This window comes from Phoenix dactylifera, chromosome 6 (assembly GCF_051530095.1).
Source record: "Phoenix dactylifera cultivar Ajwa chromosome 6, Ajwa_hap1_PhDact_Kaust_v1.1, whole genome shotgun sequence".
Taxonomy (NCBI): Eukaryota; Viridiplantae; Streptophyta; class Magnoliopsida; order Arecales; family Arecaceae; genus Phoenix; species Phoenix dactylifera.
In genome coordinates this window covers 19,133,139-19,205,227 of record NC_143195.1, presented here as the reverse complement: position 1 = coordinate 19,205,227, position 72,089 = coordinate 19,133,139, and the positions used below count along the sequence as shown (strand labels likewise).

At 39.3% G+C, this 72,089-nt stretch overlaps 5 non-coding genes across 5 annotated transcripts; 4 read left to right on the top strand and 1 right to left on the bottom strand.

Annotated features, from left to right (window-relative positions):
• Positions 1-34,592: 34,592 nt before the first annotated feature.
• Positions 34,593-34,698, bottom strand: LOC149753334 (small nucleolar RNA R71). Its single transcript, XR_016395805.1, has one exon. It is a non-coding gene; the product is annotated as a small nucleolar RNA R71 (small nucleolar RNA).
• Positions 34,699-43,257: 8,559 nt separating this feature from the next.
• Positions 43,258-43,363, top strand: LOC149753333 (small nucleolar RNA R71). Its single transcript, XR_016395804.1, has one exon. It is a non-coding gene; the product is annotated as a small nucleolar RNA R71 (small nucleolar RNA).
• A 6,700-nt stretch (positions 43,364-50,063) lies between these two features.
• LOC149753332 (small nucleolar RNA R71) lies at positions 50,064-50,169 on the top strand. The gene has a single exon (XR_016395803.1). It is a non-coding gene; the product is annotated as a small nucleolar RNA R71 (small nucleolar RNA).
• A 6,694-nt stretch (positions 50,170-56,863) lies between these two features.
• Positions 56,864-56,969, top strand: LOC149753331 (small nucleolar RNA R71). Its single transcript, XR_016395802.1, has one exon. It is a non-coding gene; the product is annotated as a small nucleolar RNA R71 (small nucleolar RNA).
• A 6,693-nt stretch (positions 56,970-63,662) lies between these two features.
• On the top strand, positions 63,663-63,768 carry LOC149753330 (small nucleolar RNA R71). The gene has a single exon (XR_016395829.1). It is a non-coding gene; the product is annotated as a small nucleolar RNA R71 (small nucleolar RNA).
• Positions 63,769-72,089: the final 8,321 nt, after the last annotated feature.

Genomic DNA, 72,089 nt, shown 5'->3' with positions numbered 1-72,089 from the left:
AGACATAAAATTTAGCGCTCTTGGGAGGCAACCCAATATATAAATATTATAAAAAAATAAAAAAATAATAAAAAAATAATTATTTTTTTAAAAAAAAATACTAACATGCAGGTTTGGGGGTTTTTGCCCCAATTATCAATTTACCTACCCATATCAGGTAACTTCTCCTCTATCCTATTATTCCTTTAAATTTTCTTTAACATTGAGGACAATGTTAGATTTAGGTATGGGGGTGAGAATATTTTTGATTTTTTATGCAATCAAAAAAAAAGATTTCAAATTTTTAACTCAAATTCTAATCTTTTTGGCTGTACAAACTAGAAATTGCTTTGACAATAGCTTTGAGTTAAGGAATATGATAGCAGTTCTAGCTTGAGTTTTCGTCCCACCTATCTTTTGCTAACATGATAGAAGATGATTAATCACCTACACGTAAGCACATGAATAGTGGGGTATGTAAACTTGTAATTAATATGAATACTTTTAATCTTCGAAATAATATAAAGTTATATGTGTGATGAACACCCTAATTAAAAAAAATATTGATAAAAAAATTTAAATAAAATGAGTTTATCATAAGTCTTCTCACTGAGTAATCGGACCTCTTGCTTGGCAAGCAACGAGTGTTCGCTTAAAAAGGTGAAGATGGCTGAGATTAAACTCTAAGTGACTAATTTGGCTTTGGAGCCTAGTTGACTTGAGTTATTAAGCCTGTTAGGGTGTCTGTACACCTAGTGCCCTAAGCCATCTGGATCGGGAGTCATTGGCCTAACACTCGCTACATGGGTTAGCTAGAAAGCTTAATAAGGCTAGATATTGCACTAGTCATTCTTCTTAGCATTTAGTCTGAAAAAATAAAATAAATAAATAAATAAATAAATAAAAGTTAAATCTCGGGTGTTCATTACCAGTTAACTCTATAAAGTCTTGAAAATTGAAGTGATCATGTTGGAAGTAAGTGAAAGCCACTCATTTATATGATACTATCTTGCACCTCACTACATTCTTAACTTGTTAGCAGATAGATAGGGTGTAATGAAACTTGAGTTAGAGTCTGTTTAAATATGATAGCAACAAGTCTCTATTGTCCTTGCAATTCTAGTTTCATACAGTAATACTTATTCAAATTTCGAGTTAAAAATTGGAAATCCTTGACTGATGAAGTTTGTGGGTAACTTTACTGCAAACCCTCACGAGATAACACTCGTCCACTAGGGTAACTTAGGGGTTTAACGGCTTGTTACACGTGCTAAGTGCAATCGTAATGCTCTACGAAAGTGAGTATTTATCTTAGTATATTTATATAATAAATAATATTTTTGCACTCTCATTTTATCATTTTCGCACTAAATTGGTAGAGCTAGCAATAAGCTAGTTGGGGGGTGTTATGAGAGCACAAAAGTGCAATCGTCGTACCATCTTAATTAGTATTATAGTTAATCATTAATGATAAAATTAATTAATTAAGGTTGTATTTGTGTTTAAGTGCAAGTAATCTAGGAAACCCAATAACATTGGGTTTGAGCCTAATGCCCGGCAGCCCGAGCTCAACAAATTCCCCAGCTGCCATGCATGCATGAAATCCCGACCGACCACATCCTTCCAAATCAGTCTCCGCGTATCTCATCCCGTGAGATCACGCGAGCCCAAGCATCAAGTCACAATGAGCATGTCATGCAATCTCCAGCTTCATCAAGGGAGAAGAAATGGTCCCACGATCAATCGAGCCATGCCAGCATCCCATCTGGAACTCCAGCCTCCCATTTCCTCTATTTCCCATCCATCAAGGAGCCACCTCACAGATTGTGTCCAAACCCCGGATCACGCCATCATCCCGTCCGGCCTCCTCCGCATCCAAGCTTCCGAGCCAACTCTTCCGAATCCCCTTTCATCCCGGAATCCCAGCAGCCAACCCCTCCTTCCCGTGATCCCACCTCACAGATCGCCCCCAAGCACCGCATCCGTGAATGGTGTTTTCCCAGCGCATCCCCAACTTCCTTCATAGCCATCCACCCGCCCGTGAAGCATCTGCGTCTCTCCTGAAGTCCCAACTGCAATCTCCCAGCGCCCATCAAGCCATGATCGGCTCCTTCCTTCGATCCCGCGGCCAGCCCTTCATCCGAGTCACCTCAGCGCTCCACGCAGCCGTTCGTCCTCCTCCCAGCTCCTCTTCTCCTGTCCGTATCCACCTCCACGAATCAAGCGTCCGCTCCGTGTCCCAGCAATCGGATCCCCCAAGCACCGCATCCGTGATCCTCCCATCGATCACGCATCCTAGACGACCTCTCTTCCGCAAGCGCACGAGCGTCCGTTACCCCTCCATCAGGGGATCCATCGCTGGCCAAACAAGGGTGGGCGACCTATTTAAGGGAGGAGAAAGGAAGAAGGAGGGGAGCTCTTGGTGCAGGGTGGAGGCCAAGTAACAGGGGTGGCTGGCGGGTCCACAGAAAAGAGAAGAACAGGGGAGAGGGCTCGGTTTGGGAGAGAAGAAAGAAAATCAAAAAGAAAATCAAACAGAGCATGGCTCTGTTTTGTGAAAAGGAAGAATAAAAAAAATAGGAGAGAGGAAAAAGGGGAGTTTTCTTGTTTTGTTTTATGCTTTATTTTGTAGAAGGAGGAAGCATTAAGCTTCCAATCTTCATTTTACTTTTGTAATTGTTCTTTTATGCAATCCATTAATTTTTCTTTTATGCAATTCATGTTTCAGGTTAAGTTTAATTCCTGCAGTTTATTTTATGCATTCAAGAATTCTTGCTTTAGTAGCAATATATGAAATTTTCTTTCATGCAGTCTATGTTCCAGGCTTCAATCTTCCTAAGCACTATTTTCATCCATGCCAAAGTTTTCTTTTGAATAGTTAAATATTTTATTAAATTTATAAATGCTCTTCTATTCCAAGTATTTGTCTTTTCGTTATTTTCAAATAGAAAACCTTCTCTGGTAGACTAGAGAATCATTTAACATCCTCAAAGTAATGTTTTTCTTCTACCATTCAAAAATCGATTTTGAATCCGAGTGAACGTTTTAACTTTTATGCAACTTCAATCGCTTCCCTGTGAATCGACCTCTTACGACCACTATTCTTCGAGTAGAACAGGTAAGAGTAAAAATTAATTTAAAACTTTGTTTGTCGGTTCTAACAACGATCTGTTTAGCATATTTTTAGGTAAACAGGAATCGGACAACAGTAATTTTGCAAAAGAGATTTGGGATAGGCTAGAGGTAACTCACGAAGACACCAACCAAGTCAAAGAATATAAAATTAACCTATTTGTACATAAATATGGAGTCTTTAAAATGGAATCTAATGAGTATATTACTGAAATATTTATACATTTTGCTGATATCATTAATGGCCTTGAAGTCTTGACAAATCGTACTTTAACACTGATCTTGTGAGAAAGGTACTTAGGTCATTGCTAAGATCGATGGAGGCAAAAGTCAAAATGATCCAAGAGGTAAAGGATCTCAACACTTTGCATTGGAGGAGCTCCTTGGCTCGCTGATGATGCATGAATTAGCCATGAAGTAGTACCATGAAGAAGAGTTAAAGAAGAAGAAGACTATTGTTCTCAAGTCTATGAAGCAAGAAGAAGATGAAACAGACCAATCTGAAAATGGTGATGATGATGAAGAGATGATGCTAATCATCAGAAAATTCGGGAGATTAATGAGGAGAGGGAGTCAAAGAATGAGGAAGAGGCTAATGGCTAAGAGGGAACCTAGTAAAGATAAGGAGGGGCAGCCGCTAGAATGCAAGAAGCTCTGCCACTTCAAAGCATACTGCTAACTACTTAAGAAAGCTTCCAAACAAGCAGAATAGAAGTTACAAGATGTCAGAATAGAAGTTTAAAACAAATACAAACTTCTCAAACAAGCAGATATAACAATATAAACAAATAGAGTAAAGAGAAGAAGTTCTCAAATAAGTTTTGCAGATGAAAGAACTCAGCTTCTTCTTTACTTGACCCTCTTCTGATTTCACACGAGGTAGAGGATCACTGAGGCAGCACACAGTTGGAGAGAAAGCTTTGGGATTCACTCAGATGCTCTTATTCTCTCTCTTTTGGTTTGAATGGCCCTTTTGTGCTTTTTGAAAAATTTCTCTTAAAATCTCTTTGAAATCTCTTCCCTGTGTGTTCTCTCCCACTTCTCTTCTTCTCCCCTTGCTCTTCCCTTGATTTTATAACTTTGGATGGTGTGGAAATAAAGATCTAGCCGTTAGAGACAAAAATAAAGCCGTTGGAGTCAAGAAAAAAACTAGCCATTATGCCTCCCAGTATGCTCGAGTTGACATGGCTGAAGCAGGAGTTGACTCGTGAATAGGAGTCTGCTCGACACTGTAGTGGAGTCGGCTCGCACTGTAGCTGAAGATGGCTCGAAAACTGTAGTGTTGAAAACTACGTTTTGTCCTGACTGAGAGAGATGGCTCGAATGAAGGAGGAGTCGACTCGGCACTGTAGCTGGAGTCGGCTCGCACTGTAGCTGGAGTCAGATCGAGAATTGTAGCGCTGAAAATCATCTTTCTGTCTTTTTCTACGGAAGTCGGCCCGTGAACAGTAGGATTCGACTCGAGCACTATTCCTTGAAACTCCAGAGTGCTAGAGTCGACTCTGAACTTCCAGAAGTCGACTCGAGGACTATTCTTTGAATTTTTCTTGGAATTCGCTCCTCCAACTTGAATCTTTTAAACTTGAACCTTGGGATATTGGCTTTCTTCCAACTTTTCTTGAGAGCTTTTGAGGCCTTCTTGTATTTTTCCAACTTGATATGTTCCTTGCAAGACAAATTATCTTTCTTCTTGTAACACAAACATTAGTAATTATACTTCAAATTTTTGTGATCATCAAAATCAATCTTTGGGTCAGTAATTAATTTGGCAAATGTTACTTATTTCAGCTATGGTAGATTAGGACATAAATTCTATGTAACTAATTCTAAGTCATATAGTTACATTATTATAAAGAAAGTTTGTAGTTCCTAAATAAACTATAGTGACAAACCAAAAAGGATCTAAGAAAACTTGGTACCTAAAAATAAAACTTAAATTTTTGGTTGTAGGTGTATCCTGCAACCCGTGGAATGAAAAGAAGATCATACCTCGATAGTGGCTGTTCAAGACATATGACAGGTGATGTATCTCAATGCATTATGCTTGAGGCAAAAAAATGAAGGGATGGTCACCTTTAGCGATAACGATAAAAGAAAAATCATTGAAATAGGTAACATTAGCATCACTCCCTCCACTTTTATTAGTAGATTATCTTAAACATAATTTAGTCAGTATTAGTTAATTATAAGATAAATATTTTTATATTATATTTGAATCTTTTATGTGCATTGTTTCTAGTCCTAATAATGACAACATAAAGTTCATTGAATATAGGCATGTCAATGTATACATGGTCGGTCTAGATAATCTATCCATGCGAGATATGTAATGCCTAGTTGCAATGAATGCCAAAATCAAAGAGAGTAGTTAGTTATTGCATCATAGATTAGCTTATGCAAGCATGAATTTAATTTCAAAACTCATCAAGAAGGATTTTGTTGGAGAATTACCTACATTAAATTTCAAACGAGATAGATTTTGCCATGCATGCCAACTAAAAAATACACTAGGGTATCATTTAAATCAAAGAATGTTGTTTCAACTTTTAGGCCTTTAGAATTATTTTATATGGATTCATTTGGACCCACTAGCACTACTAGCCTAGGGGTAAATGCTAGAGTTTTGTAATTATTGATGATTTTTCTCATTTTGCTTGGGCTTTGCTTCTAGGACATAAGGATGAAGCTTCTTTTGTCTTTACTAAATTTTATTTAAAAGGTTTCAAACGAAATAGGTTTACCGATTTTGAGTATTCATAGTGATTATGGAACTGAGTTTGAAAATCAAAATTTTAAAAGTTTTTGTAAAGAAAAGGGAATTAAACATTATTTTCTTCTCTTAGGACACCTCAACAAAATGGGTAGTAGAGAGAAAGAATAGAACTCTAGAAAAAATGGCTGGTACAATGCTATGTGAAAGTTATCTTTTAGAGTATTTTTGGAAAAAAGCAATTAATATAGCATATTATATTTTAAATTGCACTTTAATTAGACCGATTTTAAAGAAAACACCTTATGGTTTTGGAAAGGTAGAAAATTGAATATTGAGTATTTTCATATTTTTGGTTACCGGTCATTTATTTTGAACAATGGTAAGGATATATTAGAAAAATTTGATGTTAAATCAGATGAAATAATTTTGCTTGGATATTCATCCTCTAGGAAAGCATATAAAGTTTTTAACAAAAAGATCTTAGTAGTAGAAGAGTCTAGCTATGTTGTATTTGATGAGACTAGTGATCTTCCATTAAGGAAGATAGATGCACTTTATGATGGTGTAGACCTACTTGAAAAGAAATTGAAGGAGCTCACATTGAAGGACTTGAAAGTGAATCCTAGGTTCTTCGGTATTAAGCATGCTGAATTTTGTTTTCCTTTTTAAACCATTGCTGAACCTGATCAGGTTGCCTACGTAACCCTTCATAAGGGGGATCAAGCTATACGTAGTTCTTTTTAAGTTTTAAAATGCAGCGAAAAAACCGAATCAAACAATTTAATTCATGCATGCTTACAAGATCAAATCTAGAAATCAGCACCTTAAGAACACATAGGATTATGCCGGAATCGTTTAAACAATTATGCTAAAACTTTTATGCATGACTAACTATCAAATCTGAAAGGTAAATACTCTATTCTGATTAATTTTCGAATATCCATCGAATGGATTCTGGAGATAACTCCGTGAGGAGCCCCAAAGAAGGGTAAAACCTCGAGGAATCAGACCTAGATCCAGACTCCAAAATAAAATATTGATGTGGGATTAATACCTTTTATGATAGAAGAAACTTGTGGATCTGATACTCGACTTCGTAGCCATGCAAACGAATGGCCTCTATGAGAAGTACACGCGAAGCCCTAGGTAGATCGTCTTCCGCGGGAGTGCTAGCTCGCGCAGCAACGTTGCAATGGCTGAAGCTGTCTCCTTCTAAATACTCAACCTTTAATTGTTCTTAAAGGATATGGAGGATGGATGTGAGGAAGAAGGATAAGAATGGATGGAGGCCCTCAGAGAATTTTTTCAGAATTTTTTGAGACTTCTAAATATTGTATATATTGAACCCAAGGCATGGGGGTCTTTTATAGCTAAAAGACCACCCCACGCCTCACACCTAATTTAGCCAACTAATTTAGCTGATAAAATCTCTAAAATATTCTGGTGGTTTGGTATCTAAGAGAAGATAAACATATCCAAATTTTGTATATTTTGGATCCCTAAAAGATAGGAATTCATGCATCCAAAGTTCAGCCACAGACCACCCTATTTCATGTACCATGCAATCCCTACAAGTTAGGAAATTCATCTAAATCTTTCTAGAAAGATTTAAGGTGCCATTTTTATAAAAAATATAGCTCCACGCCTCCTCTCTTCTCATGCCAATTTTTGGCCAAAAATAAGGAGGATAGGTATGGAAAATATTGGGGAAAAATCAAGGTATCATTCTTCTCCAAGAAAATAAGGATGGGATCCTAAAATTTAGGAATTCTTCTCCTTATCCAATTCTGATTATTGGACTCATAATCCTCATCAAATAAGATCTTCTAATTGATTTAGATCAAGCCCAATCCAATTGGGTCAAGTTCCATCAATTTGGTCAAGCTCAATCTACTTGGGTTGAACCCAATCCAATTAGGTCAAACCCTGATGCAGCCCAAATTGAATCCTATTCAATTTGGCTCAACCTAAGCCCAATTACTCAATCAAATTGAGTTCATTAGCAATCTAATTGCTAATTAATTCTTCAATAATTCAATAATTATTTTAATGCAACTTTTGCTTAGGATAATTTGTCAATCAAATTGACCAAATTACTCCTGAATGATTCTTAATCATCAATCAGCCATTTGATCAACCTAGAAACTTCTATGCATGTGACCTCATAGGTTCGAACCTAAGCCGGTAGTATAGGAACATCTTCCTATACTAATCGATGTGACCATCTAGCAATGATACCCGACGTCCGGATAGGCCGAATATATGCGAAGCAAATATTCTGGAGCTCTGGACTATGGTTACTATATAATTCAATCTCTTTGACTCCTAATGTCAAGATGACTTAGAGCTCACTGTCAACCCTATAATTAGTACATCCATTATGTGATTAACTTTAGTATCCCGTGACTCCTCACTGGGATTACCCTGGCCAAAGTTTTGCTAAATTAATCACAAGATATTATATTCTGTATCCAGGAGGGGTCAATTCCATCTTGACTCACAACTGACTATGCAAGTACTTGACTGCACCCAGTGACCTTCCGTCACAGGTTGCGGTCTCAGGTCAGAGGGCCAAACTTATACTCACATCTACTCGGAACATCTCTTGACAGTAGAGCATTCCAAAATTGGTCACATTCGGTGAAATGTACTCCTATACTTCACCTGTGTGGCATATCAGTGTCTCCACACTCCTTGGTTAAGAGGACAACCAACGTATATGTCATACAACGACCTAATCTCGATAATGTTATCGTCCTAGTAACAACATATCATTTGGTCGCGAACAAGTTTAAGGAGTCAAAGATAAATCCTCCTTTATCATAACATAAGTCGTAAGGACTTCATCATATAAGAGTTCATTTGAAAATGAAATGATGAATAATGCCAAATAACACTTTATTAATTTATCAATTTATTTACAAAATTCAATCATCAATATGCTGACGATTGATATTTAGGATATAATTCCCAACAACTTTCACTTAGCCTAAAGCCAATCGGCATAATATCTAATACCATCTTCGACTTGTGTTCGTTGAACTCTTTGATGCCGAGGACTTTGGTAAATGGGTCAGCGAGATTTTCTTTTGTATCAATCTTCTGAAGATCAATATCACCTCATTTTATAATCTCTTGAACCAGGTGATAGCGTCGCAGAATATGCTTGGTCCGCTGATGTGCTTTAGGTTCCTTTGCCTGAGCTATGGCTCCAGTGTTATCACAAAATATAGGAACTGAACCATCAATGGAAGGTGCCACTCCCAGCTCGGTGATGAACTTGCGCAACCATACGGCTTCCTTGGCTGCATCAGATGCTGCGATGTATTCTGCTTCACATGTAGAATCTGCCACTGTATGCTGCTTGAAACTTTTCCAGCAGATGGCCCCACCCTTAAGAGTAAAGAAATATCCCGACACGCTCTTGCTATCATCTTAATCTGACTGAAAACTTGAATCGATATATCCTTCAAGTTTTAAGTCAGAATCACCATAGATAAGCCACTGGTCTTTAGTATTTCTCAAATACTTAAGAATGGTTTTCACAACCTTCCAGTGGTTGCTACCTGGATCAGACTAGTATCTGCTTACTACTCCTAGTGAGTATGCCACGTCTGGTCTAGTACATGTCATGGCATATATTATACATCCCACTGCCGAAGCATATGGAATTCTATCCATACTCTCTTTTTCTTGAGGGGTTGTCGGATAATCCCTTTTAGAGAGGTTAATTCCATGGCCCATTGGAAGATAGGCTTTCTTGGAATTAATCATACTGAACCTCTTCAGTATAGTATCAATATATGTGGATTGGGATAATCCAAGCAATCTTTTAGATCTATTTCTATAAATCTTCATCCCTAGGATGTAAGATGCTTCTCCCAAATCCTTCATGGCAAATTGAGATGATAGCCAAACCTTTATTCCTTGTAATGCAGGAATGTCATTCCCGATTAAAAGAATGTCATCCACATACAAAACTAGAAATATGATACTGAACCATTGACCCATTTATAAATGCAGGGTTCTTCTTCATTTTTAATGAAGTCATACGTTTTGATTACCTTATCAAAGCGTATGTTCCAACTCCGAGAAGCTTGCTTTAATGCATAAATGAACCTTTGAAGCTTGCATACTTTAGACTCATCTACAGATGTAAAACCTTCAGGTTGTATCATATACACTTCTTCTTCTAAATCTTCATTTAGAAATGTGGTCTTTACATCCATTTGCCAGATTTCATAGTCTAAATGTGTTGTTATCGCAAGCACAATCCGAATAGACTTGAGCATTGCCACAGAAGAAAATATCTCGTCATAGTCAATACCATAACGTTGACGATATCCTTTGGCAACCAGACGGTCTTTATAGGTCTCTACCTTTCTGTCTGCGCCCCGTTTTCTTTTGAATATCCACTTACACCCTATGGGTTTAATCCCTTTGGGTGGGTCAACTAATGTCCATACATCATTGACCTTCATGGATTCCATTTCGGATTGCATGGCTCCAAGCCATTTATCAGAGTCATACCTCTGCATTGCATCCATATATGTGATCGGATCCTCATCATTTTCATCAAGTTTGATAGGATCCCCGTTCCGGACCAAGAAACCGTAGTATCTGTCCGGCTGACGTGGTACTCTACTTGATCGCCTTAATGGTGCATCTAAGATGGGTTTTGGATCTGATCTAATCAACTCCGACTCAATTGGTTCAATGGATGGTGTTGGGTCTTCTACATGTTGAACTTCCCTAAGCTCAACATTAGAACTTTTAGTTCCTTGTTGCCCAAGGTGACAACCCAAGAGGGGGGGTGAATTGGGTTTTCTAAAAATTATGTTCCCTAATTTTTACTTTGAATTGAATGCAGCGGAATGATAAGATGTTATTTACTTAAGCTCTAGGCAATTACAAGTAAAGTAGTGGAAAATTAAGCTAGAGCAATTATACTATGGCTTTAGGGTGCAATTGATCTAAAATTAACTTATAGTTGTATGATCAATTTTAATCTATGTGTATGATAAGAATAGAGAGGAAGCTAAGCAAATTCTAAACAATCACTTATAACTCTATAGAAAACAAAGCTAGAGATATTACATAATCAAGTACGAATGTAAGGCATGAAATACACGAGATAAGGCATCACAAACACAAAGATGTATAGTGGTTCGGTGCACCCTAGCACCTACATCCACTCCCCAAGATCTCTTAGGAATTTTACTATAATCCCTCAGATTACAGCCGGTTGTTTTACAAGCTCACAACCCAACTTGTTGTTTTGCGAGATCACAACAAACTCGGTCGGTTTTCACAAGCTCACCGACTAGAACCAACCGATTATTTTTCTGGGTTCACAATCAAACCCAGTTGGTTTTCTCAAAGGCTCACCAACCACAACCTTACAACGATTGTTTTTCGGGTTCACAATCAACCCAGTTGGTTTTGCCAAAGGCTCACCAACCACAACCTTACAACGTTGGTTTTCCCTTTGGCTCACCAACAAACCTTAACCCCTTGATTCAATCCCTTGATTGAATCAAGTTACAAGATATTAGAACAAGAGTTTAAATCAAATACAAGCTTCTCAAACAAGCAAATATAGCAAATATAAACAAGTAAAGTAAAGAGAAGAAGCTCTCAAACAAATTTGTAGATGAAGGAACTCGGCTTCTTCTTTACTTGACCCTCTTCTGATTTTGCACGAAGTAGAGGATCACCGAGGCAGCACACAGTTGGAGAGGAAGCTTTGGGATTCACTTGGATGTTCTTCTTCTCTCTCTTTTACTTTGAATGACCCTTTTGTGCTTTTGGGAGATTTTTCTTGTACTCTCTTTGAAATCTCTTCTCTAAATGTTCTCTCCCACTTCCATTCCTTCTTCCCTAGCTCTCCTCTTGATTTTATAGCTTTAGAGGGAGTGAAAACAAAAATCTAGCCGTTAGAGACAAAAATAGAGCCGTTGGAATCAAGAAAAAACTAGCCGTTATGCCTCCCAGCGTGCTGGAGTCGACTCGGCTGAAGTAGGAGTCGACTCGGCTGAAACAGGAGTCACTTGTGAATAGTAGTCTGTCGGCACTGTAGCTGGGAGTCGACTCCGCACTGTAGCGCTGAAGTAGGAGTCGACTCGAGCACTGTAGTACTGAAGTAGGAGTCGACTCGAGCACTGTAGCGCTGAAGTAGGAGTCGACTCGAGCACTGTAGCGCTGAAAATCAACTCTCTGTCTTTTTGTTTGTTCTCAGTCGGAGGACAAACAAAAAGAATAGTAGTCTGTCGGCACTGTTTCTTGAAACTCCAGAGTGCCAGAGTCGACTCTAAACTTCCAGGAGTCGACTCGAGGACTATTCTTTTGAATCTTTCTTTGAATTTGCTCCTCTAACTTAAATTATTTGAACTTGAAACTTGAGCCAATAAAGTGTAGCTTTCTTCCAACTTTTCTTGAGAGCTTTTGAGGCCTTCTTGTATTTTTCCAACTTGCTATGTTCTTTGCAAAACAAATTATCTTTCTTCTTGCAACACAAACATTAGTATTTATACTTCAAGGTTTTGTGATCATCAAAATCAATCTTTAAATCAATCTTTGGGTCATCATTCCTTCACTAAGAAATTCTTTCTCTAGGAAAACAGCTCTATTGCTTACGAACAACTTTTGTTCTTCAGCAAAGTAGAAGTAATATCCTTTAGTTTCTTTAGGATAACCAACAAAGAAACATTTGTCATACTTGGGTTCAAGTTTGTCAGTCTTCAAACGTTTGACGTATGCTGGACACCCCCAAACCCTAAGGTGAGGGAGCATCGGCTTATGTCCAGTCCACATCTCATATGGTGTTTTATTTACAGACTTACTTGGAACCTTATTTAGAATATAGCAGGCTGACTTAAGAGCATATCCCCAAAAGGATATGGGCAGATCAGCAAACCCCATCATGGATCGAACCATGTCTAACAGAGTTTGATTTCTTCTTTCTGACACACCATTATATTGTGGTGTACCAGGAGGAGTCCATTGGGAGAGAATCCCATTTTCTCTTAGATATGTCAAAAATTCACTGAAGAGGTATTCACCTCCTCGATCTGATCGAAGAGTTTTAATACTCTTTTCAGTTTATTTTTCTACTTCATTACGATATAATTTGAACATTTCAAATGATTCAGATTTATGTCTCATTAAATAGACATAACCATACCTAAAAAGGTCGTCTGTAAATGTACTGAAATATGAATACCCACCTCTAGCATTTGTGCTCCTTGGTCCACATACATCAGAATATACAAGAGTCAATAAGTCACTGGCTCGTTTACCTTTTTCGGTAAAAGGTGATTTGGTCATTTTACCGAGAAGGCATGATTCACAGGTTGTCAATGATTCACAATCATTAACATCGAGGATTCCCTTTTTACTTAACCCGTTCATCCTGTTCTTGTTAATATGACCTAGCCTATGATGCTAAAGGTAGACATCCGTGATATTATCTATTTTAGGGCGCTTATTGGACTTGTACATTACATGAACAGGTTGTGACAAAATGTAAATGCCATTACTCAGAGTTCCATTCATTACAGCAGCACCATTCCAAATGATATTGCAATAATCCTTTTTTATTGATATTTCATAACCATTTTTGGCCAAAAGGTCTACAGAAATGACATTCAATAAAAAACTTGGACAATAGTGACAATCACTAAGGACATTTACATGAGAGCTGAATTCAAGTTTAAGAATTCCTAAAGCTAGAACTGGAACTGATCTTCCATCTCCAACATTCAGAAACCTTTCTCCTTCTTCAAACCTCTCACTGACTTGTAGCCTTTGCAACGAATTGCAAATATTAAAAAAGGACTACCGATATCCAATACCCGGTCGAATTATCACAAATAGAAAAATTGCAAGGTGTTATCATATAAGTACCTTGATTGGCAACTAATTGTCTACTTTTCTTAGGCCGGTTCGGATCGAGGGATGCAATGTAAAGAGGACAGTTCCTCTTCCAATGTCCTTGCTTCTTGCAGAAGAAGCACTCCGCCTTGCTCTGATCAACCTTTTTATTCTTTTTCTGACTAGGCTGAGCATGGTGCATCTGTTTCTTTTGAATTTTATTTTTCTTTTTTCCTTTCTTAAAGGGGCGACCCTTGGATGAACCTCCCACTAAGTTCACTGTCTTCTTAAGAAGTTGGTTATCATTCTTAAACGTCCGAAGTAACCCCAACAATTGGTGATAATTCACTGTTTTCGTCATACGAAAATGAGTGAGAAAAGGACGGTATGATCCAGGCAATGAGTTTTGTATGGCATCCTTCCCCAATTGACATGAAGGGGAAAGCCAAGAGAGCTTAGACGCTCGATCAACTCAATCATGTACAGTACATGATCAGTTACCGAGGTTCCATCTTTCATTCGGGCACCGAAGATGGCACAACTAGTTTTGTGCCTCTCAACGTCGTCAGAAATGCCGAATGATTTATTCAACACTTGAATGATATCTTCCGGCTCCGTATTCTCAAAACGCCTACTAAACTCATCACTCATTGCTGCCAACATGATGCATCGAACAGTGATCCGGTCACTGAGCTACTTCTGATAAGTGTCTCTGGCCGATCTTGATGCATTAGCAGTGGGCTGCTCAGGTGCTTGATCCGTTATCACATAAAGGATCCTCTAATGCTCTAGCACTATTTTCTGTTTTCTATGCCAATTATTGAAATTTGGACTAGTCAATTTGTCATTGTCCAACAATGAGCGAAGTGACAAATTAGTGGCCATTTCTGCATAAAAAGAAAATTTGGCTATTAGTATATGAATTGACTAAACTCAATAGACTTGGACTTTAGTCTAAAGGTACTCCCACTATTTTATACAAATTGGTAGCCTCTACCTCTAATTCAAAAAATTACTCCTAATTCTTTAGTGGGTACTAGAACCCAATAGATCGCATATAGGCCCGAGTGTAGCTCGGCCAACCCATACGCACCTATTGGTAGGTTCTTAACCAATTGCTTCACCAAGCAACTTCTAGTGATGATTTTGTCCTAGATTTTTCGGCAGGCGTGTGGCGCCTCCACCGAATACCCTAGTCAGGTCCAACCATTAAATGATAGGATTAAGTCTAATCAACTAATAGACGACCAAGCCTGAGTGTAGCTCGGCTCCCCTGACCGCCTATTGAAGGTACACTTAACTCATCATATATTGAATGACAATTCCAATGCTTGATAAGTACCAGGCGTGTGGCGCCTCCAATAATTATCAAAACATTGGACCCATTATCACCCAACTTAATGGGAGGCTATGACCTAGTTATCCCCATAACCATTTCATTTTAAGGACCTAATAATTTTAGAGGATTTCATAATTGGGATAGATAAGAGGGTCTGGTTAGTCTAATTTCTCCCACTAACTTCACCAAATTAGATTAGACTCAAACCGGTTAAGGAGGCACCTAAATTAGTCAAACTGATTTTCCTTATAGACATGGGCTAACTCGAATTATTAAGTGATCCAATCAAAATGTGATTGACCATGTCGGCCAGGTAAGTGAGATCGGTGGAAGGGATATGCGACCTACGGAAAGACGTATGGGTTCGAAAAAGGGATCCTCGAGTATTCTTGTTAAACTAGGTCAAAACATTCAGCTGTCGACGGACAAACTTTGCTAGAACGTCGACCGGGATGGGATGGCCAAGCCTCGGTTTCCAAGGTTAGGGTATTCCCTATGTTGAGCCTACTCAGATCAGAACTACACTTTTTTTTCTCTTTCGCCTATCGGCCGGCCGACTTTAAGCAACCTTCGCATTTCCTGCTGAGATCCCAAGTCTCCAAGTGGGCCCTCTTGGCCACCCACGACCTTAGCTTTTTAGAGAATCCCGCTCCTGTGTCGTAGGACTTTTAGCTCGGCAGTCCACCGGGTAGGTTTGTTTATCCTTCGACGTTTCGAGTGTCTTCTTGGATAGCTATAGTGGCCCATAGGCACGAGATGTACCTTGTGGGGGGCGGCGGTCCCCTGGACATAGTCCTTTCAGGCAGTGGCCGTTTAGTCCATGGTCCGTTGGATGGTCGGTGCAAGGCCAAAAATTGGAACACATTGATTCCGCTCGTTCCTGTCCTTCGCTTTAGGGCTTGTCCCTCGGTACTACTCTATACTGTCGGGCAGCGAAGCTTACACTTGTTTACTTATTATGACGGTTCACCAGGGCCTCTTTCCTCCTTCCTTTTCTGCTTTAAAAATAACTTGACAAAGACGAATCAGTGCGAGTAGCTTCCAATTAAAAACCATCGGTCAAAACTGCCAAACTTACCTTAGACACCGACTGATTAATCAATTTCGATTTGATTACTCAAATGACTCGGGCTACACCTCTGAGCCTAAATCAAGTTCCATCTTGGTCTAATCAAAGACATGGACTTGATCCATCTACAACTATTCTAAATTGATCTAGAATTTCCTTTACCTAATCTAGTTACTACTTAATTAGATTTGATCAATTAATTCTATTTGTCCATGTATGATTCTAACCTTAGGTCTAACCCAATCCTAGGAACTTGATTCAAGCTAACCCATATGCCCAAAGAATTATGCAATGTCAATTAATTGAGTTACAATTCTATTTCATAACACTTAATTCTCAATTAAGTTTAGACTTATGAAAGTTTTGATCATTGCATTTTTTTTAATTACATATTAATTACAATCTTTTAGTTCTTAAAACATATTTTTAGATCTGAGTTTTTGTAATTAATCACATGTAATCAGATTTAATTCATGTTTAAGTCATTATGTTTTATGTTCATGCATCACATATACATAACAACATGAATTAATTCAAACAACATACATCTTATGTATTTGTTTTTTTACTTTTATTTTTAGATCTGATTTGTTTATTAAAATCAGAGATCATATGAATCATAAACTTTATTTAGATCTAATCTAAATAATATTATGATTTCAGATTTATTCATGTTACTAATCCTAACACAAACATGCATCATATGTATTCAAAATTTCAGATCTAGTTAATCATGCATAATCAGCAATTAAATCAATCATGAAAATACTTTAGATCTAATCTAAACATGTTCATGATTTCAGATTTTTTTTTTACAAAAATTAAAATATAAAAGTTTAAACACGAACCTGGCTCTGATACCACTGAAAGTGAATCCTAGGTTCTTCGGTATTAAGCATGCTGAATTTTTTTTTCTTTTTAAACCATGGCTGAACCTAATCGGGTTGCCTATGTACCCCTTCATAAGAAGGATCAAGCCATACGTAGTTCTTTTTAAGTTTGAAAATGCAGCGGAAAAATCAAATCAAACAATTTAATTCATGCATGCTTATAAGATCAAATCTAGAAAGCAGCACCTTAAGAACACATAGGATTATGTCGGAATCGTTTAAACAATTATGCTAAAACTTTTATGCATGATTAACTATTAGATCTGAAAGGTAAACACTCTATTTCGATTAATCTTCGAATATCTATCGAATGGATTCTGGAGATAACTCCGTGAGGAGCCCCAAAGGAGGGTAAAACCTCGGAAAATCTGACCTAGACCCAGACTCCAAAATAAAATATTGATGTGGGATTAATACTTTTTATGATAGAAGAAACTTATGGATCTGATCCTTGACTTCACAACCACGCACACGAATGGCCTCTATGAGAAGTACACACGAAGCCCTAGGTAGATCATCTTCTGCGGGAGTGCTAGCTCGCGCAGGAACGTTGCAATGGCTGAAGCTGTCACCTTCTAAACACTCAACCTTTGTTTGTTCTTCAAGGATATGGAGGATGGACATGAGGAAGAAGGATAAGAAGGGATGGAGGCCCTCAGAAAATTTTTTCAGAATTTTTTGAAACTTCTAAATATTGTATATATTGAACCCAAGGCATGGGGGTCTTTTATAGCTAAAAGACCACCCCACTTCTCACACCTAATTTAGCCAACTAATTTAGCTTATAAAATCTCCAAAAAATTCTGATGGTTTGCTAGATAATAGGAGATAAACATATCCAAATTTCGTATATTTTGGATCCCTAAAAGATAGGAATTTATACATCCAAATTTCAGCTGTAGACCACCCTATTTCATGCACCATGCAATCCATACAAATTAGGAAATTCATATAAATCTTTCTAGATAGATTTAAGGTTCCATTTTTGTAGGAAATATAGCTCCATTCCTTCTCTCTTCTCATGCCAATTTTTGGCTAAAAATAAGGAGGATAGGCATGGAAAATATTGGGTATAAATCAAGGTGTCATTCTTCTCCAAGAAAATAAGGATGGGTTCCTAAAATTTAGGGATTCTTCTTCTTATCCAATTCTGATTATTTGGACTCATAATACTCATCAAATAAGGTTTTCTAATTGATTTGGATCAAACCCAATCCAATTGGGTCAAGTTTCATCAATTTGGTCAAGCTCAATCTACTTGGGTTGAACCTAATCCAATTAGATCAAACCCTGATGCAGCCCAAATTGAATCCTATTCAATTTGGCTCAACCTAAGCCCAATTACTCAATCAAATTGAGTTCATTAGCAATCTAATTGCTAATTAATCCTTCAATAATTCAATAATTATTTTAATGCAACTTTTGCTGAGGATAATTTGTCAATCGAATTGACCAAATTAACCCTGAATGTTTCTTAATCATCAATCAGCCATTTGATCAACCTAGAAACTTCTATGCGTGTGACCTTATAGGTTCGAACCTAAGCCGGTAGTATAGGAACATCTTCCTATACTAATCGTACTAGTCTAAAATATCTTTTAATGCCAAAAATACTAATTACTTTTGCAATGGCAATTGGAGTGATATTAACTCCTATTTATTTATTATCTATGTCACGTCAGATGTTCTATGGATACAAGCTATTCAATGTTCCACACTCTAATTTTTTGGATTTTGGACCACGAGAACTATTTGTTTCAATTTGTATCTTTCTACCCGTAATAGGAATTGGTATTTATCCTGATTTCGTTCTCTCGTTATCAGTTAGTACCCGACGTCTGGATAGGCCGAATATATGCAAAGCAAATATTCTGGAATCCTGGACTATGATTACTGTATAATTCAATCCTTTTGACTCCTAATGCCAGGATGACTTAGAGCTCACTGTCAACCCTATAATTAGTACATCCATTATGTGGTTAACTTTAGATATTCTGTGACTCCTCACTGGGATTACCCTGGCCAAGGTTTTGCTAAATTAATCACAAGACATTATCTCCTATTTTCAGGAGGGGTCAATTCCATCTTGACTCACAACTGACTACGCAAGTACTTGACTGCACCCAGTGACCTTCCGTCACTGAATTAGAAATTGAGGTAGTCCGATACTAAAGTATAGTGAGTTGCTTGCTAGTCACAGGTTACGGTCTCAGGCCAAACTTATACCCATATCTACTCGGAACATCTCTTGACAGTAGAACATTCTGGAATTGGTCATGTTCGGTGAAATGTACTCCTACACTTCACCTGTGTGGCATACCAGTGTCTCCACACTCCTTGGTTAAGAGGACAACCAACGTATATGTAATACAATAACCTAATCTCGATAATGTTGTCGTCCTAGTAACAACATATCATTTGGTCGTGAACAAGTTTAAGGACACAAAGATAAATCCTCCTTTATCATAACATAAGTCCTAAGGACTTCATCATATAAGAGTTCATTTGAAGATGAAATGATGAATAATGCCAAATAACACTTTATTAATTTATCAATTCATTTACAAAATTCAATCATCAATATGCTGACGATTGACATTTAGGATACAATTCCCAACGGGACTCTACCGTGCCAGATGAGAAGGAATATGAAGATCGAAACAAGAATTAAGATGAAGATGATGAAGATCGCTAAAATCAACAAGAACATCCTCAAGGTAAACATGATTTATATAGAGAATGGAGGTTTGACCACAATCACTCAAAGAAACTCATCGTTGGTGATCTCTCACAAGGAGTAAGAACTAGATCCTTCCTTAGAGATGCATGTAATCATTTAGCCTTTATTTCTCAAATAGACCCAAAAACCATTGATAAAGCTAAAAAGAATTATGATTGGATAAATGCAATACGAGAGGAACTTAATCAATTTGAAAGAAATAATGTTTGGACTAGTAGACCTAAAGACTATCCAATAATTGGAACAAAATGAGTTTTTAGAAATACATTGGATGAAAATGGTAATGCAATAAGAATCAAAGTTAGATTTGTTGCTCAAGGATATAATAAAAAAGAGAGAATTAATTTTGATAAATGTTTGCTCTTGTTGCTAAATTAGAAGTTACTAGATTATTTCTTGCTTCTGCATGTTACATGAATTTCAAATTATTTTAGATGGATGTTAAAAGTATTTTTATAAGTGGATATATGGTTGAAAAAGTTTGTGTAAAACACCCTTCCAGTTTTACAAAACATGAATTTCCAAACCATATTTTTAAATTAAACAAAGCATTATATAATTTAAAACAAGCACCTCGAGCATGACATGAAAGGCTAAGTAAATTCATGTTAGAAAATACTTTTACAAGATGAAATGTAGATACAACACTTTTCATAAAAAGAAAAGATAATGATATTTTAATTGTTCAAATATATATATCGATGATATTATTTTTGGTGCCACTAATGATGTTTTATGTCATGACTTTGCTGAGTTTATGTAGGGAGAGTTCAAGATGGGCATGATGGGATAACTCACCTTTTTTCTTGGACTCCAAATCAAAAAAACCAAGGAAGAAATCTCCTTCAGCCAAAGCAAATATACAATAGAGATTTTGAAGAATTTGACGTGGAGAAGGCCAAGCACATTGGCGATTTTGAAGAATTTGACGTGGAGAAGGCCAAGCACATTGGCACCCCGACGAGGCTCTTATGTAAGCTAGACAAAGATGAGCATAGTAAAACCATAGACTTGAAGCTTTAATAAAGGCATGATAGGTTTTTTAGCGTATCTTACTGCTAGTAGACTGGATATCATATTTATTATTTGTATGTGTGTTAGATTTTAGGCTAATCTTAAAGGGTCTCACTTAATTAGTGTTAAAAGAATTATAGGATATCTAAATGGCACTCAAAATTTAGGATTATGATATTCAAAACAATTCTCCATTAATTTAATTGGCTACTCAGATACAGATTTTGCTGGATATAAAATTGATAGAAAAAGTACTAATAGAATTTGCCATTTCTTATTAGGAGTTAACTTAATTTCTTTCTTTAGCAAGAAACAAACTTCGATGGTATTGTCTACGACCAAAGCTGAAATATATTGCAGCCGAAAGTTGTACTCAAATCTTATAGATTAAACAACAACTTGATAATTATAGCATTAATAAAATTTCTATAAGATGTAATAACACAAGTGAAATTAAGTTATTGACCTAATGGATTGATTTTGATGAGAATAAAATATTTGAGTATGATATTATTAATTTTGTATTTTTTGAGTGATTAATTTATTGTGACTCTCTCGATTACCTACTTTAGTTATTTTTTTCATATACATTTTTTGTTGTTAATTATTCACATTACCTATGTCTTTTGGTTCATATGTCTTCATGAAACTTAGATGCAAGTCCTTTAACATTATAGAAAGGAAAATTACCAAAATACTCTTATCTTTGAATGGTTATTCTCTTTAATATAGCCCCAAATTGAGGGTTCTAATGTAGGCTCAAGTGTGGCGCATCCAAAGGAAAACAACAAGTTTTTGGGCTGTGAACAGTATTGGAGTCGACTCCTGGAGACTTGGAGTCGACACAGGCACGCTGTGAAGACTTGGCACAGTGCAGGGGTCGACCCTAGGACTTCAGGGGTCGACTCCTTAAGAGCGATAGGAAAAAGTTCGAGAGCTGTTTTCCGGGACAGCTTCAGGGGTCGACCCTAGGACGGCAAAGGTCAACCCCAGGAAAGCAGTCCGCTCATCTTCCTTCAAGGTAATTTCTCAAATCAGATTTGTGTTTATTTGTAATTGTGGTCTGGCCAACCATGAACAATAACGTGAAGGTGGAGTTTGAGAAGTTTAATGGAAAGGGAAGTTTCTCTATGTAGAATGTTCGGGTGGAGGATCTGTTGGTGCAGAACTATTTGGATTCGGCCTTGGAGGACAGGCCGGAGGGTATGACAGATAAGGAATGGTTTTCTTTGGAGAAAAGGGCTTGCGCTGCCATTAGAGGATGCTTCGCGGATTCAGCCTTGTACAGCGTACTAGAGGAGAAGACACCCAAAGGATTATGGACAAAGTTGCATGCCATGTATATGGGGAAGAATATGTGCAACAAGTTGATGTTGAAGAAACAATTGTATAGCCTTCGGATGCATGAAGGTGGAGATATTGTTCTTCATATTCAGAGGTTTGACCAGGTTTGCAATGACTTGCAGACCCTTGGGGTGAAGATGGAATAGGAGGATAGATCTCTACTCTTGCTTTGCTTGCTGCCAGGTTCTTATGATCCTTTGGTTTCTACTTTGCTGTATGGGAAGGAGACGCTGAATTATGAAGACATAATTTCTGTGCTAAGGTCCAATGAGCAAAGAGAAAGATTGACAAAGGATGGAGTTTCTCAGGAAGGTCTTACTATCGGAGAGAGGCCTGGAAGAGGGAAGGAACAGAGCAAGCAAAGGGGACAATTAAACCCCAAGAAAGGCAAGAAAGAGTTCAGATGCTACAAGTGCAATGAAGTAGGACACTTGAAGCGGTATTGTCCGTTTTGGAAGAAGCTTCAGGGAGAGAAAAATGGCAGGATTCAGTCAGTGCCGTGGCTGATCTCAAGGTGGAGGATGACCTTTTGGTAGTTTCGGATTATCACAGGAACAACACGGATATCTGGATAATGGATTCAGCCTGCTCTCATCACTACACACCAAATCGGTCTTGGTTTGCTACGTACACCAAAATCGATGAGGGGAGTGTGACATTAGGAGATGATCATCCTTGCAAGATGGCCGGCATTGGGACCATCAAGGTGAGGATGTTTGATGGGATGGTGCGGACTCTTACCAATGTAAAGCACGTCCCGGATCTGAAAAAAATCTAGTGTCACTTGGCTACTTGGAGAAGAACGGTTACAGCTTTAGTTGCCGTTTCAAGAGTGGTATTTTGAATATATCCACAGGAGCCATAGTTGTGATGAAGGGGAGGAGGTTGGAGAATAATTTGTACATGATGGAGGATCCGTGGTATGTGGGGGATCCGAAACAGTAGTAGTGGCATAGGGCCAGCAGGAAGCATATCATTTGTGGCATTACCGCTTGGGCCACATGGGAGATCATGGTATGAAGATGCTGAGCAAAGATGGACTAATATTAGATCTGGATGGAGGAGTTTCAGAGGTATGTGAGCCTTGCAAGTTAAAGAAGCAACACAGGATGAAGTTTTCTACCAGTATTACACTCAGCGCTGGTCCCATGGAGCTAGTGCACACGGATGTTTGACGACCGGCCCCGGTCACAGCCAGGAATGGGGCAAGATATTTTCTAACCCTTATTGATGACTTTTTGTTGCCCAAGGAGACAACCCAAGAGGGGGGGGGGGGTGAATTGGGTTTTAATTAAATCTTGACCAATTAAAAGTATAATGAGTAATTAACTAAATCTAATGCAAGCAGAATAGTTAGATTACTAGATGCAGTGAGTGAAGTGAGAGAAAGAGACAATTAGCCAATGCAAACACAGAAAATTTTATAGTGGTTTGGAGCTAATTCTTGCTCCTACATCCACTCCCTAAGCCGCACTTGGGAGTTCACTATAATTCCTAGGATTATAGCTGGTTGTTTTACAAGCTCACAACCCAACTTGTTGTTTTCACGAGTTTATAACGAACTCGGTCAGTTTCCACAGGCTCACCGACTAGAACCATCCGATTATTTTTCCGGGTTCACAATCAAACCCAGTTGATTTTTTCCGGTTCACCAACCACAACCTTACACTGTTGGTTTTTCCTTTGGCTCACCAACAAACCTTACAACCCTTGATTCAATCCCCTGATTGAATCAAGTAAGAAAAACAAGGTTTGGGATTTCACAAAGAAAGCTTCTAAAAAAGCAGATGTGAAAACAATAAATGCAAAGTAAAGTTAGAAGCCCTCAAACAGATTTTAGATAGGGAAGTAGGGGCTTCTCGATTTTTGAGTCTCCTCTTGAAAGGACTGAAGATTGGAGGATAGTAGTAGAGCCTTGAATGCAAAGAAAGTACTTCTCAGATTGAGTTGAATGCACCTCTTCCTTCTTTTTCTCGTATTTACTCTTAAGAAGCTCTTGGTAGGTGGAAATGCATTTTACTCTCTCTTTTTCTACTACTATTCATTCTGGCTATTTAAGTGGTTCCCTTTGAAAAATAGACGTTAGAGACTGATTCATAGCCGTTCTGTCCTATCTGCACATCCTGACAATGTCTCCGTTGGGATCGAAGTCGACTCGTGCGATCTGGAGTCGACTCGGCTGTTGCTGGAGTCGACTCGCTCTTTACAGGAGACGACTCGCCCACTGTTCAGGATTTGAATTAAAGTGCTTGTCCCGTCCTGGAGTTGACTCGGACCAAACTGGAGTCGACTCGCCAATTCTTGGAGATGACTCGGGCACTTAAGAGTCGGCTTGTTCTCAGGGTTCCAGAAATCCATCTTTCTGTTTTTCATCCTCGAGTCGATTCGGGTTTTCTTGGAGTCGACTCGGCTGTCTTGAGAGGCGACTCAAGATCTTCTGGAGACGTCTCGTTCTTGGAGGCCGAAAAATTGATTCTCTATCTTTTGAACTGAACTGCCTCGAAGTCGACTCGTGCCTTGTTGGAGTCAACTCGGCTGACTTGGGGGTCGACTCTGGAACTCTTGGAGTCGACTCGTTCACAGGGTCTCTCAGATTGGATCTCTGCCTTTCAAATTGCTTTCCTCTGGGAGTCGACTCGGACATAACTAGGAGTCGACTTGCCAAACTTCGGAGTCGACTCGTAACCTTCTAGAGTCGACTCGATAACAGGGTCTAAGATCCAACGTTCTGTCTTTCTGTCTGTTACCCTTTGGATTGGACTCGGAACCGTCGGGAGTCGACTCGGCAAGCATCGGAGTCGACTCAAAACCTATTGGAGTCTACTCGGTGACAGGGTCTGAAATTCTTCTTTCTGTCTTTCTGTCTGTTCTCAGTCGGAGTCGACTCGTAGTGTACCAGAGTCGACTCGAGCTTGTGCCAGAATCTTTGAAACACATGGAGTCGATTCGTAATCTTCCGGAGTCGACTCGAGCTTCAGACTTTGGTTCAAATTGAGTTTAACACTTAGCCAAATTACTTTGAACCAAGGCTCGAGGCACTTAAACAGAAATTCACATATATTTGCCTGAAACACTAGATTGAATTCATTAGTACAACATAAAATATACTCAAATGCTTTGAGCTCATCAAAATCAAATAGGGGTATAATTAATCACTCCACAATCTCCCCCTTTTTGATGATGACAAAATATTGAGTATTTATAAAGTAAATTGCTCATCCAAGAAGTGATTCATAGCGAAGTTTTGAAATGAATTCAAATGTCTAGTCATTTAATTTATCCAAAATTGAAAGGTATGAGTCAGTAAACTCTGAAATTAAAGCTCCTTCTTTCATTTGGAATTATATAAGCCTTCAAATCATGCAATCAATTGTTTGGCTTATATGTGTTTAATGAATTTGCTTTCTTAAAATTTTAGATTCTTCCCCTCAACATATGCATTCAATTTTGTTTGAACTTTGTTCAAGTTTTCTGAATTTTCTTTTAATGTTTTAAACTTGAGCTTAAGTTCTTAATTATAGAAGAAAAAATTTGATGATTTGTTCTTGAATATGATTCAACTAATCTCCGAATATTCCTTGAATAGATTCTGTAGATTACTCCTTGAGGAGCCCCAACAGAGAGATAATAAGCCTCGAGGTATCGAATCCACAAAGACAAATCATATTTTGCTTAAAAAATTCTTGTTTAGAGATTCCTTTTACATTCAATGTATCATATTTTCTCCTCCTTTTTGTCATCATAGCAAAAAGGTGACGTATCAAAGAATCAATGTAGAAGCGCATAACACACAAAGTCATAACACAAAAGACAGAATGCTCAATTTTTTAGAAAATGACTTCAGTTCATTGATAACAAAATTTGAGTACATGATGGAAAGTCCAAAAGGACTTTGAATGATTACATATAAGTACAAATCTAAGGACGTCTAGCAGAAGAGGATGACGCGCCCATGCCTCGTCGATGAGCCTGCATAACCAAGCTTATTCTTTCGACACATTTCCTAGTTGTGCAATAATCTCTGAGGTCGCCTTAGCGTGTGTCTGGGTCAGTTGGGTCACACTTGCATTGATTGTATCCAGCTTGTCTATCAATACATTTGCGAGCCTTTCTGCACCTTGACTTTGTGTTAGTAGCACAGCTCTAATAGAGTCGCGCATTTCCCTCGTGTCTTCCTTAATAGCTGTGAGGCTCAAGTACTGATCCTGAACTAGACTCCTCAGACTTGACAGCTCCTCTTTTACTTCAGCTACCATCATGGAGACTGCTACTGTGGAAGGAGTGAGGTCAGTGGAGGGAGCACTGGAGGTACCTCTGAGCTCCCTCACTATGTCATCCCTCAACTCTCGGAGCTGTTCAGGACAAATCCTAACCTCTAGGGGCTGCTGAGGTGGTGGAACTGAAGAGGGTTCAGCTGAAGTAGATGGCTCAGCAGGAAATGAAGGACTAGATGTGGATGGAAAGGTGGAAGGATCTGTGGAGTGGTCTTGGTCATGGTCAGAGATAGGTGAGTGATGAGTAGTGGGATCAGATGGTGTAGATGTGGATGTCCTCCTAACCCAAACACCCTCCACCTTGTGGAAACCCATTCGGTGGAGAGTTCCCTCACCCATATGGTCTGTGTATCGGAGGGAGCGAGAGGGTTCTCCCTCAGGGATAGGGACTTCTAACTCCCTAAAAATGAGTGTGAAAAGCATACCATAAGGGAGACTTAACCTAGGTTTGTCTAGGGGTTCACAGATATAGCTATAGATAAGTTTGGAGAAGTTGATGGGAGTGTCATGTAGAATGTGGAACATCAAGCCTAGGTCTCTCTCAGAAATGAAGTCAAACCTACCGGTCTTAGGAAAGAGAGTCCTAGAAATGATACTTAGGAGGAGTCGCATTTCAGCTGAAAGCTGATTTGCAAATACCTCCTCTATGGGGGATTGAGGTGGGCTCCCTAAGATGGCCGTAAGGGCCTCAGTCCTATCAGTGGGATATGTGGGAGCAATCCCCTCTTGGGAGAGATGGAGGACTCGAGCAATGAAATCTTCCAAAATGGAAATAGAGACATTTGCTACAGTCCCTTGGATACCACCGCCACCCCGTGTGACGGTCCCATAAAATTTTCTAACTAACCCTGGGTATGTAGGGAGGTCAAGTGAACAAAAATACTCTAAGCCCTGGGCCCTAAGACGATGCCCTAAGGTGAACCCTTCCCGGGAGAGGAAGTGAAAGTTGACCTTCCTTCCGGTGGAGACAACCCTCCCGGTGCACAAATGCGAGGGAGTCGGCCTAGGCGGAGAGGGAACCGGAGGTGGTGGCCTCACAGGTTCATTCCGCGCCTTGTACCGTCTCTCGGCGCCGCACGCTGCAAGGGGTCTCTTCCCGCGAGAAACGACAGCTTTTCTAGGCATTTTCGACCTAACACGAGTGGAAACACGGAAAAAAAGGAAGAAACAATGGAGAAAGGACGAAGAAAGAGGTCGGAGACGACTCTAGGATTTTTGGAACAGTGGCAGCCGAAAAGAAAGTTTGGAAAAAATGTTTCGATTAGGGTTAAAAGACGGATTTCCGACCTCGAATGGACTCCAGTAAAGCGCGAGTCGACTCGACCTCGAGTCGACTCCTAAAAAAGCGCAAGTCGACTCGCCCATGAGTTGACTCTTAGATTCATTCGAGTCGACTCGAACTTTGGCACATAACCAAAAACTCAGTTAATTCTGTGCCAAAGGAGAGAGATATGGAAATGTTTAGAACTTAAGGAATGATTTGATGACCATAGACGAGAAATCCTATATCCAACATAAGCTAATCATCAAAATCAATGAATTAGAGGAGAGTATCACAAGAATGGATCAATCACTCCTAACCCTCTTCTAAGAATACAAAATCGATCTTCACTCAAGGGTTTTGTGAAGATATCAGCAAGTTGATCATCAGTACAAATAAATTCAAGCATCACATCACCATTTAACACATGATCTCTTATGAAGTGATGTCTTATCTCAATATGTTTAGTTCTTGAGTGCTGAATTGGATTTTTAGTTAGATTTATGACACTTATATTATCACAATTTATGGGAATCTTATCTTGTTTAATGCCATAATCTTCAAGTTGTTGCTTGATCCACAAAATTTGAGCACAACAACTTCCGACAGCAACATATTCGGCTTCCGCCATAGATAGTGCAACCGAGTTTTGTTTTTTGCTAAACCATAAAATTAAGTTCTCTCCTAAAAGTTGACATGACCCGCTGGTGCTTTTTCTATCAAGTTTACAACCAGCGAAGTCAGAATCAGTGTATCCTATTAAGTTTATGCTTGATTCTTTAGAGTACCATAGACCTATATTTTTTGTTCCTATTAGATATTTAAAAATTCTCTTAACGGCAATTAGGTGTGATTCCTTAGAATTAGATTGATATCTAGCACACATGCATACACTAAACATGATATTAGGTCCACTTGCTGTAAGATATAATAATGATCCTTTCATACCTCTATACAGCTTGTGATCTACTGATTTACCTGATCATTTTTGTCTAGTTTGCATGATGAGCTCATAGGAGTGCCAATTGACTTGTTTCCATCCATATCAAACTTCTTTAACATTTCCTTGATGTATTTAGCTTGATTGATGAAAATTCCTTCCTTAGATTGTTTGATTTGAAGTCCGAGGAAGTAGTTCAATTCTTCCATCATGCTCATCTCAAATTCATTCTGCATTAATTCAGCAAACTCTTCGCAAAGACGATTGTTAGTAGCACCGAAAATAATATCATCTACATAAATCTTCACTACTAACATATCTTTGTTTTCCTTTTTCAAAAATAGGGTTGTATCAATATTTCCTCTAGAAAATTTATGGTCTAATAGAAATTTGCTAAGTCTTTCATACCATGCTCTAGGAGCTTGTTTTAAACCATAAAGTGCTTTATTTAGTTTATAAACATGATTGGGGTATTGATGACTCTCAAAATCAGGAGGTTGCTATACATAAACCTCCTCATTAATATACCCATTCAAGAAGGCACTTTTTACATCCATTTGAAATAATTTGAAATCTTTAAAACATGCAAATGTTAGTAACAGTCTAATTGCTTCAAGTCTAACCACAGGAGCAAAGGTCTCATCAAAATCTATACCTTCTGCTTGATTATAACCCTTTGCTACTAGTCTAGCCTTGTTCCTAACCATAACTCAATTTTCATCAAGTTTATTTTTGTATATCCATTTAGTTTCAATTATTGAATATTTATTGGGTCTTTCTACTAAGTTCCATACTTTGTTTCTTGTAAATTGGTTTAGTTCCTCTTGCATAGCATTAATCCAATTTACATCATTTTCAGCTTCTTCAATATTTTTAGGTTCTAAATGTGAAACAAATGCTAGATGATTATTTAAGTTTCTAAGAGAGGCTCTAGTTCTAACAGATTGAGATGGATCATCTAAGATTAACTCTTTAGGGAGACCGTGAGCATACCTCCAAGCTTTTGTAAGCCCAGTTCGGCAATTACCTCTTGGCTTGTTGAAGTTTCTTCAACTAGCTTGGGTTCATCCTCTTGTAGAGTCATGTGATCCATCTTTTCCTCAAGTATTCCTGCATCATCATCAAAAGCTGCTCTCTTGCTAGAGGAAGAATCATTAGTCTCATAAAAAATAACATGAATAGATTCTTCAATAACGAGGGTTCTTTTGTTGAACACTCTATATACCCTACTTGATGTAGAATATCCCAAAAAGATACCTTCATTAGATTTAGAATTAAATTTTTTTAAATTATCTTTGCCATTGTTATGAATAAAACACCTACAACCAAAGACATGAAAGTAATTTACTTTGGGCTTCTATCTCTCCAAAGTTCATAGGGTGTTTTCTTTATAATTGGTCTCAATAAAACTCTATTTAGTATATAACATGATGTGTTAATAGCCTCACCCCAAAAGTACTTTGGGAGATCACTTTCACATAACATGGTCCTAGCCATTTTCTCTAGGATTCTATTCTTTCTTTCCACCACTCCATTTTGTTGTGGAGTCCTAGGTGCAGAAAAATTATGAGTTATCCCCTTTTTACTACAGAATTTTTCAAATAGATGATTTTCAAATTTCGTTCCATGATCACTCCTAATAAATATAACTGAAGCATTTCTTGCATTAGTCACTTGCCTATGGAATTTCTTAAATACTGAAAATGCTTCATCTTTACGAGCTAAAAATATGACCCATGTGTATCTAGAGAAATCATCTACAATGACAAGACCATACTTATTTCCACCAAGGCTTGTGGTCCTAGTTGGTCCAAAAAGATCCATATGAAGTAGCTCAAGAGGTCTAGTAGTAGAGACACGATTTATAGATTTAAAAGAACTTGTAGATTGTTTGCCAAATTGACACGCTTTACAAATTTTATTTTTCTCAAATTTTAGCTTTGGCAAACCAATCATAGAATCTCTTTTAACTAATTTAGATATAGTATCAATACTTGCATGACCTAATTTACGGTGCCATAACCAACTTGCATCATTGACCTTAGTATCACTAGCTACTAAACAGCGGCTATTTTTAGCAAGATCTTCAAGGTCTACTACATAAACATTGCCGCATCTTAGTCCTTTGAACACTAAGCTATTGTCAATTGAGTTGGTTATGATGCATAAAGATGGCTTAAACAGAACATCAAAACCTCTATCACATAATTGACTAACGCTAAGTAAGTTATGCTTAAGACCATCTACAAACCGAACATTAATAATAAAGGTTGAAGGGGTGATTTGTATTTTACCGATACCAATGATGTGACCTTGGTTATTGTCTCCAAAAGTCACCGCACCTTCTTTTTTAGACTCTAGGGTGAAGAATTGCTCCTTGTCACCCGTCATGTGTCTTGAGCAGCCACTATCCAAGTACCCACAGTTTTTATTGAGCTTGGCTGCAAGACACTCCTACACAAAGAAAATCATACAATTTTAGGTACCCAAGTTTTCTTGGGTCCTTCAAGGTTAGTTATGTTGGTTCCTTTTGGAACCCAAATTTTTTTAATCTTTCTTTTAGCTTCAGTTTTTCTATGGTTACATACATTAGCTTTATGTCCTACTCCACCACAACAAAAACAGGTTACATTTTTAGTTTTACTTTCACCGGCTTTTACAAAAAAGTTTTTAAGAAATTTTTGCTTGTACTTAGGCTTATATCCTAAACCGACTCTATTAAATACAGCTCTTTGACTATTAAGAATCATTTCTAGTTTTTCAGAACTATAGGTAAACTTCTCAACTATAGGTTTATATTTTTCAAGTTCTTTTGTTAAGTTTAGTTTTTCTATTTTTAGTAAGTTTAAATCTTTTGTAAGGTTATCTTTTAGAGTTTGAATACTATATTTAAGTTCTGAAATTTCCTTAGTTAGTCTTTCTTTATCTTTAATTAAGGTACCAGTTTTTTGAGTTAGCAATTGGTTACTTGTTTTAAGTTTTAAGTTTTTTTTGACGATGGAGTCCTTATCCTTAATCAATTTATCATTTTTATAAATGTAGGATTGATTAGTTAGCTTCAATTCTTTGTTTTTAAGGTTTATTGACTTATATTCATCCATTAGTTCATTAAAGGCATCATACAATTGATAAGTGCTTAATAATTTATAATTTAGTTATCTTTTCATAGCACTTATCAATGTTCCTAAACTGATAAATATATATTTTACCATGAAATTGAATAAACATTGAAACAAATTTAAAATATGGTAAGAAGTAAATAATTCTTTTCTTAAAACAGACTCTGGACTTGTCTCTCTCCTGGTTGCGATCTTTCATGAAAACATATAAGGAGAAGATTGTATTTACCCGGTTCGGTAACCTGATGGAATTGTAATCAAGCTAAGGGTATAATTAAATGGGTTTTGGTCCTGATTAGATTGAAAGTTATAATTAATTATTTTTGTATTGGGAAAAGGTTTGAATAACCCTTTTTATTAAGTCACATTCTTGTTTATTTTATCTGATCGAGTTAAGTTTGAAGCAGTTTAGCGAGAATTAAATTTAAATGACATTGGACTCGAGGACAAGTCAACATCATGAACCACCTCAAATCCAAAGCCAATTCCTCTATCCTTCCCAGATTAGCAGCCATCCAATAGACTTTCCATTCTTTCCTTCACAACGCTGAAATAGGGAGACTCTTTGATGCCGATGATTCGAATCGTCCCCCACCAAAGCAACCCGATTCTCCATCCTCGCTTCAAAACAACGGGACTTCGTATCAACCGCGCGCCAGATCCACCTATTCGGCATCGTCTTCATCTCCGGCCCTTCTTCCGCCCGTGACGCAGCCCATTCCACCTTCCAGCCAGCCGAGCGTCTTCCACATCCAAGAGTCCGGATTCCCAGCTCCAAGCCGTGATCTGCTCCTTCCAGCTCGCGTCCCTCCTTCCTGCAACCCAGCATCCCGTTCTTCATCATCACCGTTCGCGTCTCCTTCGGATTCAAGATCCCCAAATCCCGGATGACCCCACCTCCGCTGCTCTTCTCCCTTCCGCATTCACTAGCATCTGCAATCAAGCCCGAGATCCAGCCATATACGCCCTTCATCATCTTCGTCCGCGATCTGCCCCCCAGCATCACGCCCCTTAATCATCAGCCCATGATCCATTCCCCCTTCCCGAATGAGCACCCCGGACAATCCTCTTCACGGATCCATCGCTGGCTGATCCATAAAAGGAGGAAGAGCAGAGGAGGAAGGGGGCTCTCTGGGGGAAGCTCGGTTCGAAAGAAATAGGGGAGACCCTGTTTCGGTGAAGAGAAGAAGAGAGCCGAGAAGGAGAGAAAAGAAATAAAAAAAAATAAAGAAAGGAGCGGGGGGAGAGAGAGTATTTTGGATATTTTGGGAATAGAGGGAGCCGAATGGGAGCGGAAGACTTTCATTTGAAGATGGGAGGTCGTCCGGAAGCCATGCTCGGCTAAACGTCCAATCTAGGGCTGGATGAAGCCCTAGCAATGTATCAGGGCAATTGTAGTTCTTACTTTTTTATTATTTTAGAGCTTGTTTAAATTCTTATTTTCAATGAAATATTTCTTTATGATATTTAAACTTTGAGCATGCTAGTTACTAATCATGTTTGCTAAAGTAGTCTAAGATGATCCATGCCTAGGAAGATGAAGTGTGCTGCATCCTAGATTAACATACTTAGGTAGACACTTCATGCTACACCGAAGATGGATCTTCCTAACACTCTTTAAGATTTTATTTTAAAAGGCTTGTAGCCAAATTGCATGCCTCTCCAAAAGACAAAAATTAAGAACACAGTCCTTGATACAATGCTATGTGGTGGATTTCAAACCCTAGATCTATTTACTCTGATAAATTTCAATTCGCACTCATAGTTTAATTTAGTTAAATCAAGTTAGCAAATCCTTCTTCTTGATTTATTTTTAAAAGAAAAATAACTTATTCTTCAATCCCTGTGGACCGACACCCGTAATCACTATCCTACAGGATACGTGCTATTGCGTGGTTTATTTTTAAAATTGAAAGAACCGATCAATTTTTGGCGTCGTTGCCGGAGATTGCTAGCATAGTTATATAATTAATTAATTAAAAAAACTTTCAATATATATATATATACATCTATTTTTCCTATTATTTTCTATTATTGTTACTTTTCTTATCTCCTTTTTCTCTTCTACTAATTTTTTTTAATTTTTCTTTTGGTCTTATTTGATCAGGAATCGAAGGAAAAATCTGGGATGATCAAAAGGAGAATAGCTGGAAAAAGAATGCTGTAAAGTTTTGCCTAAAAAATACAGTTCATCTATTCAAGGCAAGTAATTTTTAAGTGGGACCTTTGCGAACGCATCGTGACCCCTCCACTTACCTGGGAGCTTACCTGGTCAACTCGGTTCATTAGACCGGATTGGAGGCTTAGGTGCCCTCTTCAGACCAGTTAGAAGCTGTCTAGCGATTTTAGGGCAAAAACAAGGATTGATGTGTTTTTCTTTCATTGCATGCTTGACTGATCAAGTACTAGTGTATGCAAGGGAGTCGTTCTAGAGTACGTGGCCTATTACCTTTTGATACTGAAATAGAACGGACCCTTAGAAATATTCGAGCTGAGATCAGAACATTACAATCATCCTCACCTCCTGAGATGGCTGAAGAACAACCCAAACTCCTAAGGGAGTACTTTACTCCCACCATTTACACTTCTCCATCTTGCATTCGATTGCCTGAAGTAGCAGCTGTATAATATGAAATAAAGTCTAGTGTGATCCAAATGCTCCCATCTTTTTATGGGCTCACCAATGAAGACCCATATAAACACCCAGATGAATTTCTTGAGATTTGCACCACTATCAAGATTCAGAATTTCACTGATGATGCTCTAAAACTTAGATTATTCCCCTTCTCCCTTAAAACTTAGAGCCAAGCAATGGCTGAATTCTTTAGAAGCTAATTCGATTCATTCCTGGGATCAAATGCAACAAGAATTTCTTAAAAAGTACTTTTCCATAGGAAGAACGAACCAGTTTAGACGTGCCATTACAAGCTTCTCCCAAACCGAGGGAGAAGAATTTCATGAAACTTGGAAGAGATTTTAGGACCTAATCCGTCAATGCCCACATCATCAAATACCTAAATGGCAGCTAGTGCAATATTTCTATGATAGATTGACTGAACGAAATCGTCAGATGATCGATGCCGCATGCGGGGGGACATTCATGCTTCAAAATGAGCATGAAGCATGGTAATTATTTGAAAATCTTAATGAAAACTCCCTCCACCATGCTTCCTGTTTTCGTTAAGCTGGTGGGAACCCGCCCATGCCATAGAAAATATAAAAAATTTCAGATGGTAATTATTTCTTTCTCGTTAAGCATGGTAATTATTTAAAAAATTTCAGATGGCAACGGAAGAGGCATGCGCGGGATCAATCGTTCATCCTATGAACGTTGTTTAAAAACTGTTCGTAGATAGATTAGAATTAAAACTTTTAAAACTATTATGAAGATTAGATCTTCACCTTGTGCGGGTAGATGATCACCACAAACTGAAGTTCGTGGTTTAGGAGGATGGTTCGCTTGAAACCGTTCACGCGTCCGGCCTCTACGGGTATCCACACAAAGTAGAGATCCGATTAAAGCTTCCTTGTCTCCCCGGGGTGCTAGCTCCCTTGCAGAGACAACTTTGGATGGCTGATGTCCTCCCTTTGAATCAACCCATGATTGTGCTTGGGAGGAGAAAGAAGAAGGATGAAGTTTGAAGAAGAATCAAAGCCCCTGCAGCATACTTCCTTTTCCCTGCGTTGGAACCAAGGAGGAGGGAAGAAGATGGCCGCCAAGCTTTCTTTTCTTCTCACCTTGCTTGCGGCTGAAAACCAAGGGGAGAAAGGGTGGCCACAAGTTGGAGAGTGAGAGGGCTTCAAATGAATGCCCTAGGGTGCCGCCCACTTCTCCTTTTAAAGGCATGAAGGGCTCCTACAAATTAGGAGCCCTTGATCTTTTTCCAAGAGGGGCGCCGGCCCCTCTTGTGTTGCCGTACCAAGGATGCGCCCCTCCCTCATGGTTAACCCTAATCCTCATTAAGTAAGGATTGGGAGGCCCTAATGTGGCTAAGCTCTAATCTAATTAGGCTTAGTCCAAGGGTGAACTAATTTTGGGTTTGATCCATGCAATGTCCTAATCCAATTAGAACTCAATGAATCATGACTCAATTGAACCCTTCAATCCTAATCTAATTAGGAGTCATTAGATTAATAATTAATTGGGACTTAAGAAATTCTAATCCAATTAGGATTTATTTAATTTTAGTCCTATTCCAATTAGGACTCTTCTTTGAATCCAAAGTCCTAATCCAATTAGGAATTCTAGGAATCCTATTCTAAGTAGGAATCCAAATTGAATTCAAAATCCTAATCTAATTAGGATTGTAGGAATCCTACTCCAAGTAGGACTCCCAGTCCTAGTCCAAGTAGGATTCCCAGTCTTAATCCAATTAAGACTCTAGGAATCCTACTCCAAGTAGGATTCGTGTTCCAAGTCCAATTAATCAATTCCCATTGTTCCTTCTTCAATTTGATTATCAATCGAATTGATTACTCGTGATTCATAATCACATTTCAACCATCGGATCGGTCAATACCTCTAGTGTGTGTGACCCCATAGATTCTATTCTGACTAGTAGTAAGATATATTGCGATCTCTATCACAATATCATTGAAAATATCTTTCAATGGGTTGGAACAGTTCCAACTCAACTCATCAGGATTTATCGATCATCAAGATATTTCCTGTAAGTCTCACCATCCACCAGTGACACCTAGCAGCATGTAGTGGCTACCCAGCAGAATGGAATGATGAACCTCTAGGTGCAGTTATCATATGATACAGTCCTTCTATCGTAGATCCCTACAGGACGGAGGTCATGGACAACTCGTCACACCCCATCGTCTGTCATATGTCAAGATTTATTCAACTTAAGCTCGAGAGTGGAAAACTCTTTCTCCACTGTGCTTACTGCCCCGGCCGAGGTCTTACGAACTCAGTCTCATAAATCACATAGGATCTCTCCTTATCTACCAAGGTCGATAGATTCCATATAGGTGCATACCTTACTCCTACAGTGAACCTACTGCAGCCAATCTACACTGCATGGACCCATATGTTTAGAGACCATGTATATGTGCAGTCAAACTACAATAACCTCACTGTGAGTAGCCGAAGCACTGCAGGTCAAAGGACCAGTCATACTACTGCAACATCAAGCAAGTCACTGACGAGTGGATAGACATCCAAGTGACTTCTTGTCTTGGTCACGCTTAGTACCCTTGTTCTCTAACAATCACTTGCACAATTGCTCCAGTGTCCCTACACTGTGGACTCAAGACTCGTCCATCAAAGAAAGCAATATGTGCACTAATCTCAGCGGATCAATCACTGTCCTCGTGATGATCCATCTATCAGGAGCAATTCAGGAATTAATCACCAATGACACATGCCTCAAATTCTCAACTCTTGATAATATGCGTCATCATCTTATTAATTCCTTGGACGATTCATGGACACATAAGAGCATGAATGAAAAAAATGCCCAACTTAATTAGGTCAAGTACAAATTTATGTTCCAGAATAAAATAATGCGTCAGCCAAATTGGCTTCTAGGGCATACTTCTAATACAAGCACCCTCGAGTTCTCAAAGAAAAGGGACCATTTTTGAAATAAGTCATTCTATGGACCTGTCTAGCAAGGTAGATGCATTGTCCCATAAGATTGACCAATTGATGATAGGAGGACATTTCATTAACTCTTCCCAAGCACAAGTGTGTACTATCTGTTCTAACCCATCCCACCCTATTCATAAGTGCCCCTCAGTGCCCCAATTCATCGAACTCGTGCAAGAACACATCAATGCTGCTCAAACACAGCCCAGACTGGGTAATGACCCATTTTCCAATACATATAACCCAGGATGGCGGAATCATCCAAACTTTTCTTGGAAGCAGCAAGCTTCAAATACTGCCCAACCCTACTTCCAAAATTTTCAAAACCCTTAGAGTTTTCAAACCCCACAAAATATTCATCCCTACCGTCCCTCGACTCAATTTCAACACACTCCTCCTCCACCCCAAAGAAACACAGCTTTTGAGGAGAAAGTGTTGAATGCCCTTCAAGGTTTGGAAACCATTACACAATTGGTGCACTCTCGCATGCAATCAATCGCCAAGCTAGAATCCCAAATGGGGCAACTAGCTAATGCACTTGTGGAGTGATTGATTAAAATTCTATTTGATTTTGATGAGCTCAAAGCATTTGAGTATATCTTTTGCTTACTAATGAATCCAATTGAGTGTTTGATCGGTTATTTCAACTTTGAAAATAAAACCACGCAATAGCACGTATCCTGTAGGATAGTGATTACGGGTGTCGGTCCACAGGGATTGAAGAATAAGTTATTTTTCTTTTAAAAATAAATCAACAAGAAGGATTTGCTAACTTGATTTAACTAAATCAAACTATGAGTACGGATTGAAATTTTATCAAAGTAAATAGATCTAGGGTTTGGAATCCACCACATAGCATTGCATCAAGGATTGTGTTCTTAATCTTATCTTTTGGAGAGGCATGCAATTTTGGCTACAAGCCTTATAAAATAAAAGCATAAAGAGTTTTAGGAAGATCCATCTTCAGTATAGCATGAAGTGTCTACCTAAGTATGCTAATCTAGGGTGTAGCACATCTCATCTTCCTAGGCATGGATCATCTTAGACTACTTTAGCAACATGAATAGTAAATGGCATGCTCAAGGTTTAAACATCATAAAATAATTTTTCATTGAGAATGAGAATTTAAACAAACTCCAAAAAGATTAAAAGAGTAAGAACTACAATGCCCTGTTACATTGCTAGGGCTTCATCCAGCCCTAGACTAGGTGTTCAGCCGCGCATGGTGGCCGGATGTCCTTCCATCTTCAAATGAAAGCCTTCACCTCTCATTCTTCCCAGAATAACACAAACTCTTCTCTTTCCTCCCCTCTCTCTTCTTTTTTTTTATTTCTTTCTCTCGGCTGGTGGCTTCTTCTTCTTCACCGAAACAGGGGTTCTCCCCTGTTTTCTTTCTTCTCAACCGAGCTCTCTCCTTTCCAAGCCGACGGCCACCCTCTTTATACCCATTCTCCCCCTTGATGGATCCACTGAGAGCGCGCTGGAGATGCGGATGTGAGATCACGGGATGCCCGGACGCGGAGGAGGCTGGGATCACGGAAAGAAGGCTGGGCTCTTGATGCGGCTCGGAACGCACGCGGTTGATGGCGGAGCTAGATCTCGGCTGCGAGCTGCATCACCGGCGGAGGAAGAGGCGGAGATGCTGGGATTTTGACTGCTAGGAGTGGATCGTTGATCTCGGATCTCGCTCGGAACGGCAGCTGTGAGGAGGCGGGGATGCAGGTGGATGCCTGATGCGTGGCTGGCTGGAGACGTGAGGCGTGCCGGCACGATCTCTGCTGATCTGGTCGCGATTGGGAGCTGAGATCTGGGACGCCTCGGCTGTGGAAGGAAATCCGGATGGCCGGAGATGTGCTGCAGACTTGAATTGCGCCATGGATGCGTTGAAGACGCTTCAGACGAACGCCTGATTCGCTGGATTGCATCGCGGGATGAAGAGGCGGGGTCATCCGAGATTTGGGATCTTGAATCCGGAGGAGACGCGGACGGTGATGGCGAGAATCGGGAGGCTGGGTCGATTTGGAAATCTCCCTTGTTTCAGTGCTGCATTGGGGCCGGCTGGGAGGGAGATGAGCTTTGTTTTGAAGCAAAGGAAAAACGTGTGGATTTGAGCCTGGGAGATTTGCTGGATACGGGGGATGATGAATCGCATGAGGATTCATCTGGGAAGCTTGGATTGGCTTGGATAGTGGAGAAAATCTGGGAAGGATAGGGAAGGATACGGCTGAGCTGGGAGATGGTCCGAAACAGGGGAAGAGAAGAGGAGAAGAATGATGCGGAAGATGAATACGGGCGTGAGTGAATTTTATTATTATTATTTTTTAGAGAGATGGTTGGGGTCCACTCGGGTAGGTTGGGAGGGCTCTGTTTTGCTAAGTTGGGAAGCCTGGTGCACACGGGAAAGATGACGTGGACAAAGGAATGGATAGCTTTATGCACATGTGGAAGAAAGTAATCCACACATGAAACAGATTGGGACTAATTCGTGAATGGGGTGACTCGACCTGCACACACATTAAACTAAATCGATATAGAAAATTAAACCAAACTTGAATTACCGCTAATAATTTATTAAAATGAAATGACGAGGGGAAACATATTTTCTTCTGTTAATATTTAAAATATGTGTATAACAATAATAATAAGTGCTATGTAAAATAGATAAATTTGTACATTAATTAGCACTTATCACACCCCCAAACCTACATTTTGCTAGTCCTCGAGCAAAATAGAAGAGAAATTAACTCACTTTCGCAGGAATCGCGATTGTATTTACCATATGCAACAAGGCTTTAAACCCCTAGGTTACCCTAGTGGACGAGTTATAGTCTCGTGAGGGTTTCCAGTGAAGATACCCACAAACTTCAATATCATTTATTGTTATGATTAATTTGTTGTTGTTGTTGTTGTTTTTTTTTTTTTTTAATTTGATTGATGAAACTTCAAATTCCAAGTGCATACTAGCTAGAAAAAAAACTTTTTTTTTAATTAAAATCTAATTTAAGATACATAAATGATAAGAATTTCAAAGCACACACGGTTTTATTTACTAAGTCAGCCCAAATTCTAGATTAGTATACAATCTAAGTTAAAGTCATTAAGTTTCCGTTTAGGGAGTTGTAAGACTTATTTATACTGGAGTGCTCGGTGAAATCTGGACCGTACACAAGCTAAGGGTTCGGATCTCCAAAATATTGTTAATACTAGTAGTTTCCAAGGATTGGTCGAAAAGACCTACTCACTGATTCAAAATCATCTTATCTGCAGGATTTCGAGAGTTGTGGATGTTTACTTTAGTACCTCACGGGCTTTATCTGTAATATTCTAGTTTACTCGAGTTTTTACAACGACGGCTTTCACACTATTGTCTTTTCGGTCAATACAACATTTTTTTTTCTTTTTTTTTTAAAAAAAGATATATAAATTGTGCACTTTTACTCTTGTGGTGATTTCTCCGTGTAACGAGCAATCAGTCGACAACTCTCACACCAGTTGGCATAAGGTGTCGGGCATCAAGACTCCCCTACGGACTTATGCTCGGAGTCCTCATCACAAGCCCACTTGATCTTTGACAATAGGTAGCCCTTTTCGATGTTCCTGACTAAATCCATTTTTATTGATGTTTTTTTTTTTTTTTGGATTAGATAAGTATGATTCATCAGGGTCCAAGGTTGCTACCATACTCTCAACATAATGTCGAGCCTAGACCTTAGAAGAGTCGGCCAGTGTGTAGTGAAATTCCAAAGTATTAATTAGCTTACAACTCCCCAAGAGAGACTTAATAAAAAGAACTTAAATTTGTATTACTTCCGACTAGTCATTGGGCTTTTTAGATTTTATATACCTTGTGTGTTTAGCATTCTCGCATTAATGTATAGAAATGAGGTTTTTTTTATAAAAAAACAAAAAAAAATTTTTAATTAATTTTTTTTAATTATTATTATTATTTTATAAAAAATGAAAATGAACACATTTTTTTTAAAAAAAGATATTTTTATTTTTTTATTTTTTTATTTCTTTTGATAAACCTGACATTATGAAGTGAAAACGAATGCAAGAGATGCAAACAAAACAAAAAATGAAAAAAATACTTAAAAATACCCCCAAACCTAAACCTAACATTGTCCTCAATGTTAAAGAAATCTAAGAGAATTGGGTTGCCTCCCAACAAGCGCTAAGTTTATTGTCTTCAGCCAGACATAGTGAGATAGTTTTTGCATCTCCTTCTATGAGGTCATCTATTTTGTCTATCATAAAACACTCAATTTCCCTTGCGGGTTGGTCGGCCGCATTGAACACATTTAATTTTACCTTCATGTTCCCAAATGATATGTTCATTACCCCTGTTCTACAATTGATGCATGCATTGGCTGTTGCTAAAAAGGGCCGCCCAAGGATCACGGGGATTTGTTTATTAGGATTGGGCTCATGTTCCATATCAAGGACAATGAAATCTACTGGAAAATAGAATTTATCTACCTTGACAAGAACATCTTCAATTATCCCACGTGGTGTTTTTACAGATCGATCAGCCAATTGAAGGGATACCGAGGTTGGTTTTAACTCACCTAAACCAAGTTTCTCATAAACTGAATAAGGTAAAAGGTTGACACTTGCCCCTAGATCTAAGAGTGCTCGATCAATGAAATTATTTCCTAAGACACAGGAGATGGTGGGAGCACCAGGATCTTTGAATTTTGGAGGGGTGTTGTGTTGGAGAATAGAACTCACTTGCTCAGTTAGGAAGACCTTTTTAGGCACATGTGTCCTAGATTTTCGCTTTTGTGTACAAAGGTCTTTGAGAAATTTGGCATAGGAGGGAACTTGTCTGATGGCATCAAGGAGTGGGAGGTTAATTTTAACTTGTTTGAAGACCTCCATCATCTCTTCTAATGAAGTTCCCTTTTTGCCAAATGGAGAGGGTGAAGTAAGAGCTTCAGGATATGGGGCCTTTGGGATATGAGTTTTGGCAGAAGGTGGACTAGGTGAAGAAGAAGAAGAAGGTTTTTCATTTGACACATTTCTATCCTCTTCTTCATCTTCCTTATTGTTGTCCTCCCCAATCTTATTGTCTACTACACGTCCACTCCTTAGGGTAGTCAAAGCATTGGCTTGTTCATGATGAATTGCATTTAGTTGATTTTCTTGAGCCATGTATTATCCCCTAGGATTACTTAGTGGTTGGCTTGGAAGCTTTCCTTCCTCTCGCTTGTTTAGTGCATTAGCTAGTTGACCCATTTGGGATTCTAGCTTGGCGATTGATTGCGTATGAGAGTGCACTAATTGTGTAATGGTTTCCAAACCTTGAAGGGCGTTCAACACTTTCTCCTCAAAGGCTGTGTTTCTTTGGAGTGGAGGAGAAGTGTGTTGAAATTGAGTCGAGGGACGGTAGGGATGAATATTTTGTTGGGTTTGAAAATTCTGAGGATTTTGAAAATTTTGGGAATAGGGTTGGGCTGTGTTCGAAGCTTGCTGCTTCCAAGAAAAGTTTGGATGATTTCGCCATCCCGGGTTATATGTATTGGAAAATGGGTCATTACCCGGTCTAGGCAGTGTTTGAGCAGCATTGATTTGTTCTTGCACGAGTTCGGAGAAATTGGGGCGCTGAAGGGCACTCATGAATAGGGTGGAATGGGCTAGAACAAATAGTACACACTTGTGCTTGGGAAGAGTTCATGTAATGCCCACCTGTCATCAGTTGGTCAATCTTATGGGATAATGCATCTACCTTGCTAGACAGGTCCATAGAATGACTTATTTCACAAATGATCCCTTTTCTTTGAGAACTCGGGGGTGCTTGACGAGAACATGAAGCATGGTGGAGGAGGGAGTTTTCATTTAGATTTTCAAATAATTTCCATACTTCATGCTCATTTTGAAGCATGAATGTCCCCCCACATGCGGCATCAATCATCTGACGGTTTCGTTCAGTCAATCCGTCATAGAAGTATTGCACTAGCTGCCACTTAGGTATTTGATGATGTGGGCATTTACGGATTAGGTCCCGAAATCTCTCCCAAGTTTCATGAAATTCTTCTCCCTTAGTTTGGGAGAAGCTTGTGATAGCACGTCTAAACTGGTTCGTTCTTCCTATGGGAAAGTATTTTTTTAAGAATTCTTGTTGCATTTGACCCTAGGAATGAATCGAGTTGGCTTCTAAAGAATTCAACCATTGCTTGGCTCTATCTTTAAGGGAGAAGGGGAATAATCTAAGTTTCAGAGCATCATCAGTGAAATTCTGAATCTTGACAGTGGTGCAAATCTCAAGGAATTCATCTAGGTGTTTATATGGATCTTCATTGGTGAGCCCATAAAAAGATGGAAGCATTTGGATCACACTAGACTTTATTTCATATTGTACAGCTGCTACCTCAGGAAATCGAATGCAAGATGGGGAAGTGTAAATAGTGGGAGTAAAATATTTCCTCAGGAGTTTGGGTTGTTCTTCAGCCATCTTAAGAGGTGGGGATGATCCTAATGTTTTGATCTTAGCTCGAATGTTCCTAAGGGTTCGTTCTATTTCAGGGTCAAAAGGTAATAGGTTTCGTACTCTAGAACGACTACCTTGCATACACTAGTACTTGATCAATCAAGCATGCAATAAAAGATAAACACATCAATCCTTGTGTTTGTCCTGAAACCACTAGACAGCTCCTAACTGGTTTGAAGAGGGCACCTAAGCCTCCAATCCGGTCTAATGAACCGAGTTGACCAGGTAAGCTCCCAGGTAAGTGGAGGGGTCACGATGCGTTCGCAAAGGTCCCACTTAAAACTCACTTGCCTCGAACAGATGAACTGTCTCCCTTATAGGGACAAAGCTTGCCTAGACATCAACTAAGCCACAGAGCGAAATTGGTGCAACTTTCGGTGATCTTCGTCCTATTGAGCTCGAATATCCCTAGGGGCCAATGTCTAATTGATTTTAATTAAAGTGACACTATGTGAGATTGAGTTCACCTAAATTGGGCAAGAGTCCGGTGATGAAATCCGGCTCTTATCTTGTTGGGGTGATTGCCCTTACTATGTGCAAATTGATTTGTGTATGTGTATCAAGCATGCATTCACAATTTTGCTATAATTAAAATCAAACAATCACCACAAAATTTCAAACCAATAATTAATTTAAATAAGAAAAGTTTAGAGGTTACCAAAGGGAATTTCTCCAGCGATTTTTTTTTTTTTTTTTTTTTTTGCAAACCTCTACAGCATTTCTTTTTCGGCAGTTCTCCTTTTGATCATCCCAGATTTTTTTTCTTTCTCGATTCCTGATAAAAGAAATAAATAAATAAATAAAAATTGATAAGGGAGAAAAAGAAGAAAAATAACAATAATAGAAAAAAAAATTTTAATTAATTTTTTTTTAATTTTTAAATAATTTTTTTTAAATAAGAAAAATAACTATGCTAGCAATCCCCGGCAGCGGCGCCAAAAATTGATCGGTTATTTCAATTTTGAAAATAAAACCACGCAATAGCACGTATCCTGTAGGATAGTGATTACGGGTGTCGGTCCACAGGGATTGAAGAATAAGTTATTTTTCTTTTAAAAATAAATCAACAAGAAGGATTTGCTAACTTGATTTAACTAAATCAAACTATGAGTACGGATTGAAATTTTATCAAAGTAAATAGATCTAGGGTTTGGAATCCACCACATAGCATTGCATCAAGGATTGTGTTCTTAATCTTATCTTTTGGAGAGGCATGCAATTTTGGCTACAAGCCTTATAAAATAAAAGCATAAAGAGTTTTAGGAAGATCCATCTTCGGTATAGCATGAAGTGTCTACCTAAGTATGCTAATCTAGGGTGTAGCACATCTCATCTTCCTAGGCATGGATCATCTTAGACTACTTTAGCAACATGAATAGTAAATGGCATGCTCAAGGTTTAAACATCATAAAATAATTTTTCATTGAGAATGAGAATTTAAACAAACTCCAAAAAGATTAAAAGAGTAAGAACTACAATGCCCTGTTACATTGCTAGGGCTTCATCCAGCCCTAGACTAGGTGTTCAGCCGCGCATGGTGGCCGGATGTCCTTCCATCTTCAAATGAAAGCCTTCACCTCTCATTCTTCCCAGAATAACACAAACTCTTCTCTTTCCTCCCCTCTCTCTTCTTTTTTTTTATTTCTTTCTCTCGGCTGGTGGCTTCTTCTTCTTCACCGAAACAGGGGTTCTCCCCTGTTTTCTTTCTTCTCAACTGAGCTCTCTCCTTTCCAAGCCGACGGCCACCCTCTTTATACCCATTCTCCCCCTTGATGGATCCACTGAGAGCGCGCTGGAGATGCGGATGTGAGATCACGGGATGCCCGGACGCGGAGGAGGCTGGGATCACGGAAAGAAGGCTGGGCTCTTGATGCGGCTCGGAATGCACGCGGTTGATGGCGGAGCTAGATCTCGGCTGCGAGCTGCATCACCGGCGGAGGAAGAGGCGGAGATGCTGGGATTTTGACTGCTAGGAGTGGATCGTTGATCTCGGATCTCGCTCGGAACGGCAGCTGTGAGGAGGCGGGGATGCAGGTGGATGCCTGATGCGTGGCTGGCTGGAGACGTGAGGCGTGCCGGCACGATCTCTGCTGATCTGGTCGCGATTGGGAGCTGAGATCTGGGACGCCTCGGCTGTGGAAGGAAATCCGGATGGCCGGAGATGTGCTGCAGACTTGAATTGCGCCATGGATGCGTTGAAGACGCTTCAGACGAACGCCTGATTCGCTGGATTGCATCGCGGGATGAAGAGGCGGGGTCATCCGAGATTTGGGATCTTGAATCCGGAGGAGACGCGGACGGTGATGGCGAGAATCGGGAGGCTGGGTCGATTTGGAAATCTCCCTTGTTTCAGTGCTGCATTGGGGCCGGCTGGGAGGGAGATGAGCTTTGTTTTGAAGCAAAGGAAAAACGTGTGGATTTGAGCCTGGGAGATTTGCTGGATACGGGGGATGATGAATCGCATGAGGATTCATCTGGGAAGCTTGGATTGGCTTGGATAGTGGAGAAAATCTGGGAAGGATAGGGAAGGATACGGCTGAGCTGGGAGATGGTCCGAAACAGGGGAAGAGAAGAGGAGAAGAATGATGCGGAAGATGAATACGGGCGTGAGTGAATTTTATTATTATTATTTTTTAGAGAGATGGTTGGGGTCCACTCGGGTAGGTTGGGAGGGCTCTGTTTTGCTAAGTTGGGAAGCCTGGTGCACACGGGAAAGATGACGTGGACAAAGGAATGGATAGCTTTATGCACATGTGGAAGAAAGTAATCCACACATGAAACAGATTGGGACTAATTCGTGAATGGGGTGACTCGACCTGCACACACATTAAACTAAATCGATATAGAAAATTAAACCAAACTTGAATTACCGCTAATAATTTATTAAAATGAAATGACGAGGGGAAACATATTTTCTTCTGTTAATATTTAAAATATGTGTATAACAATAATAATAAGTGCTATGTAAAATAGATAAATTTGTACATTAATTAGCACTTATCACACCCCCAAACCTACATTTTGCTAGTCCTCGAGCAAAATAGAAGAGAAATTAACTCACTTTCGCAGGAATCGCGATTGTATTTACCATATGCAACAAGGCTTTAAACCCCTAGGTTACCCTAGTGGACGAGTTATAGTCTCGTGAGGGTTTCCAGTGAAGATACCCACAAACTTCAATATCATTTATTGTTATGATTAATTTGTTGTTGTTGTTGTTGTTTTTTTTTTTTTTTAATTTGATTGATGAAACTTCAAATTCCAAGTGCATACTAGCTAGAAAAAAAACTTTTTTTTTAATTAAAATCTAATTTAAGATACATAAATGATAAGAATTTCAAAGCACACACGGTTTTATTTACTAAGTCAGCCCAAATTCTAGATTAGTATACAATCTAAGTTAAAGTCATTAAGTTTCCGTTTAGGGAGTTGTAAGACTTATTTATACTGGAGTGCTCGGTGAAATCTGGACCGTACACAAGCTAAGGGTTCGGATCTCCAAAATATTGTTAATACTAGTAGTTTCCAAGGATTGGTCGAAAAGACCTACTCACTGATTCAAAATCATCTTATCTGCAGGATTTCGAGAGTTGTGGATGTTTACTTTAGTACCTCACGGGCTTTATCTGTAATATTCTAGTTTACTCGAGTTTTTACAACGACGGCTTTCACACTATTGTCTTTTCGGTCAATACAACATTTTTTTTTCTTTTTTTTTTAAAAAAAAAGATATATAAATTGTGCACTTTTACTCTTGTGGTGATTTCTCCGTGTAACGAGCAATCAGTCGACAACTCTCACACCAATTGGCATAAGGTGTCGGGCATCAAGACTCCCCTACGGACTTATGCTCGGAGTCCTCATCACAAGCCCACTTGATCTTTGACAATAGGTAGCCCTTTTCGATGTTCCTGACTAAATCCATTTTTATTGATGTTTTTTTTTTTTTTTTTGGATTAGATAAGTATGATTCATCAGGGTCCAAGGTTGCTACCATACTCTCAACATAATGTCGAGCCTAGACCTTAGAAGAGTCGGCCAGTGTGTAGTGAAATTCCAAAGTATTAATTAGCTTACAACTCCCCAAGAGAGACTTAATAAAAAGAACTTAAATTTGTATTACTTCCGACTAGTCATTGGGCTTTTTAGATTTTATATACCTTGTGTGTTTAGCATTCTCGCATTAATGTATAGAAACGAGGTTTTTTTTATAAAAAAAACAAAAAAAAAATTTAATTAATTTTTTTTAATTATTATTATTATTTTATAAAAAATGAAAATGAACACATTTTTTTTTAAAAAAGATATTTTTATTTTTTTATTTTTTTATTTCTTTTGATAAACCTGACATTATGAAGTGAAAACGAATGCAAGAGATGCAAACAAAACAAAAAATGAAAAAAATACTTAAAAATACCCCCAAACCTAAACCTAACATTGTCCTCAATGTTAAAGAAATCTAAGAGAATTGGGTTGCCTCCCAACAAGCGCTAAGTTTATTGTCTTCAGCCAGACATAGTGAGATAGTTTTTGCATCTCCTTCTATGAGGTCATCTATTTTGTCTATCATAAAACACTCAATTTCCCTTGCGGGTTGGTCGGCCGCATTGAACACATTTAATTTTACCTTCATGTTCCCAAATGATATGTTCATTACCCCTGTTCTACAATTGATGCATGCATTGGCTGTTGCTAAAAAGGGCCGCCCAAGGATCACGGGGATTTGTTTATTAGGATTGGGCTCATGTTCCATATCAAGGACAATGAAATCTACTGGAAAATAGAATTTATCTACCTTGACAAGAACATCTTCAATTATCCCACGTGGTGTTTTTACAGATCGATCAGCCAATTGAAGGGATACCGAGGTTGGTTTTAACTCACCTAAACCAAGTTTCTCATAAACTGAATAAGGTAAAAGGTTGACACTTGCCCCTAGATCTAAGAGTGCTCGATCAATGAAATTATTTCCTAAGACACAGGAGATGGTGGGAGCACCAGGATCTTTGAATTTTGGAGGGGTGTTGTGTTGGAGAATAGAACTCACTTGCTCAGTTAGGAAGACCTTTTTAGGCACATGTGTCCTAGATTTTCGCTTTTGTGTACAAAGGTCTTTGAGAAATTTGGCATAGGAGGGAACTTGTCTGATGGCATCAAGGAGTGGGAGGTTAATTTTAACTTGTTTGAAGACCTCCATCATCTCTTCTAATGAAGTTCCCTTTTTGCCAAATGGAGAGGGTGAAGTAAGAGCTTCAGGATATGGGGCCTTTGGGATATGAGTTTTGGCAGAAGGTGGACTAGGTGAAGAAGAAGAAGAAGGTTTTTCATTTGACACATTTCTATCCTCTTCTTCATCTTCCTTATTGTTGTCGTCCCCAATCTTATTGTCTACTACACGTCCACTCCTTAGGGTAGTCAAAGCATTGGCTTGTTCATGATGAATTGCATTTAGTTGATTTTCTTGAGCCATGTATTATCCCCTAGGATTACTTAGTGGTTGGCTTGGAAGCTTTCCTTCCTCTCGCTTGTTTAGTGCATTAGCTAGTTGACCCATTTGGGATTCTAGCTTGGCGATTGATTGCGTATGAGAGTGCACTAATTGTGTAATGGTTTCCAAACCTTGAAGGGCGTTCAACACTTTCTCCTCAAAGGCTGTGTTTCTTTGGAGTGGAGGAGAAGTGTGTTGAAATTGAGTCGAGGGACGGTAGGGATGAATATTTTGTTGGGTTTGAAAATTCTGAGGATTTTGAAAATTTTGGGAATAGGGTTGGGCTGTGTTCGAAGCTTGCTGCTTCCAAGAAAAGTTTGGATGATTTCGCCATCCCGGGTTATATGTATTGGAAAATGGGTCATTACCCGGTCTAGGCAGTGTTTGAGCAGCATTGATTTGTTCTTGCACGAGTTCGGAGAAATTGGGGCGCTGAAGGGCACTCATGAATAGGGTGGGATGGGCTAGAACAAATAGTACACACTTGTGCTTGGGAAGAGTTCATGTAATGCCCACCTATCATCAGTTGGTCAATCTTATGGGACAATGCATCTACCTTGCTAGACAGGTCCATAGAATGACTTATTTCACAAATGATCCCTTTTCTTTGAGAACTCGGGGGTGCTTGACGAGAACATGAAGCATGGTGGAGGAGGGAGTTTTCATTTAGATTTTCAAATAATTTCCATACTTCATGCTCATTTTGAAGCATGAATGTCCCCCCACATGCGGCATCAATCATCTGACGGTTTCGTTCAGTCAATCCGTCATAGAAGTATTGCACTAGCTGCCACTTAGGTATTTGATGATGTGGGCATTTACGGATTAGGTCCCGAAATCTCTCCCAAGTTTCATGAAATTCTTCTCCCTTAGTTTGGGAGAAGCTTGTGATAGCACGTCTAAACTGGTTCGTTCTTCCTATGGGAAAGTATTTTTTTAAGAATTCTTGTTGCATTTGACCCTAGGAATGAATCGAGTTGGCTTCTAAAGAATTCAACCATTGCTTGGCTCTATCTTTAAGGGAGAAGGGGAATAATCTAAGTTTCAGAGCATCATCAGTGAAATTCTGAATCTTGACAGTGGTGCAAATCTCAAGGAATTCGTCTAGGTGTTTATATGGATCTTCATTGGTGAGCCCATAAAAAGATGGAAGCATTTGGATCACACTAGACTTTATTTCATATTGTACAGCTGCTACCTCAGGAAATCGAATGCAAGATGGGGAAGTGTAAATAGTGGGAGTAAAATATTCCCTCAGGAGTTTGGGTTGTTCTTCAGCCATCTTAAGAGGTGGGGATGATCCTAATGTTTTGATCTTAGCTCGAATGTTCCTAAGGGTTCGTTCTATTTCAGGGTCAAAAGGTAATAGGTTTCGTACTCTAGAACGACTACCTTGCATACACTAGTACTTGATCAATCAAGCATGCAATAAAAGATAAACACATCAATCCTTGTGTTTGTCCTGAAACCACTAGACAGCTCTTAACTGGTTTGAAGAGGGCACCTAAGCCTCCAATCCGGTCTAATGAACCGAGTTGACCAGGTAAGCTCCCAGGTAAGTGGAGGGGTCACGATGCGTTCGCAAAGGTCCCACTTAAAACTCACTTGCCTCGAACAGATGAACTGTCTCCCTTATAGGGACAAAGCTTGCCTAGACATCAACTAAGCCACAGAGCGAAATTGGTGCAACTTTCGGTGATCTTCGTCCTATTGAGCTCGAATATCCCTAGGGTCCAATGTCTAATTGATTTTAATTAAAGTGACACTATGTGAGATTGAGTTCACCTAAATTGGGCAAGAGTCCGGTGATGAAATCCGGCTCTTATCTTGTTGGGGTGATTGCCCTTACTATGTGCAAATTGATTTGTGTATGTGTATCAAGCATGCATTCACAATTTTGCTATAATTAAAATCAAACAATCACCACAAAATTTCAAACCAATAATTAATTTAAATAAGAAAAGTTTAGAGGTTACCAAAGGGAATTTCTCCAGCGATTTTTTTTTTTTTTTTTTTTTGCAAACCTCTACAGCATTTCTTTTTCGGCAGTTCTCCTTTTGATCATCCCAGATTTTTTTTCTTTCTCGATTCCTGATAAAAGAAATAAATAAATAAATAAAAATTGGTAAGGGAGAAAAAGAAGAAAAATAACAATAATAGAAAAAAAATTTTTAATTAATTTTTTTTTAATTTTTAAATAATTTTTTTTAAATAAGAAAAATAACTATGCTAGCAATCCCCGGCAGCGGCGCCAAAAATTGATCGGTTATTTCAATTTTGAAAATAAAACCACGCAATAGCACGTATCCTGTAGGATAGTGATTACGGGTGTCGGTCCACAGGGATTGAAGAATAAGTTATTTTTCTTTTAAAAATAAATCAACAAGAAGGATTTGCTAACTTGATTTAACTAAATCAAACTATGAGTACGGATTGAAATTTTATCAAAGTAAATAGATCTAGGGTTTGGAATCCACCACATAGCATTGCATCAAGGATTGTGTTCTTAATCTTATCTTTTGGAGAGGCATGCAATTTTGGCTACAAGCCTTATAAAATAAAAGCATAAAGAGTTTTAGGAAGATCCATCTTCGGTATAGCATGAAGTGTCTACCTAAGTATGCTAATCTAGGGTGTAGCACATCTCATCTTCCTAGGCATGGATCATCTTAGACTACTTTAGCAACATGAATAGTAAATGGCATGCTCAAGATTTAAACATCATAAAATAATTTTTCATTGAGAATGAGAATTTAAACAAACTCCAAAAAGATTAAAAGAGTAAGAACTACAATGCCCTGTTACATTGCTAGGGCTTCATCCAGCCCTAGACTAGGTGTTCAGCCGCGCATGGTGGCCGGATGTCCTTCCATCTTCAAATGAAAGCCTTCACCTCTCATTCTTCCCAGAATAACACAAACTCTTCTCTTTCCTCCCCTCTCTCTTCTTTTTTTTTATTTCTTTCTCTCGGCTGGTGGCTTCTTCTTCTTCACCGAAACAGGGGTTCTCCCCTGTTTTCTTTCTTCTCAACCGAGCTCCCCCCTTTCCAAGCCGATGGCCACCCTCTTTATACCCATTCTCCCCCTTGATGGATCCACTGAGAGCGCGCTGGAGATGCGGATGTGAGATCACGGGATGCCCGGACGCGGAGGAGGCTGGGATCACGGAAAGAAGGCTGGGCTCTTGATGCGGCTCGGAACGCACGCGGTTGATGGCGGAGCTAGATCTCGGCTGCGAGCTGCATCACCGGCGGAGGAAGAGGCGGAGATGCTGGGATTTTGACTGCTAGGAGTGGATCGTTGATCTCTGATCTCGCTCGGAACGGCAGCTGTGAGGAGGCGGGGATGCAGGTGGATGCCTGATGCGTGGCTGGCTGGAGACGTGAGGCGTGCCGGCACGATCTCTGCTGATCTGGTCGCGATTGGGAGCTGAGATCTGGGACGCCTCGGCTGTGGAAGGAAATCCGGATGGCCGGAGATGTGCTGCAGACTTGAATTGCGCCATGGATGCGTTGAAGACGCCTCGGACGAACGCCTGATTTGCTGGATTGCATCGTGGGATGAAGAGGCGGGGTCATCCGGGATTTGGGATCTTGAATCCGGAGGAGACGCGGACGGTGATGGCGAGAATCGGGAGGCTGGGTCGATTTGGAAATCTCCCTTGTTTCAGTGCTGCATTGGGGCCGGCTGGGAGGGAGATGAGCTTTGTTTTGAAGCAAAGGAAAAACGTGTGGATTTGAGCCTGGGAGATTTGTTGGATACGGGGGATGATGAATCGCATGAGGATTCATCTGGGAAGCTTGGATTGGCTTGGATAGTGGAGAAAATCTGGGAAGGATAGGGAAGGATACGGCTGAGCTGGGAGATGGTCCGAAACGGGGGAAGAGAAGAGGAGAAGAATGATGCGGAAGATGAATACGGGCGTGAGTGAATTTTATTATTATTATTTTTTAGAGAGATGGTTGGGGTCCACTCGGGTAGGTTGGGAGGGCTCTGTTTTGCTAAGTTGGGAAGCCTGGTGCACACGGGAAAGATGACGTGGACAAAGGAATGGATAGCTTTATGCACATGTGGAAGAAAGTAATCCACACATGAAACAGATTGGGACTAATTCGTGAATGGGGTGACTCGACCTGCACACACATTAAACTAAATCGATATAGAAAATTAAACCAAACTTGAATTACCTCTAATAATTTATTAAAATGAAATGACGAGGGGAAACATATTTTCTTCTGTTAATATTTAAAATATGTGTATAACAATAATAATAAGTGCTATGTAAAATAGATAAATTTGTACATTAATTAGCACTTATCACACCCCCAAACCTACATTTTGCTAGTTCTCGAGCAAAATAGAAGAGAAATTAACTCACTTTCGCAGGAATCGCGATTGTATTTACCATATGCAACAAGGCTTTAAACCCCTAGGTTACCCTAGTGGACGAGTTATAGTCTCGTGAGGGTTTTCAGTGAAGATACCCACAAACTTCAATATCATTTATTGTTATGATTAATTTGTTGTTGTTGTTGTTGTTTTTTTTTTTTTTTTAATTTGATTGATGAAACTTCAAATTCCAAGTGCATACTAGCTAGAAAAAAAACTTTTTTTTTAATTAAAATCTAATTTAAGATACATAAATGATAAGAATTTCAAAGCACACACGATTTTATTTACTAAGTCAGCCCAAATTCTAGATTAGTATGCAATCTAAGTTAAAGTCATTAAGTTTCCGTTTAGGAAGTTGTAAGACTTATTTATACTGGAGTGCTCGGTGAAATCTGGACCGTACACAAGCTAAGGGTTCGGATCTCCAAAATATTGTTAATACTAGTAGTTTCCAAGGATTGGTCGAAAAGACCTACTCACTGATTCAAAATCATCTTATCTGCAGGATTTCGAGAGTTGTGGATGTTTACTTTAGTACCTCACGGGCTTTATCTGTAATATTCTAGTTTACTCGAATTTTTACGACGACGGCTTTCACACTATTGTCTTTTCGGTCAATACAACATTTTTTTTTCTTTTTTTTTTTAAAGAAAGATATATAAATTGTGCACTTTTACTCTTGTGGTGATTTCTCCGTGTAACGAGCAATCAGTCGACAACTCTCACACCAGTTGGCATAAGGTGTCGGGCATCAAGACTCCCCTACGGACTTATGCTCGGAGTCCTCATCACAAGCCCACTTGATCTTTGACAATAGGTAGCCCTTTTCGATGTTCCTGACTAAATCCATTTTTATTGATGTTTTTTTTTTTTTTTGGATTAGATAAGTATGATTCATCAGGGTCCAAGGTTGCTACCATACTCTCAACATAATGTCGAGCCTAGACCTTAGAAGAGTCGGCCAGTGTGTAGTGAAATTCCAAAGTATTAATTAGCTTACAACTCCCTAAGAGAGACTTAATAAAAAGAACTTAAATTTGTATTACTTCCGACTAGTCATTGGGTTTTTTGGATTTTATATACCTTGTGTGTTTAGCATTCTCGCATTAATGTATAGAAATGAGGTTTTTTTTTTAAAAAAAACAAAAAAAAAATTTTAATTATTTTTTTTAATTATTATTATTATTTTATAAAAAATGAAAATGAACACATTTTTTTTTAAAAAAGATATTTTTATTTTTTTATTTTTTTATTTCTTTTGATAAACCTGACATTATGAAGTGAAAACGAATGCAAAAGATGCAAACAAAACAAAAAATGAAAAAAATACTTAAAAATATCCCCAAACCTAAACCTAACATTGTCCTCAATGTTAAAAGAAATCTAAGAGAATTGGGTTGCCTCCCAACAAGCGCTAAGTTTATTGTCTTCAGCCAGACATAGTGAGATAGTTTTTGCATCTCCTTCTATGAGGTCATCTATTTTGTCTATCATAAAACACTCAATTTTCCTTGCGGGTTGGTCGGCCGCATTGAACACATTTAATTTTACCTTCATGTTCCCAAATGATATGTTCATTACCCCTGTTCTACAATTGATGCATGCATTGGCTGTTGCTAAAAAGGGCCGCCCAAGGATCACGGGGATTTGTTTATTAGGATTGGGCTCATGTTCCATATCAAGGACAATGAAATCTACTGGAAAATAGAATTTATCTACCTTGACAAGAACATCTTCAATTATCCCACGTGGTGTTTTTACAGATCGATCAGCCAATTGAAGGGATACCGAGGTTGGTTTTAACTCACCTAAACCAAGTTTCTCATAAACTGAATAAGGTAAAAGGTTGACACTTGCCCCTAGATCTAAGAGTGCTCGATCAATGAAATTATTTCCTAAGACACAGGAGATGGTGGGAGCACCAGGATCTTTGAATTTTGGAGGGGTGTTGTGTTGGAGAATAGAACTCACTTGCTCAGTTAGGAAGACCTTTTTAGGCACATGTGTCCTAGATTTTCGCTTTTGTGTACAAAGGTCTTTGAGAAATTTGGCATAGGAGGGAACTTGTCTGATGGCATCAAGGAGTGGGAGGTTAATTTTAACTTGTTTGAAGACCTCCATCATCTCTTCTAATGAAGTTCCCTTTTTGCCAAATGGAGAGGGTGAAGTAAGAGCTTCAGGATATGGGGCCTTTGGGATATGAGTTTTGGCAGAAGGTGGACTAGGTGAAGAAGAAGAAGAAGGTTTTTCATTTGACACATTTCTATCCTCTTCTTCATCTTCCTTATTGTTGTCCTCCCCAATCTTATTGTCTACTACACGTCCACTCCTTAGGGTAGTCAAAGCATTGGCTTGTTCATGATGAATTGCATTTAGTTGATTTTCTTGAGCCATGTATTGTCCCCTAGGATTACTTAGTGGTTGGCTTGGAAGCTTTCCTTCCTCTCGCTTGTTTAGTGCATTAGCTAGTTGACCCATTTGGGATTCTAGCTTGGCGATTGATTGCGTATGAGAGTGCACTAATTGTGTAATGGTTTCCAAACCTTGAAGGGCGTTCAACACTTTCTCCTCAAAGGCTGTGTTTCTTTGGGGTGGAGGAGAAGTGTGTTGAAATTGAGTCGAGGGACGGTAGGGATGAATATTTTGTTGGGTTTGAAAATTCTGAGGATTTTGAAAATTTTGGGAATAGGGTTGGGCTGTGTTCGAAGCTTGCTGCTTCCAAGAAAAGTTTGGATGATTTCGCCATCCCGAGTTATATGTATTGGAAAATGGGTCATTACCCGGTCTAGGCAGTGTTTGAGCAGCATTGATGTGTTCTTGCACGAGTTCGGAGAAATTGGGGCGCTGAAGGGCACTCATGAATAGGGTGGGATGGGCTAGAACAAATAGTACACACTTGTGCTTGGGAAGAGTTCATGTAATGCCCACCTATCATCAGTTGGTCAATCTTATGGGACAATGCATCTACCTTGCTAGACAGGTCCATAGAATGACTTATTTCACAAATGATCCCTTTTCTTTGAGAACTCGGGGGTGCTTGACGAGAACATGAAGCATGGTGGAGGGAGTTTTCATTTAGATTTTCAAATAATTTCCATGCTTCATGCTCATTTTGAAGCATGAATGTCCCCCCACATGCGGCATCAATCATCTGACGGTTTCGTTCAGTCAATCCGTCATAGAAGTATTGCACTAGCTGCCACTTAGGTATTTGATGATGTGGGCATTTACGGATTAGGTCCCGAAATCTCTCCCAAGTTTCATGAAATTCTTCTCCCTTAGTTTGGGAGAAGCTTGTGATAGCACGTCTAAACTGGTTCGTTCTTCCTATGGGAAAGTATTTTTTTAAGAATTCTTGTTGCATTTGACCCTAGGAATGAATCGAGTTGGCTTCTAAAGAATTCAACCATTGCTTGGCTCTATCTTTAAGGGAGAAGGGGAATAATCTAAGTTTCAGAGCATCATCAGTGAAATTCTGAATCTTGACAGTGGTGCAAATCTCAAGGAATTCATCTAGATGTTTATATGGATCTTCATTGGTGAGCCCATAAAAAGATGGAAGCATTTGGATCACACTAGACTTTATTTCGTATTGTACAGCTGCTACCTCAGGTAATCGAATGCAAGATGGGGAAGTGTAAATAGTGGGAGTAAAATATTTCCTCAAGAGTTTGGGTTGTTCTTCAGCCATCTTAAGAGGTGGGGATGATCCTAATGTTTTGATCTTAGCTCGAATGTTCCTAAGGGTTCGTTCTATTTCAGGGTCAAAAGGTAATAGGTTTCGTACTCTAGAACGACTACCTTGCATACACTAGTACTTGATCAATCAAGCATGCAATAAAAGATAAACACATCAATCCTTGTGTTTGTCCTGAAACCACTAGACAGCTCCTAACTGGTTTGAAGAGGGCACCTAAGCCTCCAATCCGGTCTAATGAACCAAGTTGACCAGGTAAGCTCCCAGGTAAGTGGAGGGGTCACGATGCGTTCGCAAAGGTCCCACTTAAAACTCACTTGCCTCGAACAGATGAACTGTCTCCCTTATAGGGACAAAGCTTGCCTAGACATCAACTAAGCCACAGAGCGAAATTGGTGCAACTTTCGGTGATCTTCGTCCTATTGAGCTCGAATATCCCTAGGGGCCAATGTCTAATTGATTTTAATTAAAGTGACACTATGTGAGATTGAGTTCACCTAAATTGGGCAAGAGTCCGGTGATGAAATCCTGCTCTTATCTTGTTGGGGTGATTGCCCTTACTATGTGCAAATTGATTTGTGTATGTGTATCAAGCATGCATTCACAATTTTGCTATAATTAAAATCAAACAATCACCACAAAATTTCAAACCAATAATTAATTTAAATAAGAAAAGTTTAGAGGTTACCAAAGGGAATTTCTCCAGCGATTTTTTTTTTTTTTTTTTTTTGCAAACCTCTACAGCATTTCTTTTTCGGCAGTTCTCCTTTTGATCATCCCAGATTTTTTTTCTTTCTCGATTCCTGATAAAAGAAATAAATAAATAAATAAAAATTGGTAAGGGAGAAAAAGAAGAAAAATAACAATAATAGAAAAAAAAATTTTAATTAATTTTTTTTAATTTTTAAATAATTTTTTTTAAATAAGAAAAATAACTATGCTAGCAATCCCCGGCAGCGGCGCCAAAAATTGATCGGTTATTTCAATTTTGAAAATAAAACCACGCAATAGCACGTATCCTGTAGGATAGTGATTACGGGTGTCGGTCCACAGGGATTGAAGAATAAGTTATTTTTCTTTTAAAAATAAATCAACAAGAAGGATTTGCTAACTTGATTTAACTAAATCAAACTATGAGTACGGATTGAAATTTTATCAAAGTAAATAGATCTAGGGTTTGGAATCCACCACATAGCATTGCATCAAGGATTGTGTTCTTAATCTTATCTTTTGGAGAGGCATGCAATTTTGGCTACAAGCCTTATAAAATAAAAGCATAAAGAGTTTTAGGAAGATCCATCTTCGGTATAGCATGAAGTGTCTACCTAAGTATGCTAATCTAGGGTGTAGCACATCTCATCTTCCTAGGCATGGATCATCTTAGACTACTTTAGCAACATGAATAGTAAATGGCATGCTCAAGATTTAAACATCATAAAATAATTTTTTATTGAGAATGAGAATTTAAACAAACTCCAAAAAGATTAAAAGAGTAAGAACTACAATGCCCTGTTACATTGCTAGGGCTTCATCCAGCCCTAGACTAGGTGTTCAGCCGCGCATGGTGGCCGGATGTCCTTCCATCTTCAAATGAAAGCCTTCACCTCTCATTCTTCCCAGAATAACACAAACTCTTCTCTTTCCTCCCCTCTCTCTTCTTTTTTTTTATTTCTTTCTCTCGGCTGGTGGCTTCTTCTTCTTCACCGAAACAGGGGTTCTCCCCTGTTTTCTTTCTTCTCAACCGAGCTCCCCCCTTTCCAAGCCGATGGCCACCCTCTTTATACCCATTCTCCCCCTTGATGGATCCACTGAGAGCGCGCTGGAGATGCGGATGTGAGATCACGGGATGCCCGGACGCGGAGGAGGCTGGGATCACGGAAAGAAGGCTGGGCTCTTGATGCGGCTCGGAACGCACGCGGTTGATGGCGGAGCTAGATCTCGGCTGCGAGCTGCGTCACCGGCGGAGGAAGAGGCGGAGATGCTGGGATTTTGACTGCTAGGAGTGGATCGTTGATCTCTGATCTCGCTCGGAACGGCAGCTGTGAGGAGGCGGGGATGCAGGTGGATGCCTGATGCGTGGCTGGCTGGAGACGTGAGGCGTGCCGGCACGATCTCTGCTGATCTGGTCGCGATTGGGAGCTGAGATCTGGGACGCCTCGGCTGTGGAAGGAAATCCGGATGGCCGGAGATGTGCTGCAGACTTGAATTGCGCCATGGATGCGTTGAAGACGCTTCGGACGAACGCCTGATTTGCTGGATTGCATCGTGGGATGAAGAGGCGGGGTCATCCGGGATTTGGGATCTTGAATTCGGAGGAGACGCGGACGGTGATGGCGAGAATCGGGAGGCTGGGTCGATTTGGAAATCTCCCTTGTTTCAGTGCTGCATTGGGGCCGGCTGGGAGGGAGATGAGCTTTGTTTTGAAGCAAAGGAAAAACGTGTGGATTTGAGCCTGGGAGATTTGTTGGATACGGGGGATGATGAATCGCATGAGGATTCATCTGGGAAGCTTGGATTGGCTTGGATAGTGGAGAAAATCTGGGAAGGATAGGGAAGGATACGGCTGAGCTGGGAGATGGTCCGAAACAGGGGAAGAGAAGAGGAGAAGAATGATGCGGAAGATGAATACGGGCGTGAGTGAATTTTATTATTATTATTTTTTAGAGAGATGGTTGGGGTCCACTCGGGTAGGTTGGGAGGGCTCTGTTTTGCTAAGTTGGGAAGCCTGGTGCACACGGGAAAGATGACGTGGACAAAGGAATGGATAGCTTTATGCACATGTGGAAGAAAGTAATCCACACATGAAACAGATTGGGACTAATTCGTGAATGGGGTGACTCGACCTGCACACACATTAAACTAAATCGATATAGAAAATTAAACCAAACTTGAATTACCTCTAATAATTTATTAAAATGAAATGACGAGGGGAAACATATTTTCTTCTGTTAATATTTAAAATATGTGTATAACAATAATAATAAGTGCTATGTAAAATAGATAAATTTGTACATTAATTAGCACTTATCACACCCCCAAACCTACATTTTACTAGTTCTCGAGCAAAATAGAAGAGAAATTAACTCACTTTCGCAGGAATCGCGATTGTATTTACCATATGCAACAAGGCTTTAAACCCCTAGGTTACCCTAGTGGACGAGTTATAGTCTCGTGAGGGTTTTCAGTGAAGATACCCACAAACTTCAATATCATTTATTGTTATGATTAATTTGTTGTTGTTGTTGTTGTTTTTTTTTTTTTTTTAATTTGATTGATGAAACTTCAAATTCCAAGTGCATACTAGCTAGAAAAAAAACTTTTTTTTTAATTAAAATCTAATTTAAGATACATAAATGATAAGAATTTCAAAGCACACACGATTTTATTTACTAAGTCAGCCCAAATTCTAGATTAGTATGCAATCTAAGTTAAAGTCATTAAGTTTCCGTTTAGGAAGTTGTAAGACTTATTTATACTGGAGTGCTCGGTGAAATCTGGACCGTACACAAGCTAAGGGTTCGGATCTCCAAAATATTGTTAATACTAGTAGTTTCCAAGGATTGGTCGAAAAGACCTACTCACTGATTCAAAATCATCTTATCTGCAGGATTTCGAGAGTTGTGGATGTTTACTTTAGTACCTCACGGGCTTTATCTGTAATATTCTAGTTTACTCGAATTTTTACGACGACGGCTTTCACACTATTGTCTTTTCGGTCAATACAACATTTTTTTTTCTTTTTTTTTTTTAAAGAAAGATATATAAATTGTGCACTTTTACTCTTGTGGTGATTTCTCCGTGTAACGAGCAATCAGTCGACAACTCTCACACCAGTTGGCATAAGGTGTCGGGCATCAAGACTCCCCTACGGACTTATGCTCGGAGTCCTCATCACAAGCCCACTTGATCTTTGACAATAGGTAGCCCTTTTCGATGTTCCTGACTAAATCCATTTTTATTGATGTTTTTTTTTTTTTTTTGGATTAGATAAGTATGATTCATCAGGGTCCAAGGTTGCTACCATACTCTCAACATAATGTCGAGCCTAGACCTTAGAAGAGTCGGCCAGTGTGTAGTGAAATTCCAAAGTATTAATTAGCTTACAACTCCCTAAGAGAGACTTAATAAAAAGAACTTAAATTTGTATTACTTCCGACTAGTCATTGGGTTTTTTGGATTTTATATACCTTGTGTGTTTAGCATTCTCGCATTAATGTATAGAAATGAGGTTTTTTTTTTAAAAAAAACAAAAAAAAAATTTTAATTATTTTTTTTAATTATTATTATTATTTTATAAAAAATGAAAATGAACACATTTTTTTTAAAAAAGATATTTTTATTTTTTTATTTTTTTATTTCTTTTGATAAACCTGACATTATGAAGTGAAAACGAATGCAAGAGATGCAAACAAAACAAAAAATGAAAAAAATACTTAAAAATATCCCCAAACCTAAACCTAACATTGTCCTCAATGTTAAAGAAATCTAAGAGAATTGGGTTGCCTCCCAACAAGCGCTAAGTTTATTGTCTTCAGCCAGACATAGTGAGATAGTTTTTGCATCTCCTTCTATGAGGTCATCTATTTTGTCTATCATAAAACACTCAATTTTCCTTGCGGGTTGGTCGGCCGCATTGAACACATTTAATTTTACCTTCATGTTTCCAAATGATATGTTCATTACCCCTGTTCTACAATTGATGCATGCATTGGCTGTTGCTAAAAAGGGCCGCCCAAGGATCACGGGGATTTGTTTATTAGGATTGGGCTCATGTTCCATATCAAGGACAATGAAATCTACTGGAAAATAGAATTTATCTACCTTGACAAGAACATCTTCAATTATCCCACGTGGTGTTTTTACAGATCGATCAGCCAATTGAAGGGATACCGAGGTTGGTTTTAACTCACCTAAACCAAGTTTCTCATAAACTGAATAAGGTAAAAGGTTGACACTTGCCCCTAGATCTAAGAGTGCTCGATCAATGTAATTATTTCCTAAGACACAGGAGATGGTGGGAGCACCAGGATCTTTGAATTTTGGAGGGGTGTTGTGTTGGAGAATAGAACTCACTTGCTCAGTTAGGAAGACCTTTTTAGGCACATGTGTCCTAGATTTTCGCTTTTGTGTACAAAGGTCTTTGAGAAATTTGGCATAGGAGGGAACTTGTCTGATGGCATCAAGGAGTGGGAGGTTAATTTTAACTTGTTTGAAGACCTCCATCATCTCTTCTAATGAAGTTCCCTTTTTGCCAAATGGAGAGGGTGAAGTAAGAGCTTCAGGATATGGGCCCTTTGGGATATGAGTTTTGGCAGAAGGTGGACTAGGTGAAGAAGAAGAAGAAGGTTTTTCATTTGACACATTTCTATCCTCTTCTTCATCTTCCTTATTGTTGTCCTCCCCAATCTTATTGTCTACTACACGTCCACTCCTTAGGGTAGTCAAAGCATTGGCTTGTTCATGATGAATTGCATTTAGTTGATTTTCTTGAGCCATGTATTGTCCCCTAGGATTACTTAGTGGTTGGCTTGGAAGCTTTCCTTCCTCTCGCTTGTTTAGTGCATTAGCTAGTTGACCCATTTGGGATTCTAGCTTGGCGATTGATTGCGTATGAGAGTGCACTAATTGTGTAATGGTTTCCAAACCTTGAAGGGCGTTCAACACTTTCTCCTCAAAGGCTGTGTTTCTTCGGGGTGGAGGAGAAGTGTGTTGAAATTGAGTCGAGGGACGGTAGGGATGAATATTTTGTTGGGTTTGAAAATTCTGAGGATTTTGAAAATTTTGGGAATAGGGTTGGGCTGTGTTCGAAGCTTGCTGCTTCCAAGAAAAGTTTGGATGATTTCGCCATCCCGAGTTATATGTATTGGAAAATGGGTCATTACCCGGTCTAGGCAGTGTTTGAGCAGCATTGATGTGTTCTTGCACGAGTTCGGAGAAATTGGGGCGCTGAAGGGCACTCATGAATAGGGTGGGATGGGCTAGAACAAATAGTACACACTTGTGCTTGGGAAGAGTTCATGTAATGCCCACCTATCATCAGTTGGTCAATCTTATGGGACAATGCATCTACCTTGCTAGACAGGTCCATAGAATGACTTATTTCACAAATGATCCCTTTTCTTTGAGAACTCGGGGGTGCTTGACGAGAACATGAAGCATGGTGGAGGGAGTTTTCATTTAGATTTTCAAATAATTTCCATGCTTCATGCTCATTTTGAAGCATGAATGTCCCCCCACATGCGGCATCAATCATCTGAGGGTTTCGTTCAGTCAATCCGTCATAGAAGTATTGCACTAGCTGCCACTTAGGTATTTGATGATGTGGGCATTTACGGATTAGGTCCCGAAATCTCTCCCAAGTTTCATGAAATTCTTCTCCCTTAGTTTGGGAGAAACTTGTGATAGCACGTCTAAACTGGTTCGTTCTTCCTATGGGAAAGTATTTTTTTAAGAATTCTTGTTGCATTTGACCCTAGGAATGAATCGAGTTGGCTTCTAAAGAATTCAACCATTGCTTGGCTCTATCTTTAAGGGAGAAGGGGAATAATCTAAGTTTCAGAGCATCATCAGTGAAATTCTGAATCTTGACAGTGGTGCAAATCTCAAGAAATTCATCTAGGTGTTTATATGGATCTTCATTGGTGAGCCCATAAAAAGATGGAAGCATTTGGATCACACTAGACTTTATTTCGTATTGTACAGCTGCTACTCAGGTAATCGAATGCAAGATGGGGAAGTGTAAATAGTGGGAGTAAAATATTTCCTCAGGAGTTTGGGTTGTTCTTCAGCCATCTTAAGAGGTGGGGATGATCCTAATGTTTTGATCTTAGCTCGAATGTTCCTAAGGGTTCGTTCTATTTCAGGGTCAAAAGGTAATAGGTTTCGTACTCTAGAACGACTACCTTGCATACACTAGTACTTGATCAATCAAGCATGCAATAAAAGATAAACACATCAATCCTTGTGTTTGTCCTGAAACCACTAGACAGCTCCTAACTGGTTTGAAGAGGGCACCTAAGCCTCCAATCCGGTCTAATGAACCGAGTTGACCAGGTAAGCTCCCAGGTAAGTGGAGGGGTCACGATGCGTTCGCAAAGGTCCCACAAAAAACCCACTTGCCTCGAACTGATGAACTGTCTCCCTTATAGGGACAAAGCTTGCCTAGACATCAACTAAGCCACAGAGCGAAATTGGTGCAACTTTCGGTGATCTTCGTCCTATTGAGCTCGAATGTCCCTAGGGGCCAATGTCTAATTGATTTTAATTAAAGTGACACTATGTGAGATTGAGTTCACCTAAATTGGGCAAGAGTCCGGTGATGAAATCCGGCTCTTATCTTGTTGGGGTGATTGCCCTTACTATGTGCAAATTGATTTGTGTATGTGTATCAAGCATGCATTCACAATTTTGCTATAATTAAAATCAAACAATCACCACAAAATTTCAAACCAATAATTAATTTAAATAAGAAAAGTTTAGAGGTTACCAAAGGGAATTTCTCCAGCGATTTTTTTTTTTTTTTTTGCAAACCTCTACAGCATTTCTTTTCCTGCAGTTCTCCTTTTGATCATCCCAGATTTTTTTTCTTTCTCGATTCCTGATAAAAGAAATAAATAAATAAATAAAAATTGGTAAGGGAGAAAAAGAAGAAAAATAACAATAATAGAAAAAAAAATTTTAATTAATTTTTTTTTTAATTTTTAAATAATTTGTTTTATATAAGAAAAATAACTATGCTAGCAATCCCCGGCAGCGGCGCCAAAAATTGATCGGTTATTTCAATTTTGAAAATAAAATCACGCAATAGCACGTATCCTGTAGGATAGTGATTACGGGTGTCGGTCCACAGGGATTGAAGAATAAGTTATTTTTCTTTTAAAAATAAATCAACAAGAAGGATTTGCTAACTTGATTTAACTAAATCAAACTATGAGTACGGATTGAAATTTTATCAAAGTAAATAGATCTAGGGTTTGGAATCCACCACATAGCATTGCATCAAGGATTGTGTTCTTAATCTTATCTTTTGGAGAGGCATGCAATTTTGGCTACAAGCCTTATAAAATAAAAGCATAAAGAGTTTTAGGAAGATCCATCTTTGGTATAGCATGAAGTGTCTACCTAAGTATGCTAATCTAGGGTGTAGCACATCTCATCTTCCTAGGCATGGATCATCTTAGACTACTTAAGGAACATGAATAGTAAATGGCATGCTCAAGGTTTAAACATCATAAAATAATTTTTCATTGAGAATGAGAATTTAAACAAACTCCAAAAAGATTAAAAGAGTAAGAACTACAATGCCCTGTTACATTGCTAGGGCTTCATCCAGCCCTAGACTAGGTGTTCAGCCGCGCATGGTGGCCGGATGTCCTTCCATCTTCAAATGAAAGCCTTCACCTCTCTTCTTTTTTTTTATTTCTTTCTCTCGGCTGGTGGCTTCTTCTTCTTCACCGAAACAGGGGTTCTCTCCTGTTTTCTTTCTTCTCAACCGAGCTCCCCCCTTTCCAAGCCGATGGCCACCCTCTTTATACCCATTCTCCCCCTTGATGGATCCACTGAGAGCGCGCTGGAGATGCGGATGTGAGATCACGGGATGCCCGGACGTGGAGGAGGCTGGGATCACGGAAAGAAGGCTGGGCTCTTGATGCGGCTCGGAACGCACGCGGTTGATGGCGGAGCTAGATCTCGGCTGCGAGCTGCGTCACCGGCGGAGGAAGAGGCGGAGATGCTGGGATTTTGACTGCTAGGAGTGGATCGTTGATCTCTGATCTCGCTCGGAATGGCAGTTGTGAGGAGGCGGGGATGCAGGTGGATGCCTGATGCGTGGCTGGCTGGAGACGTGAGGCGTGCCGGCACGATCTCTGCTGATCTGGTCGCGATTGGGAGCTGAGATCTGGGACGCCTCGGCTGTGGAAGGAAATCCGGATGGCCGGAGATGTGCTGCAGACTTGAATTGCGCCATGGATGCGTTGAAGATGCTTCGGACGAACGCCTGATTCGCTGGATTGCATCGCGGGATGAAGAGGCGGGGTCATCCGGGATTTGGGATCTTGAATTCGGAGGAGACGCAGACGGTGATGGCGAGAATCGGGAGGCTGGGTCGATTTGGAAATCTCCCTTGTTTTAGTGCTGCATTGGGGCCGGCTGGGAGGGAGATGAGCTTTGTTTTGAAGCAAAGGAAAAACGTGTGGATTTGAGCCTGGGAGATTTGCTGGATACGGGGGATGATGAATCGCATGAGGATTCATCTGGGAAGCTTGGATTGGCTTGAATAGTGGAGAAAATCTGGGAAGGATAGGGAAGGATACGGCTGAGCTGGGAGATGGTCCGAAACAGGGGAAGAGAAGAGGAGAAGAATGATGCGGAAGATGAATACGGGCGTGATTGAATTTTATTATTATTATTTTTTAGAGAGATGGTTGGGGTCCACTCGGGTAGGTTGGGAGGGCTCTGTTTTGCTAAGTTGGGAAGCCTAGTGCACACGGGAAAGATGACGTGGACAAAGGAATGGATAGCTTTATGCACACGTGGAAGAAAGTAATCCACACATGAAATAGATTGGGACTAATTCGTGAATGGGGTGACTCGACCTGCACACACATTAAACTAAATCGATATAGAAAATTAAACCAAACTTGAATTACCTCTAATAATTTATTAAAATGAAATGACGAGGGGAAACCCCATTTTCTTCTGTTAATATTTAAAATATGTGTATAACAATAATAATAAGTGCTATGTAAAATAGATAAATTTGTACATTAATTAGCACTTATCGGTGTTTCAGTGAAAATCTTGTCTAAGTGTCTCTAGATTTGGTTCAAGATAGTTTGGATAAGTTAAGAAGTCAATTTGAACCAAAGTCTGAGACTCGAGTCGACTCCAGAATATTACGAGTCGACTCCAAGCGTATCAGAATCACTGGCACGGGCTCGAGTCGACTCCGGATCATTACGAGTCGACTCCGACTGAGAACAGACAGACGAACAGAAAGCATCAACTCAAAACCTGTCAGCGAGTCGACTCCTGAAGTGCGCGAGTCGACTCCGATGCTTACCGAGTCGACTCCGGAGTAATATGAGTCGACTCCAAGGAGTTACAGACAGAAAAGTCAGAGAGCGATTTTCGACCCTGAGATTCGAGTCGACTCCTGTGGAACGCGAGTCGACTCCGATGGTTGGCAGGTCGACTCCAAAGAAAGCGAGAGTCGACTCTCAGTGGTTCACAAGGCAAAAGTCAGAGAGCAGTTTTCGGACTCTGAGATTCGAGTCGACTCCCGCAATGCGCGAGTCGACTCCGAGACAGCGCGATCCCAAAAAGACAGAAGACCAAATTATTATCTCTGAGAGCCGAGTCGACTCCCAGACAGCTCGAGTCGACTTCAAGGCAGAAGGGTATGTTTCGGAAACTGAGAGCCGAGTCGACTCCGAAACAGTCCGAGTCGACTCCAAGACTGGACGAGGCGAATGACAGAAGATCGGGAGTTCGGGCTCTGAGCGCCGAGTCGACTCCCAGGACTGTCGGGTCGACTCGAGTGGGCCAAGTTGAAAATTAGCTCCATGGACTTCATGGATGAGCCGACTCCGAGAATGCCAAGTCAGCTCCAGAAGTTGGCGAGTCGACTCTAGGTTAAGTCGAGTCGACTCCCAGTCGAGGAGTTCACTTTAATTCAAATCTGGAACAGTTGCCGAGCCGACTCCAGAAAAGCATGAGTCGACTCCCGCTACAGCCGAGTCGACTCCAGATCGCGCGAGTCGACTCCGACCCCCAACGGACATATTGTCAGGTTGTGCAGAGTGTGCAGAACGGGCAGAAAAAGGTGTCTAATGGCTAATTTCCGTGGGGGATGGGTTAAATAGCCACAGAGGACTGTAGCAAGGCAGAGAACTACCATTCCATTCAAAAAGATCAAGCATTCATTCTCTGCAAGTGGTTTTTCAACGAAAAGAGGGAAGAGCGCCATTAACTCCTTCCAACCACATCTTCCCAACATTGAAAGAGATCTCCTCCTGCCTTCAAGTCGTCCAGAATTTCAAGAGGAGACCCAAAGTTCAAGAAGCCCTTTCTCTTCTCCAACTTAAACGCGTTTGAGGGCTCTTAACTTTGCTTTTATTAATATTGCTGTATATTTGCTTTTGAGAAGCTCTGTTTTTCTGTTTGTCCTCATTATTAGCATATTGTCTTAGCTTGGTTCAATCGGGGGATTGAATCAAGGGTGTAGAGGTTGGTTGGTGAGCCTAGGTTAAAACCAATGTGTAAGGGTTCGATTGTGTTCCCGGGAAAACAATCGGGGTGGTTCTAGTCGGTGAGCCAGGAAAAACCGACCGAGTTCGTTGTGAGCTCGTAAAACAACAAGTTTGGTTGTGAGATTGTAAAACAACCGACTGTAATCCAGGGGGTTATAGTGAATTCCCAAGTGAGACTTGGGGAGTGGACGTAGGAGCAAGGGTTAGCTCCGAACCACTATAAAAACCTTGTGTTTGTAATTGTTTGTTCCTTTCTCTTACTCTCATCTCACTCACAGCACATAGCAACTAACTAATCATCTTGCTAAAGTCTTAATTAGTCTTCCACAAATATTTTAGTTGCAAATTATTTTAAAAACCCAATTCACCCCCCTCTTGGGTTGTCTATCTGGGCAACAAGTGGTATCAGAGCCTAAACTCTTCTACCCTAAGAGTCAAAGATCAAAATGACAACCCCATTTGGATCTTTCCACATCGAGGGTCAGTCCGCCCAAAGACCCCCATTCTTTAATGGATCCGACTACTCATATTGGAAGGCTAGGATGAGGATATTTATCCAAGCCCAAGATTATGAGATGTGGACCATCATATTGAATGGACCATACATCCCATCCATCCATGTAGAGGGTGTCACAGTACCCAAACTAGAAAAGGATTGGGATGACCATGACTTTAGGAAGGCACAACTCAATGCCAAAGCAATGAATGTGCTCTATTGTGCACTAGATAGGAATGAATTCAATAGAGTCTGTACTTGCAATTCTGCAAAAGAGATTTGGGATAGACTTGAAGTGACCCATGAGGGCACAAATCAAGTCAAAGAATCCAAAATAAATATATTGGTTCATAAGTATGAACTATTTAAGATGGATTCTAATGAAACAATCACATGCATGTTCACTAGATTTACTGACATTGTTAATGGCCTAAAAAGCCTTGGCAAAAACTATACTAACAGTGATGTTGTCAGGAAGATTCTTCGCTGCTTACCAAGGTCATGGGAAGCCAAAGTGACGGCAATCCAAGAAGCAAAGGATTTGAACAAGCTTCCTCTTGAGGAGCTTCTTGGATCTCTAATGACGCACGAGCTAACCATGAAGCAACACAACGAAGAAGAGTCCTTCCATAAGAAAAAGGTAATAGCTCTTAAATCTACTTCAACTAATAAAGACTTGTCTTGCAGTAGCAGCAGTGAAGAAGAGGATCATGAGGGAGATGATGATGAGGCTCTTCTCGTGCGCAAATTCAGAAAATTCATCAACCAAAAGAAGACCTTTCATCAAAGGAGAGGCCCCTCAAATTCCTATCGCAAGGATAAAGGTAAGGAAAGGAAAAAATGAGGGAATTGGGTGTTATGAGTGCAAGAAGCCGGGGCACATCAGAGCTGAGTGTCCCCTACTGAAGAAGGGGAGCAAGTACAAGAAGAAGAAAGCTCTTGTCACCACCCTATCGGACTCCGACGCATCATCGTCATCATCAGAAGAGGAACTAGAAGAAAAGGCCAATTTCTGCTTCATGGCCAATGACAATGAGGTAACATCCGCACCACATTTAGATTTTACTTTCGATGAACTATATGATGCTTTCAATGAATTAATGGATGAATACAAAACAATAAACGTTAAAAACAAAGAACTAAAAGTAACTAACCAAACTCATCTCCGTAAGTATGATTCATTAGTTAAGGATAAAGATGTTCTTATCAAAGAGAATGCAGAACTTAAAACAAGCAACCAAATCTTGGTACAAAAGAATAATACCTTAACTAAAGAAAATGAAAGGCTGAACAAAGAAACATTAGAACCCAAAAACAATAAACATATAAACGAGAGTATCACAAAAGAACTAAATGATCTAAAAGCAGAAAAACAAACACTAACTAAAGAACTTGAAAAATACAAATCCTTGGTTGAAAAATTTACATATAGTTCAGAAAAATTGAATATGATACTTAATAGTCAACGAGCGGTATTCAATAGAGCAGGTTTAGGATATAAACCAAAAAATAAGCAAAAACTTCTTAGTAACTTCTTTGTTAAAGCAGGAGAAAGCAAAACTAAGAAAATAACCTGTTTTTGTTGTGGAACTTTAGGACATAAAGCAAATGTGTGCAATTATAGAAAAGAAAAAACAAAAAGAAAAATTAAAAGGGTATGGGTTCCAAAAGGAACCAACATGACTAACCATGAAGGACCCAAGAAAACTTGGGTACCTAAGATTATATGATTTGCTTGTGTAGGAGTGTCTTGCAGCCAAGGTCAACAAAAATTGTTGGTACTTGGATAGTGGCTACTCAAGACACATGACGGGTGACAAGGATCAATTCTTCACCCTTGAAGCTAAGAAGGGAGGTGCTGTGACTTTTGGAGACAATAACCAAGGTCACATCATTGGTATAGGTAAAGTTCAAATTATCCCTTCTACTTTTATTGATAATGTTCGATATGTTGATGGTCTTAAGCATAATTTATTAAGCATTAGTCAATTATGTGATAGAGGTTATAATGTTATGTTTAAACCATCACTATGCATCATAACAAACCCAAATGACAATAGCTTAGTTTTTAAAGGAATAAGACGTGGAAATGTGTATGTTGTAGACCTTGAAGAGCTTGCCAAACACAACCCGTGTTTAGTTGTTAATGAAACTAAGGATAATGATGCTAGTTGGTTATGGCACCGTAAGTTAGGTCATGCAAGCATGGACATAATATCTAAACTAGTTAAAAGAGATTCTGTGATAGGTTTGCCAAAATTAAAGTTTGAAAAGAATAAAATATGTGAAGCGTGTCAATTTGGCAAACAATCAAGGAACTCCTTTAAATCTATAAATTGTGTCTCTACCTCTAGACCTCTAGAACTACTACACATGGACCTATTCGGACCAACTAGAACAACAAGCCTAGGTGGAAATAAATATGGTCTAGTTATTGTAGATGATTATTCTAGATACACTTGGGTCATGTTCTTAGCTCATAAGGATCAAGCTTTTTCAGTTTTCAAGAAATTTCATAAAGAAGTAACCAATGCTAGAGATACTTCAGTAGTAGCTATTAGAAGTGACCATGGTACCGAATTTGAAAATCATTTATTTGATGAGTTTTGTAGTAAAAAGGGGATAACACACAATTTTTCTGCACCTAGGATACCACAACAAAATGGAGTTGTGGAGAGGAAAAATAGAACTCTAGAGGAAATGGCTAGAACTATGTTATGTGAAAATAACCTCCCTAAGTACTTTTGGAGAGAAGCCATTAATACTTCTTGTCATATATTAAATAGAGTTTTATTGAGACCTATTATAAAGAAAACACCTTATGAACTTTGGAAAAACAGAAAACCAAAGGTAAACTATTTTCATATCTTTGGATGTAGGTGTTTTGTTCATAATAATGGGAAAGATAATCTAGGAAAAATTGATTCTAAATCTGATGAGGGCATATTCTTAGGGTACTCTACAACTAGTAAAGCATATAGAGTCTTTAATAA